The 68926-nt window shown below is 50.1% G+C and overlaps 4 protein-coding genes across 14 annotated transcripts; all 4 read left to right on the top strand.

The window, feature by feature from the left end:
* The first annotated feature begins 9912 nt into the window (after window positions 1-9912).
* PORCN (porcupine O-acyltransferase) lies at window positions 9913-26187 on the top strand. 5 transcript variants are annotated; one of them, XM_047765288.1, is made up of 16 exons: window positions 9913-10050; window positions 10365-10476; window positions 10717-10889; window positions 12448-12640; window positions 13042-13085; window positions 13456-13637; window positions 13718-13848; window positions 13964-13981; window positions 15913-15927; window positions 16054-16179; window positions 16346-16446; window positions 18460-18536; window positions 18662-18725; window positions 18838-18923; window positions 21551-21661; window positions 25754-26187. In XM_047765288.1, the coding sequence occupies exons 3-16, from the start codon at window positions 10754-10756 to the stop codon at window positions 25853-25855; spliced, it is 1386 nt and encodes a 461-aa protein (XP_047621244.1). In that variant the 5' UTR covers window positions 9913-10050; window positions 10365-10476; window positions 10717-10753; the 3' UTR covers window positions 25856-26187. The 5 variants fall into 5 exon arrangements, with proteins under 5 accessions (XP_047621244.1, XP_047621243.1, XP_047621245.1 ...); XM_047765287.1 differs by lacking the exon at window positions 10365-10476; XM_047765289.1 differs by lacking the exons at window positions 10365-10476; window positions 15913-15927.
* Window positions 26188-27300: 1113 nt separating this feature from the next.
* On the top strand, window positions 27301-35712 carry EBP (EBP cholestenol delta-isomerase). Of its 3 annotated transcripts, XM_047765564.1 has the most exons (6): window positions 27301-27440; window positions 27760-27820; window positions 28674-29044; window positions 33356-33392; window positions 33523-33653; window positions 35246-35712. In XM_047765564.1, the coding sequence occupies exons 3-6, from the start codon at window positions 28744-28746 to the stop codon at window positions 35467-35469; spliced, it is 693 nt and encodes a 230-aa protein (XP_047621520.1). In that variant the 5' UTR covers window positions 27301-27440; window positions 27760-27820; window positions 28674-28743; the 3' UTR covers window positions 35470-35712. The 3 variants fall into 3 exon arrangements, with proteins under 3 accessions (XP_047621520.1, XP_047621519.1, XP_047621518.1); XM_047765563.1 differs by lacking the exon at window positions 27760-27820; XM_047765562.1 differs by lacking the exons at window positions 27301-27440; window positions 27760-27820 and adding an exon at window positions 27692-27759.
* A 3443-nt stretch (window positions 35713-39155) lies between these two features.
* TBC1D25 (TBC1 domain family member 25) lies at window positions 39156-53185 on the top strand. Its single transcript, XM_047765316.1, has 6 exons — window positions 39156-39402; window positions 41702-41811; window positions 43418-43572; window positions 50289-50416; window positions 50554-50742; window positions 51581-53185. The coding sequence occupies exons 1-6, from the start codon at window positions 39283-39285 to the stop codon at window positions 52949-52951; spliced, it is 2073 nt and encodes a 690-aa protein (XP_047621272.1). The 5' UTR covers window positions 39156-39282; the 3' UTR covers window positions 52952-53185.
* Window positions 53186-60952: 7767 nt separating this feature from the next.
* RBM3 (RNA binding motif protein 3) lies at window positions 60953-64499 on the top strand. 5 transcript variants are annotated; one of them, XM_047765265.1, is made up of 7 exons: window positions 60953-61081; window positions 61669-61787; window positions 62029-62135; window positions 62780-62879; window positions 62982-63081; window positions 63526-63611; window positions 63927-64499. In XM_047765265.1, the coding sequence occupies exons 2-6, from the start codon at window positions 61685-61687 to the stop codon at window positions 63584-63586; spliced, it is 471 nt and encodes a 156-aa protein (XP_047621221.1). In that variant the 5' UTR covers window positions 60953-61081; window positions 61669-61684; the 3' UTR covers window positions 63587-63611; window positions 63927-64499. The 5 variants fall into 5 exon arrangements, with proteins under 5 accessions (XP_047621221.1, XP_047621222.1, XP_047621223.1 ...); XM_047765266.1 differs by having other exon boundaries at window positions 63526-63607; XM_047765267.1 differs by having other exon boundaries at window positions 63529-63611.
* Window positions 64500-68926: the final 4427 nt, after the last annotated feature.

The following is a 68926-nucleotide window of genomic DNA, read 5'->3' on the forward strand; positions in this document are numbered from 1 at the left end:
AGGTTGCGGGTTCGATCCCTGACCTAGCTCAGTGGGTTAAGGATCCGGCGTTGCCGTGAGCTGTGGTGTAGGTTGCAGACGAGGCTCGGATCCTGAGTGGCTGTAACTGTGGTGTAGGCCAGAGGCTACAGTTCCGATTCAACCCCTAGCCTGGGAACCTCCATATGCCGCGGGTGCGGCCCTAGATAAGACAGATAGACAAAAAAATTTTTTTAATTTAAAAAGAAAGAAAATATATGTAAATGTGTTTATCTTTACAAAAAAGAAAAACCAGCACCTATTGAGATTGGTTGCCCAGAGGGCTGGGTGGGAGCCAGCTAGAAGGAATGGGACAGAGAAGTGACAACCTTGTTGTCACAACATACTTGTTGACATAGTTCTGACTTTGGAAGCCATGTTCATGTTTCCCATACTTAAATAAATAAACGAAATTAGCAAGCATGGGGGGAAAAATCCTAAAATGGAATGAATACAGACAGAAAAAAATGAACCTTAATCATATTTCAAACACAGCCTCACTGAAGAGGAAGAACGAACCCAGATACCTTTTTTTTTTTTTTGTCTGCACCCATGGCATGTGAAGCTCCCAGGCCAGGGATTGAACCCATGCCACAGCAGCAACCCGAGCCACTGCAGTGACAACACTGGACCCTGAATCTGCTGAGCCACACGGGAACTCCCCCGAGTAACTTGTGAATAAGGGATCCATCAGGTTATAGACAAGAAGACCGTAACAGATACTGACCTCTAGTTGGTAGATTTATATTGCACCATGAATCAGGTGAGTGAACCTGAAACTACTGAATGTGTATTTTAGGACTGAGCAAATAAATAAAATTCTTGTGGGTAATGAGAATCAGGTTTCTCACTGTTGGAGAAGGGAGTTACAAACAGAAAAAGGAAAGTCTAGGATGAACACTGTGGTGCTGGATTGGTATTGTATTGTATTGTATGTATTTATTTATTTTTGCTTTGTAGGGCTGCACCCATGGCATCTGAAAGTACCCAGGCTAGGGGTCGAATCGGAGCTGTAGCTGCCAGCCTACACCACAGCCACAGCAACAAGGGATCTGAGGCGCGTCTGCGACCCACACCACAGCTCATGGCAACGCCAGATCCTTCACCCACTGAGCGAGGCCAGGGATTGAACCCTCATCTTCATGGATCCTAGTCAGGTTTGTTAACTGCTGAGCCACCAAGGAAACTCTGGATTGGTATTGTAGATGTCAGCAGGAACTCATGGATTTTAATATAGAAATAGAAAGATGTGCATATGGATTTACATACATATGTTTATATGGATTCACGACGTATATGCATCCACATTTATTTTTTACTTTATTTTATTTTTGTCTTTTTGCCTTTACTAGGGCCGCGCCCATGGCATATGGAGGTTCCCAGGCTAGGGGTCTAATTGGAGCTGTAGCCAATGGCCTATGCCACAGGCACAGCAACACAGGATCCAAGCTGCATCTGCAACCTACACCACAGCTTACGGCAACACCGAATCCTTAACCCACTGAGCAAGGCCAGGGATCGAACCCACAACCTCATGATTCCTAGTCGGATTCGTTAACCACTGAACCACGACGGGAACTCCTGCATCCACATTTATATCCAAACTGTACACTGAGAGGGCCTCAGCCACACTAGAGAAGCAATGAGCCCTTCCAGTGCCCAGATCTTGGTGCCCTAAGTGCCATTAACCACTGAAAGGAAACAAGGCTTCTTTTGAGAAATAGCTGACTCCAGGGTCAGGACTGGGAAAGTACAAGCCTGAAACATCCTGATATGATCTAAAGGAGAGTTGTGCTCTTGGTGTTCCCTGGTGGCTCAGCAGGTTAAGGACCTAGCATTGTCACTGTTATGGCACAGGTCTGACCCCTGACCCAGGAATGTCCACATGCTACAGTTGTGGCCTATATATATATATTCAAAAAATGTTGGAGTTATGCTAAAAGGACACAGGAGCCAGCTCAAAGAGATTCCCACTGGCCAAAACTAGAGCAATTAGAGCATTAATATAAATGATAGGCGGAGTTCCTGTCGTGGCTCAGTGGTTAACAAACCTGACTAGTATCCATGAGGACGTGGGTTCCATCCCTGGCCTCACTCAGTGGGTTAAGGATCCGATGTTGCCGTGAGCTGTGGTGTAGGTCACAGACGCGGCTCGGATCCTGCATTGCTGTGTCTGTGGTGTAGGCTGGCAGCTGCAGCTCCGATTAGACCCCTAGCCTGGGAGTTTCCTTATGCCTTGGTGCAGCCCTAAAAAAGACTAAATAAATAAATACGTACAAATTTTAAAAAATAAATGATAGGAGTTACCCCTGTGATGCAATGGGATCAGTGGCGTCTTGGGAGTGCTGGGATGCAAGTTGCATCCCCAGACCAGCAAAGTGGGTTAAGGGTACAGCATTGCCACAGCTGCCACATAGGTCGCAGGTGTGGCTAGGATCTGATCTTTGGTCTGGGAACTCCATATGCTGTGGAGTGGCCAAAAAAGAAAAAGAAAATAAAATAGTAAAATAAAATAAAATAAATAAACAATAGTTCTTTTTGGAGTTCCCATTGTGGCTCAGCAGTAAGAAAACTGGCTAGTATCCATGAGGATGCAGTTTCAATCCCTGGCTTTGTTCAGTGGGTTAAGGATCTGGCATTGCTATGGCTGTGATGTAGGCCAGCAGCTGTAGCTGCAATTGGACCCCTGGAGTGGGAACTTTCATATGCCAAAGGTGCGGCCCTAAAAAGCCAAAAAAAAAAAAAAAACTGGGTGAGTGGCTACGTCAAAATTTTAAACTTCTGTTCGTCAAAGGACACAATCAGCAGAGTGAAAAGGTAACCCATGGAATAGGAAAGAATATTTACAAATCATATATCTGATAAGAGGCTAATATTTGAAACATACAAAGAACCCCAACAACTCAACAACAACAAAAACCATTTTAAAAGAGGCATAAGCCACTCCTGGGCATCTATCCAGAGAAAAGCATGACTCGTAAAGACACATGTACTCCGATGTTCATTGCAACACTCTTTGCAATAGCCCAGACATGGAAACAACCTAAATGTCCATTGACAGAGGAGTGGATCAAGAAGAGGTGGTCCATATACACAATGGAATATGACTCAGCCATTGAAAGGAACAAAATACTGGCATTTTTAGCAACATGGATGGACCTAGAAATGATCACGCTAAGTGAAGTCAGTCAGACAGTGAGACACCAATATCAAATGCTATCGCTCACATGTGGAATCTAAAAAAAAGATACAATGAACTTCTTTGCAGAACAGATACTGACTCACAGACTTTGAAAAACTTATGGTCTCCAAAGGAGACAGTTTGGGGGGTGGGGGGATGCACTGGGGTTGTGGGATGGAAATCTTTTAAAATTGGATTGTGAATCATTATACAACTACAGCTGTGATAAATTCATTTGAGTAATTAAAAAAACTTAAAAAATAAAATAAAAAAATAAAAGAGGCATAGGACTTGAATAGATATTTCTCCAAAGAATATATATAAATGGGGCGGAGTTCCCGTCGTGGCTCAGTGGCTAACGAATCCGAGGTTGAGGTTGCGGGTTCGATCCCTGGACTTGCTCAGCGGGTTAAGGATCTGGCGTTGCCATGAGCTGTGGTGTGGGTCGCAGAGGCAGCTCGGATCCCGTGTGGCTGTGGCTCTGGCGTAGGCTGGTGGCTACAGCTCCGATTAGACCCCTAGCCTGGGAACCTCCCTATGCCACGGGAGCAGCCCAAGAAATGGCAAAAAGACAAACAAACAAACAAAAACTTAAAAAAAGATAAATAAAAGAGGCATAGGACTTGAATAGATGTTTCTCCAAAGAATATATATAAATGGGGCCAATAATTATATGAAAAGATGTTAAACATTGCTAACCATTAGGGAAATACAAATCAAAACCACAATGAGATACCACCTCATACCCATAGGATGACTACTATAAAAAAATAAGTAGGAGTCCCCATCGCGGCACAGCAGAAACGAATCCGACTAGGAACCATGAGGTTGCAGGTTCAATCCCTTGCCTTGCTCAGTGGGTTAAGGATCTGGCATTGCTGTGCCTGTGGTGTAGGCTGGCAGATGTAGCTCCAGTTGGACCCCTAGCCTGGGAACCTGCATATGCCACAGGTGCAGCCCTAAAGAGCAAAAAAAAAAAAAAAAAAAAAGTGACATATTGTATGATTTCATGTATAGGAAATGTCCAGAATAAGCAATCCAGAAAGAGATTAGTTGTTGCCTAGGACTGTTAGTGGCATATAGGAAGTGATTGCTAATGGTTACAGGTTTCTTTTTTTCTTTTTTTTTTGTCTTTTTGCCTTTTCTAGGGCCGCTCCCACGGCATATGGAGGTTCCCAGGCTAAGGGTCAAATCGGAGCTATAGCCACCGGCCTACACCACAGCCACAGCAATTCGGGATCCGAGCCCGCGTCTGCAACCTACACCACAGCTCAGGGCAATGCCGGATCCTTAACCCACTGAGCAAGGCCAGGGATCGAACCCGCGACCTCATGGTTCCTAGTCAGATTCGTTTCCCCTGAGCCAGAATGGGAACTCCAAGGTTTCTTTTTAGAGAGATGAAACATCCTAAAATTAGATTGTGGTGGGCTTTTGCACAAGTCTGGAAATATACTACCATTGCATTCACTCAGGTGAATTTTGTGGTATGTAAATTATATCTCAATTAAGCTACCTTCTTTTTCCTTTTTTGGTCACCCCAAGGCATAAGGAGTTCTGAGGTCAGGGATGAGATCCGACCTACCCTGTGGCAACACCAGATCCTTGATGCACTGTGCCAGGCCAGGGATTGAACCTGCATCCCAAGCGCTCCAGAGACACCACCAATCCCATTGCGCCACAGTGGGAACTTCTCAATTAGGCTACTTTTATAAATACATAAAAGGAGCAACGGATTTTAACCTGTAAATTATGAATTCCATTCTGCAACAAAGAAACAGACGAATAAATAAATGCATGGGGAAGAAGAGAAAGCTCTTTCTCTTCCCAACTACACATATCCAAGAAGCTTGTCATACATCCATCATCATAGCGGTAATTGCTTCAGGCAAGGATCACCAACATATGCTAAACCAGTCAGTGAGTGAAAGTTTGAGGAAAAATAGAGGATAGGTTCCCATTGTGGCTCAGCAATAACTAACCTGACTAGCATCCATGAGATCCATGAGGAGGCAGGTTCAATCCCTGGCCACGCTCAATGGGTTAAGGATCTGGAGTTGCCATGAGTGGTGGTGTAGGTGGCAGATGCAGCCCGGATCCCTCGCTGCTGTGGCTGTGGTGTAGGCCAGCAGCTGCAGCTCCGATTCAACCCATAGCCTGGGAACTTCCATATGCTGCGGGTGTGCCCCTAAAAAAAAAAAAAAAAGACCCCCAAAATGTACATTTAGGTAGAGAAACCCGGAAGACACCACTTTCTTTCTTTCTTTTTTTTCTTTCTTTTTTTTTTTTTTTTGCCATTCCTTGGGCCGCTCCCATGGCAAATGGAGGTTCCAGGATAGGAGTCGAATCAGAGCTGTGACCACCCAGCCTACACCATAGCCACAGCAACACGGGATTGGGATCTGAGCCTTGTCTGCGACCTACACCACAGCTCACGGCAATGCCCGATCCTTAACCCACTGAGTGAGGCCAGGGATCAAACCCACAACCTCATGGTTCCCAGTAGGATTCGTTAACCACTGAGCCATGACAGGAACTCCCAGAAGACACCACCTTAATCAAATGAGCAACGTTAATACCAACAGTGTTAGAATTAACCAGTACTATGTGCTTCCTAATACACTGAGGTGAACACATCATCGGTTCTGTGGAATTCCTGCCCAACACGCATAATCCAAAACTAATCCTGAGGAAACATCAGATAAACCCAAATTGAAGGGCATTCTTCCAAAGAACCGAGCTGCGCGCTTCAAAGATATCAAGGTCCTGAAAGTTAATGGAAGACCGAGACATTGTTCCAGGTTGAAAGAGACCAAAAAGAACCTGATATAGGAATGCAGCTCATGACCTACAATTTCCTTTTCCTATAAAAGGACAGTATCGGCACACCCACTAGGATCGCTAGAATCAAAAAAACAGACAACAGGGGGTTCCCGTCGTGGCTCGGTGGATAACGAACCCAACTAGTATCCATGAGGACAAGGGTTCGGTCCCTGGCCTCGCACAGTGGGATTAGGATCTGGCGTTGCCCCCGAGGTTCGGATCTGGTGTGGCTGTGGTTGTGGCTGTGGCTGGCAGCTACAGCTCCAATTTGACCCCTAGCCTGGGAACCCCCATATGCTGTTGGTGTGGCCCTAAAAAGGCAAAAGACCAAAAAAAAAAAATAAGTACATAAAAATTTTAAAAGGCAGGTAACAAAGTGTTTGTAAAGGTGTGGACAATGCCAGGTCTTACTCATCCTCTGCTGGTAGGAATGTAAGAGAATGTCTTTGTTTTTAGCAAATTCATACTGAAGGGAGTTCCCGTCCTGGCTCAGTGGTTAACGACTCCGACTAGGAACCATGAGGTTGCGGGTTCAATCCCTGACCCTGCTCAGTAGGTTAAGGATCCAGCGTTGCCATGAGCTGTGGTGTACATCACAGACGCAGCTCGGATCCCGAGTAGCTGTGGCTCTGGTGTAGGCTGGTGGCTACAGCTCTGATTTGACCCCTAGCCTGGGAACCTCCACATGTTACAGGTGCGTCCCTGAAAAAAAAAAAAAAAAGACAGAGAGATAGATATGGAGAGAGAGAGGGAGAGAAAATTATTATTCTGATGCTTGGCTTTTTCCCCCAATCTAATAAGTGAAGAATGGGATCTCGTTGTCTTAATTTCATCCCTTTAATTACAAGGAGACCATTTAAATGTCCAAGATACCGTAAACCAGAATGGCTACAAATGCTATAAAATCTGACACATATTTATTGAATGCCTACCCTCTACTAAGTTCCAGCAATAAAAATATAAAATATCAGATCTAGTAGATGTGAAATAGTATCTGATTGTGGTTTTAATTTTGCATGTTCCTGGGAGTTCCCGTCATGGCTCAGTGGTAGCTAACCCACAAGAATCTATGAGGACAGGGGTTCAATCCCTGTCCCCGCTCAGTGGGTTAAAGATCTGTTGTTGCCATGAGCTGTGGTGTAGGTCGAAGATGTGTCTTGGATCTGGCGTTGCTGTGGCTGTGGTGTAGACCGGCAGCTGTAGCTCCGATTTGACCCCTAGCCTGGGAACTTCCATGTACTGCAGGTTTGGCCCTAAAAAGCAAATAATAATAATAATAATAATGATCATTTTTTTAAAAATTTGCGATTTCCTGATAACTAAGGAGATTGAGTTCTCTTTTCATATATTATACATATTGGCCATTTCAAGTATCTCCTGACATGAATTACCTATTACGTCCATTGTCCATTTTCTAGTGTATTGGTTGTCCTTTTCTGGTTTTGGTTGTTGTTGTTGTTTGCTTTTTAGGGCTGCACCTTTTTAGGGCTACCACTGCTGGCCTACACCACAGCCACAGCAACGCAAGATCCAAGCCACATCTGTGACCTACACCACAGCTCACGGCAACACCAGATCCTTAACCCACTGAGTGAGGCCAGGGATTGAACCCGAAACCTCATGGTTCCTAGTTGGATTCATTTCTGATGCACCACAACGGGAACACCTGTCCTTTTCTTTTTGACTTGTAGATGCCCTTTATAAGTGCTAGAATCTGGAGACTAGTTCTTCGTCACACACATAAAAAGACTGGATGGAAACAATCAAGCCTGTGAAGCTCAGGGTTCTGCATAGTGATGATTTGCCAGGTTTAAATGCCAGGTCTTACAACCAAGGGAAATATTTCTGGTTTGTGCTGTGGGTCACTTGTTGACTCAACTATGTTTGAAAGCTGAGGGAAAAAAGGTAGAATGAAGCCAAATTTATAAAATTTATGGTCTGTATTCTGCTGTTACGGAAAGGAATTAAGGTTTGTGCATCTGACCTACGTAATTATTCTTTACAGTTGACTGTTGAACAACTAAAAGAGGGGTTAATCTGTGTATAATTCATAGTCAGCACTCCGTATCCACGGTTCCTGCATATCCAAGGATTCAACCAACCAAAGATGAACACTGCAGTGTTTATTATCAAAAAATATCCACCTATTGGAGTTCCTGTCGTGGCTCAGGGGTTAATGAATCTGACTAGGAACCATGAGGTTGAGGGTTCGATCCCTGGCCTTGCTCAGTAGGTTAAGGATCCAGCGTTGCCATGAGCTGTGGTATAGGTCCCAGACGGGGCTCGGATCCCGCATTGCTGTGGCCATGGCATAGGCCGGAGGCTACAGCTCCGATTCGACCCCTAGCCTGGGAACCTCCGTATGCCACAGGAGCAGCCCTGGAAAAGGCAAAAAGACAAAAAAAAAAATCCACCTATCATCAGTGGATCTGTGCAGATCAAACCTTCAAAACTTTGCTGTTCAAGGGTCAACTGTAGATAGGTAGGTAGATGATAGGTAGATAGTCTTACTGTGTTAAAAGTTTTTCACTTGTCGTATATGAATATGTATTAATTTATGAGTTAAAACCCCATTTAACTTCATGTTAAACTCCATTTAACTCCGTTTTTTTTTTTGTTTTTTGTTTTTTGGGTTTTTTTTTTTTGGCCACACCTATGGTGTGTGGGAGTTCCTGGGCCAGGGATGGAACCTGCACCAGAGCATCGAGCCAGGCTGCTGCAGGGACAACATGGAGCCTTAACCCACTGTGTCTCAAGGGAACTCCCATGTTAACATTTTTTCAAAGAGAGGAGACATATATTTTTGTTCAATTACCATTGGTATTTCCAAGCAAAGAACTGCTAATCCCATCCTTTTGTTTAACAGAAAGAGACACAGAAGCCCAGGGAGTGGGCATGGCTAGCCCAGCTCCACACAGGCAGGCGTTAATCTCCTTACAACCTGTTTTCCTTAGCTCCTCAGGTCAGGGTGGGGTTCAACTTGACCTTGGCTTCCTTCTCCCCTCCACTTGATAGCTAAGTATGCAGTCCGTGCCCAAGAAATGCTCCTTTGGTAAAAAGTCCCTCACACCCTAAGGGCAGAGTGGAGTGTCCAGACACTGCAGGGTAAGGGAGGCAAGACAGCAAGTGCTGCATAAATCCTCAGAGTTGGCGCAGAGAGAGCCCAATATAAGCCATTGTTGGGAGATGCTGTAAGCGCTTTATACATACTCCCAATCGATGCTCCCTACTAGCCTCCTGGTTCATAGGGAATACTCAATAGTTGCCAGGGTCACCCTCAATGCAGAGGTGAGTCCGGTGGAGAAGTTAGCAGGCAAATCAGTTCTCAACGACAAGCTAAGTGCGCACCAGAAGTCCCTATGGGGAAAGTACAGGCGCCTAATTCGTGCTCCTTGGTGACAGAGTCAGTACTTGTGTTTCTGGCCGATCCCTGGTGGCGGGGAGGGTTAGAAATTCCCATAGTTCCCTCAAAGGATGGGAACAGCGAGACATCGGTTTATTTTCCCATCCGTGAAACGGGGGCACCACAGTGTCACGAAGACGTGCGCGGGTGGGCAGTTTCGGGGGCGAGACGGCTGGGAGGGGGAGCGGGCTTCCCCTCCTCCCTCCCCCATCTTTCCCATCTCGGCTTCCAAGGATTAGGAATTTGGCGATCAGAGAGTGTGTTGCTGGACCGCCCGACACGACCCTTCAGGGACTGGCACACCAAGAGGTCGGAGAGGTGCGGGAGCCAACATTCCGCCCGCCGACGTCCTCCCGCGCCCCGCTCCCCTCAACCTCCCACTCCTCCTTCCCTCAATCCTCCCGCTCCCCTCCTCCTCCGTCCCCGCCCCGCTCCTGTCCTCTCATTGGCGGAGCGGGCCGGCCGGGCCTCCCCGGGATTTAAAGGGCCCGCTCTCCGCGCCGCCCTGGGAGCCGCAGCTGGTCCCGGCCTTGCGGCCTGCGGGGGAGGCTGCCCGGAGGAGGCGGCGACAGTGGCGGCGGCGGCGGCGCGTCCCCAGCCCCCTGGACCGCAGCTTCCTTACTGCCAGGTAGGTCACCGGTAGTGCACGCGCGGCTCTCCCGCTCCCATCCCGAGCCGGCCTCCCCTTGCGGGTCTGCAGCGCGTGTGCTAGGGCCCCCTCTCCATCACCTTTCCGACTCCCCCTCCTGCTGTGTCCCTAACCACCACCTCCACCTCCCTGCAGCCCTTGGGCCTGGGCAGGGCTTTGTTGGCGGCCGGGAGAGGCCGGGTGGGGGTGGGATGGGGCGCGCGGGGGATACAGGACACCCCCCACATCCGTTCAAGGAGAGATGCACACGGCCCCCAAGTGTCACAGGATCTCCCTCTCTGCCCTCCACACAGAGTGACTCTACCTTGGAAACCAGGGAGCCCCCCAATTTGATATACGGGCCTAGAATGTACACCATTCAATCACCATCGGACCCGGACTGTTCCCAGCATACGAGAAATACAGGTCCTTCATTCACGGCAGGTCATGGGCTGTGTGTGTGCACCCAGGACACCTCACACACACACACACAGTTGGCAGCTCAGTCAACTTGGCACTCACACCCTCCCCCAGCCCCCTGGTACCCCATCTCTACAAGGGTTGGACAGCCCCAAACTGAAATCTGGGTACTCAAGCCCATTCCTTGAGCCTCCTCTGCCCCCATGGACATCCCAGCTAGCTCCCTCTGTGCCCCCTCTTTGGCAGGTCTATCCATCTGTCCATCCATCCGTGGGGGTCCGCAATGGCTACCTTCAGCCGCCAGGAATTTTTCCAGCAGCTGCTGCAGGGCTGTCTCCTGCCTACTGCCCAGCAGGGCCTTGACCAGATCTGGCTGCTCCTTGCCATCTGCCTCGCCTGCCGCCTCCTCTGGAGGCTTGGTAAGTGCCTGCCACCACACGGGCCACCACGCCAGGCCCTATCACACCTGCCACGTTCCATCCCTACCAAACCACACCTAATCCTGCCACATCTTGCCAAGCCAAGCCAGGCTCCAACACGTCCAGCCTACCACATCCCACCAGGCTAAACGCCCTTCCTTCCATATCACGTCTTACGACACCCAACCACCCCATGCTGCACCTCGCCAAGCCACATCCTGCCAACCACAATGCCACATCCTGCCAACCCAAGCCTTTTGGTATTCTTGGGTTCTGAGACTCCAGAAGGCTGAAGTTCTCGGAACTCGGGATCCTGAAATGTCTACATCCCAAGGTTATGATCCTGAAATGCTGATGTCACAGGGTCATGGAAAGTAACATGTATCCCAAAAGTATCACATTACAGGGCTTGGGGATTCTGACATGTTGAAACTCTCACATTCTGGAGTTCCCGTTGTGGCTCAGCGGTTAACGAACCTGACTAGTATCCGAGAGGACGTGGGTTCCATCCCTGGCCTCACTCAGTGGGTTAAGGCTCCGGCGTTGCCGTGAGCTGTGGTGTCGTTCACAGACGTGGCTCGGATCTGGCATTGCTGTGGCTGTGGTGTAGGCCGGCAGCTACAGCTCCGATTCGACCCCTAGCCTGGAAACCTCCATATGCCGCTTCGGGTGCGGCCCTAAAAAAAAAAAGAAAGAAATTCTCGCAGTCTAAGTTTTTGGAAGCCTGGCATTCTGGATGTCTGAAATCAGGGCACAATAAGATTTCCGGCCTCTAGGATTCTGGAATGTTTCCACACACCATGGCAAAGCCTGTATCCAAATGACAAGATCCCAAGTCCCCAGAGTTCCCGTGGGATGCCGAGAATTTGGGAAATCTGGGGTTCAAAGGTTCCCCGCTTTCTCTTTTCTCGTTCTTTTATTTTCAATGGATGTTTTTATTTTTTCCCCAGGTTTGCCATTTTGAAAAATTTCAAAGTTACTGACAAGCTAAGTTGAAATAATAGTACAATGAACACCCATATATATGCTACCCGATTCTCTCTCAACATCTTGCCACATTAGCTTACTCACTCGATCTATCCATCCATCCATCTATCCATCCAACTATCTATCCATCCAACTATGTATCTAGCTAGCTAGCTAGCTAGCTATCTGGCTATCTGGCTATCTATCTACCTGTCTATCATCTTCCTGAATCACTTAAATAACCTGCTGACACTTCACCCCAAATCCTCTTGTGTGCCCCCCCTCCGCCAAAAACAAGGACACCTTCCCTCCACAACCACAGCCGCCATCATCACCCGTTCAGGAAATTTCACCCGGATGCAATAATATTATCAAGCGACTCAAATTTCCTCCGGAATTCCCAACATGCGCTTTATGGATGTCTCATCTCTAAACCCCAGCTCTGCCCCCTCCCCAGCCCCTCAACACCTGCTCTGGGTCCCCTGTCATCCCACCACGTTCCAGCCTCTAAGCCTTTGCCCCGAACTGCACCCTCCTCTCAGGATGACGCTCAAATTCCCTCTCTTGTTCTCTCGCTCTCTTTCACCCAAAGGGTTGCCCTCCTACCTGAAGCACGCAAGCACCGTGGCCGGCGGCTTCTTCAGCCTCTATCACTTCTTCCAGCTGCACATGGTTTGGGTCGTGCTCCTCAGCCTCCTGTGCTACCTCGTGCTGTTCCTCTGCCGACATTCCTCCCACCGCGGCGTCTTCCTCTCTGTCACCATTCTCATCTACCTGCTCATGGGGTAGGGGTGTGAGTCCTCCTCCTTACCCTGTGGGCGGCGGTGATGGAAGGGCGGCTGGGTCCCCAGGTCGTCCCCTCCCCCCCACCGTGGGGCCATCCGGGACAGGGAAGGCGAGGCTGTCCTCCGGCCCAGGGAGGGCATGGGGTGTTTCTGGAGGTTGGCGGGGGGGGGGGGGGGGGGGAGGCCTGGAGGAACCTGGGAGAGTTGCTCTCTCTGAAGGCTGCACAGGGACAGGCTGGACTTGAGCTCCCCCTGGAGGAGGGAGCCCTGGAGAGCTCCTCCTCCCTGAGGTTGTACAGGGCCAGGGAAGGTATACCCTCTCTGCAGCTGGGTTGTCCCCCCCTTGGTGGTGACCGAGGCCGTGGGAGTCACAGGGCCAAGGCCACTACCTTTCTCCTCAGTGAGATGCACATGGTGGACACCGTGACCTGGCACAAGATGCGAGGTAGGCAGCCCCGGCCCCGGCCCCTGCCCCAGCCCTCCGGCCCCACTCCACAGCTCCTAACTGGCCCCCACCCCGGCTTTCCTGCCCCACTTTTCTCCCCCTTCTGCCTCACCCACGGGCCGCGCAGGCCTCAGATCGCCCTTACGGCGGGGTTTCTCTCTCCCCCACCCATCCATCCGTCCCCTCTCCTGAACCTGCCTGACCCTCTTGAGTCGGGTTGTCAGTGGGTCCTGGGCCCCCCTGTTCAATGGCCGGTCTGACCCTGTGCCCACCTGTCCACCCTGCTACTCTTCTTTCCTACCGCCTCTCGCCCCCTCCCCATGCGGACCTGCTCTCCGCTCATCCACTTGACTGTGAGCACCACACACAGGGGCCCAGATGATCGTGGCCATGAAGGCGGTGTCTCTGGGCTTCGACCTGGACCGGGGCGAGGTGGGTGCAGTGCCCTCGCCCGTGGAGTTCATGGGCTACCTCTACTTCGTGGGCACCATCGTCTTTGGCCCCTGGATATCCTTCCACAGCTACCTACAGGCCGTCCAAGGCCGCCCGCTGGTGAGGTCCTGGGTGGACAGGTGGGCAGGGTCCGTGGGAAGCACCGTGGGGCAGGGTTCACGGAGCCTCGATCCCCGCAGAGCCGCCGATGGCTGCAGAAGGTGGCCCGGAGCCTGGCGCTGGCCCTGCTGTGCCTTGTGCTGTCCACCTGTGTGGGCCCCTACCTCTTCCCATACTTCATCCCCCTGGACGGTGACCGCCTCCTTCGCAAGTGAGCACAGCCTTCGAGGTCTCCGCCCAGCAGTGAGGGGGTTGGGAAGGGACCTGGGGTCTCCCCAGCTCTGAGCTTGTCTCTTAATGCTTCTGTCTGTCTTCTGTTACTACAGCAAGAAACGCAAAGCCAGGTAAATGAGGGCAGGTGCTGAGGGCGAGTGGGGCCGACTGGGGGGTGGGGGGCACCATCTGTAATTGACAGGTTCTGTAAATCTGAGACTGTCTGACCATCGACCCAGTGACTAGACAGAGACTGAGTGTCTGGGCTTTGACCAAGCTTGGCCCCATGACTCCGTGTAAATTGAACACTCTGTCACACATACCATGTCTGGCTGTCCCTCTGTTCCTCTGTTTCACGATTATGTGACTGCCGTGGGAATGACAACTGTGTGTTGGTTGGTGATGCTGACCTGTCTGTGACTCTGGCTAGGGTTGTGTAGGGGCTGTTTGCCTCTCAGCCAGTGACTCCTTGTGTGGGGCTGGCATTCTGGCTGTCTGGCTGGCTGTGCGGCTGTCAACCATGGGGGTAGCTGGCTGTTACTGGATAAGATAAATCTGGCTCAGAGTTCCCGCTGTGGCGCAGTGGGATCAGTGGCCTCTCTGGAACACCAGGACACAGGTTCGATTCCCAGCCCGGCACAGCGGATTAAGGATCTGGCATTGCCGCAGCTGCAGCCTAATTCTGGCCGGAAATGGGTGCGACGGTCATGTGTTGTGTGTCTGCCCGTGATGGCTCCTGCCTGTATGTCTACTGTCTTTGGCTCCTTGGTATCCTCTGGCTGAGGAGTCGTGAGCAGCCGTGTGCCTGTGCCTGTTGGGAGGACCAACCATCCACCCCTGGTGTAGCTGTTAGGATTTCAGCCAGCCGTTTGATTGTATGACCCTCTCCCCGACTCCCTGGCCGTGGATTGTGTCTGACACTGAATGAAGCTCTGAAAGGTAGAATGACTTACCCAGCGCCACCCAGCTCAGCAGCCAGGCATTAATCCCAGGCCAGATTCCAGAACCTCTGCTTTTTTCATTGTAAGATGCTGCCTGTCTCTGACGTATCTGATTGTACCACAGATTGGATGATGCTCTTGGGTGTACAGTTGTGTTTGTGTGCATAACGGAGTGCTTGATGGTCTCTGTGCCAAACTAAAGGACTTCCATGTATCTTACGGTCACAGACTCAGGCCAGATTGCTGGGAGTGTGACAGTATGCGTGTCTGGCCATGTGGCTGTCAGTGCGGAGGGCTGTCGGGTTGGACTCTAACAGTAGCTAGGTTTGGATGTCTGTTCACACGAGGATGTGGGACTATGGCATATTTTAGGGCAGCTCACACATCCAATGGAGCCACATGAAACTAACTGACAGAAGTTTCCACTGTGGCTCAGCAGTAACGAACCTGACTAGGATCCATGAGGATGCGGGTTTGCCTCACTCAGTGGGTTAAAAGGTCCGGCGTTGCTGTGAGCTGTGGTGCAGGTCGCAGATGCCGCTTGGATCCGTCGCGGCTGTGGCTGTGGTGTAGGCCGGCAGCTGTAGCTCCAATTCGCCCCCTAGTCTGGGAGCTTACATATGCCACACCTGTGGGCATAAAAAAAAGCAAAAAAAAGAAAGAAAGAAAGAAACTGACAGTGTCCAGATGAAGGGATGTGTGGGACTCTCACAGTGCAGCGCTTTGGCCGCCACGTTTCTGTCTTGCTTGTTTTTTGTTTTTTGTTTTTTGTTTGTTTTTTTTTTTTGTCTTTTTTCTAGGGCTGCTCCTATGGCATATGGAGGTTCCCAGGCTAGGGGTCTAACCGGAGCTGTAGTTGCCAAGCCTACGCCAGAGCCACAGCCACGTGGGATCCAAGCCGCATCTGCGACCTATGTCACAGCTCCCGGCAACACTGGATCCTTAACCCACTGAGCAAGGCCAGGGATCGAACCCTCAATCTCATGGTTCCTAGTCGGATTCGTTAACCACTGCGCCACCACGGGAACTCCTGTCTTGCTTGTTGATGAACAACTCTGGCCAGCCTCCAGGGCCTCTCTGACTCTCTTTCCTTTCTTCTCTGCTGCCTTCCTGACCCCTAGGGGCACCATGGTAAGGTGAGTCTTACAGAGTGGGGCTGGGGATGCTGGCACGTGGTGGGGGGGGTCATGCCGGGGTAGGGGTGGGGCAGGGTGTGATGCCTCTCTCTCTCTCCCTGGCTCCTTCCCCACCTCCCTCTTCAGGTGGCTGCGAGCCTACGAAAGTGCTGTCTCCTTCCACTTCAGCAACTATTTTGTGGGCTTTCTGTCCGAGGCCACAGCCACGTTGGCGGGGGCCGGCTTCACCGAGGAGAAGGATCACCTGGAATGGTGGGGAGGGCTGGGGGGCCCCCTCCCCCACAGGGTACTGCCTAAAGAGGAGCTGCAGGGAGGAGGGGGGTGCCCCCCCCCGGGGGGGAGGGAACAGCCAAGACAAAAGTGTGGCGGTCAGGTGGGTTGAAGTCCCAAGGAGCTGGCATGTCTCTTTTGCTCACAGGGACCTGACCGTCTCTAAACCACTGAACGTGGAGCTGCCCCGGTCCATGGTGGAAGTTGTCACAAGCTGGAACCTGCCCATGTCTTATTGGCTAAATAACTGTGAGTCACCAAGTCACCACTCCGAGAGTATGGGGGGGTCCTCAACCCGTGTCCCTTTTACTCATTCATACAACAAGCTGAAGATGGTGCAGGGGCCAAAAAAACCGCCCATATCCCTGCCCTTGTGGACTTGACATGTTTTGTCAGGGGAGGAGATACTAAGAAACAAAAATACATAGTAGTTCAGGTGGTGATAAGTGCTGTGGTTAAAAAAAAAAAAGGAAAGAAAGAAAGTGGAGTTCCCACTGTGGTTCAGTGGGTTAAGAACCTGACTGCAGTGGCTGGGGTTGCTTTGGAGGCATGAGTTCAATCCCCAGCCAGGTGCAGTGGGTTAAAGGATCTGGCGTTGCTGCAGCTGGGGCACAGGTTGAAGCTGCAGCTTGGGTTCAGTCCCTGGCCTAGGAACTTACATATGCCTCGGGGGCAGCCGTTAAAAAAAAAAAAAGAAGAGGAGTTCCCGTGGTGGCTCAGTGGAAATGAATCTGACTAGCATCCATGAGGACACAGGTTCGATCCCTGGCCTTGCTCAGTGGGTTAAGGATCTGGTGTTGCCGTGGGCTGTGGTGTAAGTGGCGCAGTGGTTAATGAACCCAACCAGGAACCATGAGGTTGTGGGTTTGATCCCTGGCCTCTCTCAGTGGGTTAAGGATCTGGCATTGCTGTGAGCTGTGATGTAGGTCCCAGACATGGCTCGGATCCCATGTGTCTGTGGCTGTGGTGTAGGCCGGCAGCTACAGCTCTGATTCAACCCCTAGCCTGGGAACCTCCGTATGCCACGGGTGCGGCCCTAAAAAGACAGAAAAAAAGAGCAGGTAGAGATAATCTGGGAGTGTTAGGAGTGTGTGGGTGAGGGTGACTGTAATTTTAAATAAATGAGCCAGAGCAAGTCTCACCAAGGAGCTGATATTTTGCAGATTTGAGGAAGGCGAGAGAGCAAGCAGTGCAAATATGGGGGTAAGGACTTAACACATCGAAGGAATAGCAAGTGCCAAGGCCCTAAGGCAGGAACATACCTGGCACATTTGAGAAACAATGAGGAGACCAGTTTGGTGGGATCAGAGTAAGTAAGTGAGGCGGATTAGTAGGGCCTCTCTGGCCGCAGGGAGGACTTTGGCTTTTTCTCTGAGATGAGCAAAGGATGGAGCGGAGGAGGGCTATGGGCAGCCCTGGGTTGTAGCAGGATCCTCTGGCTACTATGAAGACAGCTCTGAAAGGGGTGAGAGTGCCCGTGGAAGTGGAAAGGTTAGATTCAGGATAAACTGAAGATGGACCTGACAGGATTTGCTGAGAGTCCGGTTGTGGGAACCAGGAGGAGAGCAGATCAAGGGCGATGGGGAGGTTTTTGCCCTGAGGAACCAGAACGGTGGAATTGACATGGGCTGCACTTGGGAAGAAAGATCAGGAGCTAAGTTTGTTTGTTTGCTTGCTTGCTTGTTTTTTTGTTTTTTTTTTTTTTTTTTGGCCATGGCATTCGGAAGTTCCCTGGGCCAGGGCTTAGACCTGCACCACAGCAGTGACAACACTGGATCCTTAAGCTGCTGCGCCGCCAGGGAGCTCCAGGAGCTAAGTTTTATTTATTTATTTATTTATTTATTTATTTAGTCTTTTCTGGGGCAGCACCCACAGCATATGGAGGTTCCCAGGCTAGGGGTCGGATTGGAGCTGTAGCCGCCGGCCTATGCCACAACCACAGCAACCCCAGATCCGAGCCATGTCTGCGACCTGCCCCACAGCTCAAGGCAACGCTGGATCCTTAACCCACTGCACAAGGCCAGGGGTCGAGCCCGCAACCTCATGGTTCCTCATCGGATTCGTTAACCACTGAGCCACGACGGGAACTCCAAGGAGCTAAGTTTTAGACATGTAACGTCTGAAGCCATTATAAAGAGAATTTATCCTGGATGCCTCAAGAGATTGTGGGTGGCCTCACCCTGCCCTATGACACCCCCACCCCCAGAAGGGCAGGGGCGGAATCTGAGGAGACTCTTGACCTGCATCTCCCCCCACCTGCAGATGTTTTCAAGAATGCTCTCCGCCTGGGGACCTTCTCAGCCGTGCTGGTCACCTATGCAGCCAGTGCCCTCCTGCACGTGAGCAGGGCAGAGCAGGATCCGGGTGGTAGCTGGGTGGGTGGGGGGGCAGGGCCTCTTCACTCACCTCATTGTCCCCTTCCCCACCCCCCTCACCCCCGTCCCCACCCCCGCCACAACCCCAGGGCTTCAGCTTCCACCTGGCTGCGGTGCTGCTGTCCCTGGCATTTATCACGTATGTGGAGCATGGTGAGTGCAGAACCCAACCCAGCCGATGAGATGGGAGGTTGTGGGAGGGGCTGGAGCCACCGTCTCCTGAGGCTCCCCTGACACCCTGACCTCCTCCCTCCATCTGCCCTAGTCCTCCGAAAGCGCCTGGCTCGGATCCTCAGTGCCTGCGTCCTGTCAAAACGGTGCCCACCAGAATGTCCACACCAGCATCGCTCGGTGAGGGTTTGTTTAGCCCAGGCAGCCTGACACTCGGCCTCACTCAGAAATCACTCCTGTCTCCATCTTGTGTCTGTCTCAGGGTGCCCAGCTTCCTCTCCCAGTACCTGAACCTCACCTCTATTCACCAGCTTCCTTTTTTTCTTCCCCCGCTTTTTGGGGCTGCACCTGCAGCATCTGGAAGTTCCCAGGCTACGGGGTGAATGGGAGCTGCAGCTGCCCGCCTGCACCACAGCCACAGCAGCTAAGGATCCAAGCCACGTCCGAGACCTACACTGCAGCTCGTGGCAACATTGGATCCGTAACTCACTGAGCAAGGCCAGGGATCAAACTCATATTCTCATGGATACAAGTCAGTTTCTTAACCCACTGAGCCACTCTGGGAATCCTGCGGCATCCATTTCTTTTTTTTTTCCTTTTTTTTTTTTGGCTTTTTAGGGCTGAACCTAAGGCATATGGACGTTCCCAGGCTAGGGGTCAAATTGAAGCTGCAGCTGCCCACCTATGCCACAGCCACAGCAACTCGGGATCTGAGCCACGTCTGCGACCTACACCACAGCTCATGGCAACGCCGGATCCTTAACCCACTGAGCAAGGGCAGGGATTGAACATGAATCCTCATGGATCCTAGTCAGTGAGCCACGATGGGAACTCCAGCATCCATTTCTTAACAAACATTTATCAAGCAACTGCTGTATACCCACCTGGCATTCATTTTCCCCAGTGAACATTTGTTGAGCTCCTGCCAGCACTGTTCTAGGTGCTGGTGACACAGTGGTGAACAAAACAGACCAAAGTCCCAGCTCTCTGGGACAAACATTTTAACAGAGGAGACAGTACATAAAAAATAAGTTAGTCAAGTATAGTAGTTCGTAAGCTTGCAATTAGTGCCGAGGAGAAAATACATATGAGAAAGAGGAGAGGAAGTATTGGGCAGTGGTGAGTGGTCTCAGTTTAAGTGGGGAGATGACCTTTTTTTTTTTTTTTTTTTGTCTTTTTGCCCTTTCTAGGGCCGTACCTGTGGCATATGGAGGTTCCCAGGCTAGGGGTTGAATTGGAGCTGTAGCCGCCAGCCTACACCACAGCCACAGCAACGTGGGAACCGAGCCACGTCTGCGACCTACACCACAGCTCACGGCAACGCCAGATCCTTAACCCACTGAGCAAGGCCAGGGATCGAACCTGCAAGCTCATGGTTCCTAGTTGGATTCGTTAACCACTGATCGACAACGGGAACTCCAAAATGGGTAGATGACTTTTGAGTTCTTTAACTGAAGGAGGTGAGAGAGGGAAGCCTCCAGGCAAGAGGAACAGCCAGTGTAAAGAGCCTCAGATGGGAAAGGGCTTGGAAAATTCAAGGAACAGCAAGGAGGCCAGTCTCACTTGAGCAGAGTGAGTGAGAGGGAGAGAGGTGGGCCCAATAGGTCATGATGGGATTTGCTTTGGTTTGATTTTTTTTTTTTCCTCCTTCTTGCAACAAGTTTGGACACTTTCTGGGAGTTCTCCTTGTGGCTCAGCAGTAACGAACCCGACTAGTATGTCTGAGGATGCAGGTTCGATCCCTGGCCTCACCCAGTGGGTTAAGGATTCGGCATTGCTGTGAGCTGTGGTGTAGGTAGCAGACATGGCTCGGATCCCAAGTTGCTATAGCTGTGGTGTAAGCTGGCAGCTGCAGTTCCAATTCTACCCCTAGCCTGGGGATTTCCATATGCCACAGGTGCAACCCCAAAATGAAAAGAAAAAAAAAAGAAGTTTGGACAATTTTTTTGTTGGTTTTGGGGTTTTTTGTTTGGTTGGTTTTTTGTTTTGTTTTGTTTTTGCTTTTTAGGGCCTCACCTGTGGCATATGGAAGTTCCCAGGCTAGGGGTTGAATCGGAGCTACAGCTGCTGCTACAGCAACGCAGGATCTGAGCTGTGTCTTCGACCTACACCACAGCTCACGGCAACTCCAGATCCTTAACCCACTGATAGAGGCCAGGGATCGAACCTGCATCCTCATGGATACTAGTCGGGCTTGTTACCATTGAGCCACAATGGGAACTTCCTATTTTTTTTTTGTTGTTGTTGTTTAGTTTGGAGAATTTAAGATTTATCTCCCACCCAACAACCAATGTTTATCACCATAAACCCCCAACTCTAAGCCCCACCCACCATTCTTCCTCCTCTGCCTGAATATTTGTGTCTCCTCCAACCTGGACAGTTTCAAGCTAGCAGTACCCTCATCCTGAATCCCCCTTGAGCTCCCATAGGAGGATCAGAACCATCCCAGAGTTCCCATTATGGCTTAGTGCTAACGAACCCAACTAGTATCCATGAGGACTTGGGTTCGATCCCTGGCCTCACTCAGTGGGTTAAGGGTCTGGTGCTGCCATGAGCTGTGGTGTAGGTTGCAGATGCAGTTCGGATCCCTCATTGCTGTGGCTGTGGCGTAGGCCATAAGCTGCAGCTCTGGTTCCACCTGTAGCCTGGGAACTTCCATAGGCTGAGAGTGGCCCTAAAAAGCTAAACAAACAAACAAACAAAAAAATCTCTTTCCTGCCCCAGGGGATGTCCCTGTGTCTGCCTGGGTGGGGCTGAGGGACAATGATTAGGTCCAGCTGCCAAGCATCTCCATCTGTCCCTCACAGGGCCTGGGGATTCGAGCCTTAAACCTGTTCTTTGGGGCCCTGGCCACCTTCCATCTGGCTTACCTGGGCTCCCTGTTCGATGTTGATGTGGACGACACCACAGAGGAGCAGGTGAGCTGGGGCCCTGGCCTGGGGGGTACCCAGGGATGTGCTACCCGCTCATGGGAACCATGAGGACAAAGGTGAGAGGCTGAGGGGTGACAACCTCATGTCGTGTGTCTCTAGCTTGTGCGGCCAGTGCTCCTCTGTCCTTCTTTTCCCTTGTCCCTCTGGTTGATTCATACTGTTGGTTCTTTTACTTGGGTGAAGTGTGCAAACTATGTTTTTTGGGTTTTTTTAATTTTTTTTTATTTTTGTCTTTTGTTGTTGTTGTTATTGTTGTTGTTGTTGTTGTTGCTATTTCTTGGGCCGCTCCCGCGGCATATGGAGGTTCCCAGGCTAGGGGTTGAATCGGAGCTGTAGCCACCGGCCTACGCCAGAGCCACAGCAACTCGGGATCCGAGCCACGTCTGCAACCTACACCACAGCTCATGGCAACGCCGGATCGTTAACCCACTGAGCAAGGGCAGGGGCCGAACCCGCAACCTCATGGTTCCTAGTCGGATTCGTTAACCACTGCGCCACGACGGGAACTCCAAAACTATGTTTATTTTGCTTATAAATGTTATATTCTAGCGATGGAGTTCGAAATGCAGCTTTTACCTTTTTCTTTTTTTTTTTTTTGTCTTTTTGCCATTTCTAGGGCCACTCCCACGGTACATGGAGGTTCCCAGGCTAGGGGTTGAATCGGAGCTGTAGCCACCGGCCTACGCCAGAGCCACAGCAACTCGGGATCCAAGCCTCGTCTGCAGCCTACTCACAACTCACGGCAACACCAGATCCTTAACCTACTGAGCAAGGCCAGGGATCGAACCCGAAACCTCATGGTTCCTAGTCAGATTCGTTAACCACTGAGCCATGACGGGAACTCCCAGCTTTTACCTTTTTTAAAGTAAATTATTTCATCATATCTTTATTTAGATAGAATTTGCAAGATTCTGTTCTTATTTAGTTTGTTTTTAAAAGGATTTTTACTTACATTGACTGTGCTATGCCTGGGTTCTACTTAAAAAGTGTATGTTGGAGTTCCCTAGTGGCCTAGGGGGTTAAGAATCAAGTGTTGTCACCACGGCTGCTGGCCCAGGAACTTCCCCATGCTGCCGGCCTGACCAAAAAAGAAGTGTATGTGCAAATGTTTATGCTACCTTTTAAATTTACTTCCCCCTCACCCTGCTTTTTTTTTTGTTTTTTTTTTTTGCTTTTTAGGGCCGCACCTTCGGCAAATGGAGGTTCCCAGGCCAAGGGTCCAATCAGAGCTGTAGCTGCCAGCCTACACCACAGCCACAGCAATGCCAGATCCTTCACCCACTAAGCAAGGCCAGGGATCAAACCCACATCCTCATGGATCCTAGTCGGGTTGGTTAATTGCTAAGCCACAAAGGGAACTCCATTTTTTCACTTTTTTTTTAGGGCCTCACCTGTGGCATATGAAAGTTCCCAGGCTAGGGGTAGAATTGAGCTACAGCTGCCAGCCTACACCACAGCCACAGCAGCCTAGGATCCAAGCCACATCTGCGACCTATACCACAGCTCACAGCAATACCAGATTCTTTTTATTATTATTATTTATTTATTTATTCATTTATGTTATGACTGCAGCCGCAGCATGTGGAAGTTTCCAGGCCAAGAATTGAATCTGAGCTGCAGCTGCAACCTACACCAGATCCCTTAACCCACAACGGGAACTCCAAGGAAAAACATTTTAAAAATAATGTTCATTCCTATGGCTCTAGCAGGATCCAGGCATTTCTTCTCTTTTAGTTAAATTTTAATTTTTTGGAGAAGGGGTCTTTTTTTGCCTTTTCTAGGACCGTTCCCGTGGCATATGGAGGTTCCCAGGCTAGGGGTCGAATCAGAGCTGTAGCCGCTGGCCTACGCCAGAGCCACAGCAATGCAGGATCCGAGCCGTGTCTGCAACCTACACCACAGCTCACGGCCATGCCGGATCCTTAACCCACTGAGTAAGGCCAGGGATCGAACTCACAACCTCATGGTTCCTAGTCGAATTCGTTAACTACTGAACCACGACGGGAACTCCAAAATTTTAATTTTTTTAATTGAAAATTAAACCTTATCTTAGGAGCTCCCATTGTGGCTCAGTGGTAATGACCCAACTAGTCTCCATGAGGATTTGGGTTTGATCCCTGGCCCTACTCAGTGAGTTGAGGATCCAGTGTTGCCGTGAGTTGTGGTATAGGTCAAAGACGTGGCTGGGATCTGGCGTGGCTGTGGCTGTGGCATAGGCGGGCAGCTGTAGCTCTGATTCAACCCCATGCCTGGAAACCTCCATATGCCACAAGTTCAGTACTAAAAAAAAAAAAGAGTTCCCGTCGTGGCGCAGTGGTTAACGAATCCGACTAGGAACCATGAGGTTTCGGGTTCGGTCCCTGCCCTTGCTCAGTGGGTTAACGATCCGGCGTTGCCATGAGCTGTGGTGTAGGTTGCAGACGCGGCTCGGATCCCGCGTTGCTGTGGCTCTGGCGTAGGCCGGCGGCTACAGCTCCAATTCGACCCCTAGCCTGGGAACCTCCATATGCCGCGGGAGCAGCCCAAGAAATAGCAAAAAAAAAAAAAGACAAAAAAAAATACAGTTTTAAAAAAAAAGACAAAAAAACCCATCTTTGGTGTTCCTGTTGTGGCACAGTGGAAATGAATCAGGGTAGTATCCGTGAGGGTGGGGGTTCAATCCCTGGCCTTGCTCACAGGGTCCAGGATCCTGTATTGCCATGAGCTGTGGTGTAGGTCGCAGACGCGGCTCAGATCCCTCATGGCTGTGGCTCTGGTGTTGACCTGGAGCTGCAGCTCGCATTTGACCCCCAGCCTGGGACCTTCCATATGCCGTGGGTGCAGCCCTAAAATGACCAAAAAATTTTTTTAATAAAAATACTTTTTAATTCCCTCCCCCACCTAGTTTTTACCCTAAAGGTAACACATGAATGACACTGTGCTGCATGTTGTGTTTTTCACATAGTAATTCCTAAAAGCCTTCCATGTCAGTACATAGTGTCCTCATTCATTTTTTCCATTGTGACACAATGTAATTTGTTCCTTATCGGTGGACACCCAGGTGATCGCCACTCCTTTCCTATGATAAATGCTGCTGCAGCAAGTAATACCCTCACACCAGTGTGGATTCATACAGGTGTAGCTAGAACTGTAGGATCTAGACTTCATAGTGATGGAGAAGTTTCTTTTTCTTTTTTTTTTTGTCTTTTTGCCATTTCTTGGGCCGCTCCCGCAGCATATGGAGGTTCCCAGGCTAGGGGTCGAATTGGAGCTGTAGCCACTGGCCTACGCCACAGCCACAGCAACACGGGATCCGAGCCAAGTCTGCAACCTACACCACAGCTCACGGCAACGCCGGATCCCCAACCCACTGAGCAAGGCCAGGGATTGAACCCGTAACCTCATGGTTCCTAGTCGGATTTATTAACTCCAAGTTTCTTTTCACTATCCCACCAGCAGTGTGTGATACTGCTTGTTGCCCCACCCACAGAGGGGCTCTCAGATTTCATGGATATGTGTGCCAGTTTGAGCGGAGGAAAAAGATGAGTGTCAAAAAAAAAAAAAAGAAAAGAAAAAAGGAGTTCCTGTCATGACGCAAGGGAAACGAATCCGACTAGGAGCCATGAGGTTGCAGGTTCAATCTCTGGCCTCGCTCAGTGGGTTAAGGATCTGGCGTTGTCGTGAGCTGTGGTGTAGGTCACAGGTGCGGCACAGATCTGGCGTTGCTGTTGCTGTAGTGTAGACAGCTCCAGCTTCAATTCAACCCCTAGTCTGGGAACTTCCATATGCCTTGTATGTGGCCATAAAAAAAAAATAGGAAAAAATCAGTTTCTAGGAGCTCTTTATATGTAAGGAAGAGTACAAATCAGAGAGTGGGATTGCCTTGTCTTGTTTTTTAAATTTTGAAAGGAGAAGAAAACAGAAAAAAAACAAACCCTGAGTCTGCTTACCTTTCATATGTAGCCAGTCTCTTCTCTGGGACCTCATTTAGGGTAGCAGTGGAGTCACAGAAATGTCCTTGGGCAAAGGATGGGTTTTCCTGAGACCTTCTTTGTTCTCGCTGGATGGGACCAATTGTCACCTCTTTCTCTCCCACAGGGCTATGGCATGGCATACACTATCCACAAATGGTCAGAGCTCAGCTGGGCCAGTCACTGGGTCACTTTTGGATGCTGGATCTTCTATCGTCTCATAGGCTGAGGCACAGCTGTGGACCTTCGCAGCTCCCTCAAGACCCCTCCTCAGGGTGCCGGCTCTGATGGGGAATGAGGGAAGGCCCTCTCTCTAATTCTGACCCTCTCTCCATCCTTGACCCCCTCAACACCTACACACACACACACACACACAGCATTTCCATGCCTGCCAATCCCCACCCCACCACAAGGCGGGAAGGGAGTGTAGTCCCTGCTGGGGCTTAGGGGTGGAGGATGCTTGGGGAAGCAGAGAGGGGGAGATCCAGGGCCTCCCCGCCTTCCTTATCCCTTTTTATATGCAGTTTGTTATTATCAAATAAAAGTAGGAAATATACAAAAGCCTCTTTTTTTTCACTGCTCATTGGGAAATAAGAGTGAGTGAGGAAGGAGGCACAGCATGGATAGAATTTTGGTACCTAGGAACCCTGAAGAGGGAGCACACTGTGATTGGTTCCTGGTTAATTTATTATCATGATTGGATGATGAGCCTGAGAATACCACTGCCCGGTTCCAGTGGGGCCAGGACAGACTAGATACTTGGATGGGGCGGGAGCCTGATACTAATTGGCTTGAAAAACAGGGATCGCCATTCTGATTGGTTGCTCTGACTGGACAGAGGAGGGAAAGCAAGAGGGATGAAGAGGTTATGCTTTTTGGTCCTTAGGACTGAGGTGTGTGTGTTCTAATCGGATAGGAGGCCTGGGTTGGGTCTGGATACTGACTGAGCAGTCTGGGTGCCTGCTGGCTTAGAGTTAGAGAGTAGGGATTGGCTCTTTAGGGATCCGAGCTGTGTCTGCGATCAACACCACAGCTGACCGGCGACGCCTGATCCCCAACCCAGGAGCCACTGAACAAGGCCAGGGGTCGAACCCGCATCCTCATGGATACTAGTCGCATTCCTTTCCACTACTCCACAACAGGGAACTCAGGGATTGGCTCTTTAGAGTTGGCACAGGGAGACTGAGGGTCTCCATGCCCATTGGCCAGCAAGGCTGAGGGGCCTGGGTTTTGATTGGTTCTTCTGACTTGAAATGGGGAGAGGTGCAAATGGTTATAGGGCTGAGGGGCAGTGTATAGATTGTGATCTGCCTGCTGCATTCCAGGATTACGATGGAAGTTTGGTCTAGGAAAAAGATCTGATTGCTCCGCCTTTGAAAACGAGGGCAAAGGTGAGAGGACACAAGGCAATGCTGATTCAACAGAAGATTGGGGGGAGGATAAACACTCGATTTCCAATGGGATTGATAAGCGGATAGGGAAATTGAAGACGAGACTCGCCGCAGATTGGCTTCCGCCCTAAAACGCCCACCAACCTTGGCCCTCCCCGCCTCTCCCACTCCTGACTGGGTCTCAACCAATAGAGAAAATGGCACCACACATGAGGGCGGGGTCGGAGGCACACAGAGAATTCCTACTGGTTGGGAGCAGCACTGGCCGCCTTGCGAGCCTCTCCATTGGCCAACTCCATAAGGCGAGGAAACCGTGAAGGGATGTGTAAGAATCACGGCTCTCTCGGACCCTGCGAGCTAGCCTAGAGAGACCTAGAGAGACCGGGGAGGCTGTGGGAGAAGCCGCCGCAACCGCGCTGCTGGGTGAGTCCTCTCCGCCAGGACTGTCACTCTATCCCCTAGCTCTTAATTGCCAAATGACCGACCCTCGGCGCGCCTGCGCGAGACCCTTTCTCTCCGCCACCCGCCTGCCAACCCACGCCGTGCCTCCCTGCCCTCCCACGCGCTTGCGCAGGATCCCCGGCTACCGCGCTGTTGTCCGGACGACAGAAGATCCACCTTCTCATTGGGCAGCTGGAGTAAAGGAGTCTGGTTTTGATTGGTGGTCTCTGTCTTTGACCCTCCTTTTCCTTTTTAGCGCCCCGAGCTGGGATCCTGTCCTTCACGTTCCTCTTTCTTGCAGGTTGGCTGCGGGTCGCACTCTTTCAGGAGGGGTCGGGCAATCCCACACACTGAACCTGAGGGTAGTATTTCTGATTAGTTTTCTCTCTTCTGTCCCGCAGTTGCCAGAACTATGGGGAGGGTAATAGCTGTCCATTGAACGATGCAAGACAGACCCCTGCAGTGGGACCTAACCTGGTCGTTGTGTCTCCCCCCGCGGACTGTGACCCTTGAGGGCTGGAACCAGGCCTGGCTCCTTTGTCTCCCCCAGCCGTCTGTGACCTCTAAAAGCGGGGACCAAGCCTGGTTCCTGTGTCTCCCCCCACCAGAGCGTGACCAATGAGGGCTAGGATCTAGTCTGATTCTTGTGTCTGCTCACCAGACTGTGACCAATGAGGGCAGAGGCTAGGCCTGGTTCCTGTCTTCCCCTGCAGACTGTTACCAGTGAGGGCTGGGACCTGTTCTGGTTCCTGTGTCCACCACATCATATGGCTTCCGGAGGGCTGGAACAAACTTTCAGACTTTCCGTGGTCTTCCAGTCATGTTTTTAAAACAGCGTATAATTAATTGAGTCCATTTACATTTCCTATCATAACAGATTGATTTTGTGTGTGTGCGTGTGCTTGTGTGCGTGTGTGTGTCTTTTTAGGGCAGCACTGGCCTCATATGGAATTTCCCAGGCTGGGGTTGAGTTGGAGCTGTAGCTGTCAGCCTGTGCCACAGCCACAGCAATGCGGAATCTGAGCCGCATCTGCAATCTACACCACAGTTCACAGCAACGTTGGATCCTTAACCCACCGAGCCGGGCCAGGGATCAAACCCACATCCTCATGGATACTAGACGGGTTCATTACCGCTGAGCCAGAGGGGAAACTCCTAGATTTGATTTTATGATCTCATTCTGTGCTTTCCCTTTGTTTTGTTTTTTTTTTCCAGGTTTTTCCTCTTTCTTTGTTCTCCTTTCTACATATCCATACACAGCCCACAGCTGTCAGCCGACAAAGACATGACCACCAACGCCAGTCCTATGCATCCATACTGGCCTCGGCACCTGAGGCTGGACAACTTTGTGCCTAATGACTGCCCCACTTGGCATATCCTGGCTGGCCTCTTCTCCGCCTCTGGAGTCTTAGTCGTGACTACCTGGCTGTTGTCAGGTCGTGCTGCGGTCGTCCCACTGAGCACTTGGCGGAGACTGTCCTTGTGCTGGTTTGCAGTCTGTGGGTTCGTTCACTTGGTGATTGAGGGCTGGTTCTGTCTCTACCACGAGGAGCTTCTTGGAGACCAAGCCTTCTTATCTCAACTCTGTGAGTCCTAAGTTCTTCAGTTGCTGTGGGAGGGAATTTCCTGGGCAGAGATTGGCTTAGATGGTCACCCACCCACTGACACTTTTCCCATTAATTAAATTTTTTTTTTTTTTGGTCTTTTTGCCTTTTCTAGGGCTGCTCCCATGGCACATGGAGGTTCCCAGGCTAGGGGTCGAATCGGAGCTGTAGCTGCCGGCCTACACCAGAGCCACAACATCGTGGGATCTGAGCCTCGTCTGCGACCTACACCACAGCTCACAGCAACGCCGCGTCCTTAACCCACTGAGCTAGGCCAGGGATCGAACCCGCAACCTCATGGTTCCTAGTCGGATTCGTTAACCACTGCGCCACGACGGGAACTCCCCATTAATTTATTTTTAAAATGTATTTAACTTTTTTGTCGCATATATATTCACATGGATCCAAAGCGATTTGGACCCATTTAAAGAAATATGCAGTGAAAATCTATCTACCTTCTATCTACCAAGTTGCCCCCAATAATTGCTTATATTTCACACACATAAACCTCAGTTTGCTCAACTGTAAAAGAGGGAGAATTGTGGAGTTCCCATCGTGGCGCAGTGGTTAACGAATCCGACGAGGAACCATAAGGTTGCGGGTTCGATCCCTGCCCTTGCTCAGTGGGTTAGCGATCCAGCGTTGCCGTGAGCTGTGGTGTAGGTTGCAGATGCGGCTTGGATCCTGTGTTGCTGTGGCTCTGGCGTAGGCCGGTGGCTACAGCTCCGATTGGACCCCTAGCTTGGGAACCTCCATATGCCGTGGGAACGGCCCAAGAAATAGCAAAAAAAAAAAAAAGAGGGAGAATTGTAATATCCAAATACACGTAAGACACTTAGAACAGGGTTTGGCAGGTAGTAGATACCTTATAACTGTATCGTCACTTTTTTTTTTTTTTTTTTTTTTTTTTTTTTAGGGCCACTCTAGTGGCATATGGAGGTTCCCAGGCTAGGGGTCAAATCAGAGCTACAGATACCTTATAACTGTATCGTCCCTTTTTTTTTTTTTTTTTTTTAAGGGCCACTCTCGTGGCATATGGAGGTTCCCAGGCTAGGGGTCAAATCAGAGCTACAGCTGCCAGCCTACATCACAGCCACAGCAACACAGAATCCAAGCCACGTCTTCGACCTACACCACAGCTCACGACAACACCAGATCCTTAACCCACTGAGTGAAGCCAGGGATCAAACCCGTAACCTCAGGATTCCTAGTCAGATTCATTTCTGCTGTGCCATGATGGGAACTCCTTGTCTTCATCATTTTTATTTTTCTGCTTTTTGTAAATGATAACATGCTATATACACTTCTTTTTCTTTTTCCCCTTTTTATAGGGCCGTACTCAAGGCACATGGAAGTTGCCAGGCTAGGGGTCAAAACAGAGCTGCAACCGCCAGCCCTACGCCATAGCCACAGCAGCACTGTGCGCATTTGCAACCTATACCACAGCTTGTGGCAGTGTTGGATCCTTAACCCACTGAGCGAGGCCAGGGATGGAACTTGCATCCTCATGGTTACTATGTCGGGTTTGTGCCCCACTGAGCCACAATGGAAACTTCATTACATACACTTTTGAACTTTGCTTTTTTAAAATGCCACTCAAATTCATAAAGAGCTTTGAAAGCATAACTATGACAGAATTAATTTGACTTTTCCAGGATTGATAGGCATCTCCCCCCATCTTTGGCTGTTACAAACAGTACTCCTTTTTGGCTTCATGAATAAATCTGCTAGAACATTCTTCTACAAGTCTCTCTGTGGACATCTGCTTTCATTTCTCTTGGGTAAATATGGAGGCATGGAATGGCTGGGTCACATGGTAAATGTGCTTGACTTTATGAAAAACTGCCAAACTGTCTTCAAGAACGGCCGCATTAAAAAAAAAAAAAAAAAAGGAGTTCTCTTCTTTGATGGCTCAGCAGTTAACAAACCCGACTAGGATGCATGAGGATGCGGGTTCGATCCCTGGCCTCACTCAGTGGGTTAAGGATCCAGCGTTGCCTTGAGCTGGGGTGTAGGTCACAGACATGGCTTGGATCTGGCATGGCTGTGGCTGTGGTGTAGGCTGGCAGCTGTAGCTCCGATTTGACCCCAGCCTGGGAACTATCATATGCCGCAGGTTCAAAAAAGCAAAAAAAAGAATGGTTGCACCATTTTATATTCCCACCAGAGTTCTAGTTTCTCCACGGCTTTGCTGACACTTGGTATGGTCAGGTGTTTCTTTCTTTTTTTTTTTTTCTTTTTCAGCTGCATCCACAGCATATGGAAGTTCCCAAGCCAGGGATCAAATCCAAGCTGGAGTTGTGTTTTTTTTTTTTTTTGGTCTTTTTGCCATTTCTTGGGCTGCTCCTGCGGCATATGGAGGTTCCCAGGCTAGGGGTCGAATTGGAGCTGTAGCCGCCGGCCTGCACCACAGCCACAGCAACACAGGATCCGAGCTGCGTCTTCGACCTACACCACAGCTCACGGCAACACCGGATCCCCAACCCACTGAGCAAGGCCAGGGATCGAACCCAGAACGTCGTTGTTCCTAGTTGGATTCATTAACCACTGAGCCACAACAGGAACTCCCAAGCTGAAGTTTTGACCTACACCACAGCTGTAGCAACGCTGGATCCTTGAACCCACTGAGCTGGGCCAGGGATTGAACCGGTACCTCCACAGAGACAAGCTGGATCATTAACCCACTGGGCCACAGTGGGAACTCCAGGTGTTTTCCTTAGTCCTTCTAGTTGGATGAGTGGTATTTCATTATGGTTTTATTTTTATTATTATTACTTTTTATCTTTTGTATGTTTAGGGCCGTACCCACGGCATATGGAGGTTCCCAGGATAGGGGTCCAGTTGGAGCTGTTGTTGCGGGCCTACACCACAGCCACAGCAATGCCAGATCCAAGCCATGTCTGTGACCTACACCACAGCTCACGGCAACACCGGATCGTTAACACACTGAGCAAGGCCAGGGATTGAACCTGCAACCTCGTGGTTCCTAGTTGGATTCATTTCTGCTGTGCCATGACGGGAACTCCCATTATGGTTCTAATTTGATTTTCCTTAATGACTAATGATAGTTTGAGTACTTTTCATATGTTCATTGACCATTTGAAAATCCTCTTTTGTGAAAAAACCTACTCCGGTCTCGTCTATTTTTATATCGAGTGATTTGTCTTTTTTTTTTTTTTTGGTACTTTTTTTGCCTTTTCTAGGGCCGCTTCCCACAGCATATGGAGGTTCCCAGGCTAGGGGTCCAATCGGAGCTGTAGCCGCCCATCTACACCACAGCCACAGCAACGTGGGATCCGAGCCCCGTCTGCAACCTACACCACAGCTCACGGCAACGCCGGATCCTTAACCCACTGAGCGAGGCCAGGGATCGAACCCACAACCTCATGGTTCCTCACCGGATTCATTAACCACTGCGCCACGATGGGAACTCCGGGTGATTTGTCTTTTCTTAACTGATTCTCCACTCTTTCGTTTACTCATCTGTTCACCCCCACGTGTGCTCTGTCATACTCATTGGCTACTTCCCTCACTCCACCATTTATACCTGCATCATTTTATGTCCCCGACTTTTCCTGAATACCAGACAATTGCAGCAACACTTACTGCTCTGTGTCAGGTTTGCACGCATTATCTTTTTTTTTTTTTTTTCTTTTTTGGCTGCCCCTCTGCATATGGAGTTCTGAAACCAGTGATCAGATCTGAGCTGCAGCTGTGACCTTTGCTGCAGTGGTGGCAACACTGGATCTTTGAACCCACTGCACTGGGCCAGGGATTTAACCGGCGTCCTAGCGCTGCAGAGTCCCCTCTGATCTTACTGCACCACAGCGGGAATTCCTGCACACAGTATCTTGTATACATATACATTTATTGACTCTAGAGTCCAAACAGCTACCTCATTCCACACATGACGAAACGGAGGCATGGGGAGTGGTTATAAAGCCTACCTTCTGGAGTTCCCGTCATGGCTCAGTGGTTAATGAATCTGATTAGGAACCACGAGGTTGCAGGTTCAATCCCTGGCCTTGCTCAGTGGGTGAAGGATCCGGTGTTGCTGGGAGCTGTGGTGTTGGTGGCAGATGCGGCTCAGATCCCACGTTGCTGTGGCTGTGGTGTAGGCCAGCAGCTACAGCTCCGATTCGACCCCTAGCCTGGGAACCTCCATGTGCCGCAGGAGTGGCCCTAGAAAAGGCAAAAAAAAAAAAAAAAAAAGCCTACCTTCTTCCATGGGCCCTCGGCTTTCACAAGTCCTTTTCCTACCAATATCCTTCATGGGTGTCTCATCTTCTTCAGGGAAGGAATATGCCAAGGGAGACAGCCGATACATCCTGTAAGTATTTGCCTCTGTCAAGGGAGACCTGCGTGGTGTTGGGGGAGGAGGTGGATCGGGGAGCACTGGTGGGTGCCCTGTGGGTGGAGCAGAATGATGTCCGCATCGCCCTGCATCCTTTTTCCCGCAGGAATGATAACTTCACCATCTGCATGGAGACCATCACCGCCTGCCTCTGGGGACCACTCAGCCTATGGGTGGTGATCGCCTTTCTCCGCCAGCAGCCCCACCGCTTTGTCCTCCAGCTGGTGGTCTCTGTGGGTGAGGAGAGGGCCCATGTGGGGTGCTAGAGGGCTTGATGGGGGACCCACAGCCTTGGGGGCGTCCCTGCCTGTGGGACATCTCTGTCGCGCCCATCCAGGGCTGAGTTAGACTGAGTGCCCAACTTCGCTGAGGTTCTGGAATGGCCACACCCCCTCTTGGCCAGTGTTCTCATTTCTCCTCCCACTTGGTCACAGAGGCCCCTGTGAGGGTCATGTGAGGTGAAGTGGCCCGTGGTGATGAGAAGCCCCCGGATTCCCCTGGAACAGGATTCTGAGATTCCTTCCTCTGGCATTGAGTCCTCTTATCTCCTTATATCATTAGCTTTCCAAAAATGTGAGTTCTCTCTTTCTTTCTTTATTTTTTGTCATTTTAGGGCTGCACCCGCAGCACAGGGAGGTTCCCAGGCTAGGAGTCTAATCAGAGCTGCAGCTGCCGGCCTATACCACAGCCACAGCAACGACGGACCCAAGCCACGTCTGCGACCTACGCCACAGCTCACAGCAACGCCGGATCCTTCACCCACTGAGCGAGGCCAGGGATCGAACCCACAACCTCATGGTTTCTAGTCGGATTTGTTAACCACTGAGCCATGACGGGAACTCCGTGAGTTCTCTTTGGTCCTGAAATCCTGAGCTGTCTTTGTTTTCTCCCCATTTTTTTTTTAATCTTTTTATGTCCGCACCCGTGGTAAATGGAAGTTCCCAGGCTAGGGATTGAGTCGGAGCTGCAGCTGCCAGCCTGTGCCACAGCCACGCAGGATCTGAGCCACGTCTGCAACCTACACCACAGCTCACAGTGATGCCAGATCCTTAACCCACTGAGCGAGGCCAGGGATGAAACCCACAACCTCATGGTTCCTAGTCGGATTCGTTTCCGCTGCGCCATGACGGGAACTCCTCATTTTTTCCCCATTTTTTATTTTTATTTTTTTGTCTTTTTGCCTTTTCTGGAGCCGTTCCCACGGCATATGGAGGTTCCCAGGCTACGGGTCCAATCAGAGCTGTAGCCACCAGCCTACGCCAGAGCCACAGCAACAAGGGATCTGAGCCGCGTCTTCGACCGACACCACAGCTCACGGCAATGCTGGATCCTTAACCCATGGAGCAAGGCCAGGGATCGAACCCGCAACCTCATGGTTCCTAGTCGGATCCATTAACCCCTGCACCACGATGGGAACTCCTGAGCTATCTTGAATTAAAGGTTTGGGGGGGGGCTTGTTTTGTTTTGGCCACGCCCACAGCATGTGGATGTTCTCAGGCCAGGGATCAAACCCGCACCACAGTAGCGACCTGGACTGCTGCGGTGACGATTCTGCATCCTTAACCCGCGGCACCACAAGAGAAATTCCGAATTAAAGCGTTTTTAAACTTCCCTTCAGTTCTGGAGATGTGAACTCTCCTGAGTTCAGAAAGTCTTTGCTTCCGATTTCTGGAATTCTCACTTTTCTGATCTCTCAACTTTTCAGCGGTATGATTTTAACCTCTCAGCTCTCTGAATTTGGGAATCCTGAGCTCTGATGCCTTGACAAATGGCTTGGAAGCGTTCCTCCTCCTCACACGGTCTCCCTCTTCCCCTTCCGCCTCCCGCAGGTCAGATATACGGGGACGTGCTCTATTTCCTGACAGAGCACCGTGACGGATTCCAGCACGGGGAGCTGGGCCACCCGATCTACTTCTGGTTTTACTTTGTCTTCATGAATGCTCTGTGGCTGGTGCTGCCCGGAATCCTTGTGCTTGATTCGATAAAGCAACTCAGTCACGCCCAGAGGATGCTGGACTCCAAAGCCTCCAGAGCCAAGAGCAAGCAAAACTAATGAGTGATGAACTGGGCTTGAATACTGGCCGTTGAGGAACTCGCCACCTGTGTCCAGTCCTTGCTCCTACAGATTGGAAGGACCAATCGAACTGATCTGTCAAACTCGGGCTGATGGGTGGGCACCAAAAAGACCAGAGATAGAAGAAAGGAGCTAGGTGGAGCTGCTGTTCAAGCTACAAGAGAACCTAGGAAGTCCGAGATGGGGACAGGTTTTGAAATCAAATAAAAGTTCTTGACCCTATACTGAGAGATCTTTGATTACTAACCCCAGGAGTTCCCATTGTAGCGCAGTGCAAATGAATCCATCTAGGAACCATGAGGTTGCAGGTTCGATCCCTGCCCTCGCTCAGTGGGTTAAGGATCTGGCATTGCCGTGAGCTGTGGTGTAGGTCGAAGATTCAGCTCAGATCCTGAGTTGCTGTGGCTGTGGCATAGGCCGGCAGCTACAGCTCTGATTCGACCCCTGGCCTGGGAACGTCCATATGCTGTGGGCAAGGCCCTAAAAAGCAAACAAACAAACAAAAAAAACTAACCTGAAAGATTCCCCATGACTGACCCCATAGACCCCCCCCCACCTGCCATCACTCATTCCACAGACCACCATTCTCTCAGCCATAGACATCATCATCATCACGCCCTCCGATCTATGACCTTGTAAACCCCCATCACTGACCCCACAGATTCCCCTGATGGCTGATGAGAGCCATGGGCCACAGCTGTAATCTCTGAAGGTGTGATCATCCACCCACACCCATGATGTTCTCTCTATACACACTTTATTATTTTATTTATTTATTTTATTTATTTATTTGCTTTTTTTGGCCACACCCATGGCATATGGAGGTTCCCAGGCTAGGGGTCGAATCGGAGCTACAGCTGCCGGCCTACGCCACAGCCACAGCAACTCAGGATCTGAGCCACGTCTGCAACCTACACCAGAGCTCATGGCAACACCAGATCCTTAATCCACTGAGCGAGGCCAGGGATCGAACCCGCAACCTCATGGTTCCTAGATGGATTCCTTTCTGCTGCGCCATGACCAGAACTCCATACACACTTTATTTTTTGCAACATGGACAGGCTGAGAGTTTTCCAAATCTTCAAGTTCTTCAGTTTACTCAGCCCCTTGTCTCCAGATCAGGGAACCCACAAAAACCCATCACTAACTCCATAACCACCACCCCCCATTTCTCCAAAGACCCCCAATCACTACCCTAAAGATCCCCATCACTCACCCCAGAGATTCCACAAAACACACAGGAATTCCCGCTGTGGCACAACGGGGTTGGTGGCGTCTCTGCAGCCCTGGGACGCAGGTTCAATTCCTGGCCCAGCACAGTGGAGTAAGTATCTGGAGTTGCTGCAGCTGCAGCATAGTTGGCACCTGTGGCTTGAATCTGATCCCTGGCCTGGAAACTCCATCTGCCACAGGGAAGGCCAAAAGAGAAGGGCACAAAACTCACCCCCACATCCTTCCATCACTCACCCCACATGTTCCATCATTAACTCCTAAGATACCCATCACTCCCCACAAACAACCTTTCATGTGTTCCGTAGACTGCCCATCATTCAACTCACAGACCTGCATCACTTGCCCCAACAGACCTCCCATGACGTACAATGCCGTGACTCTCCCCATAGACCCCCTGTCATGTATCACACACACCCTATCACTGTCCTTACAAATCTCCTCTCCTTTACCTCATAGGCCTGTCATCGCTTGCCATAGACATCACTCATCGATCACCCTATAATCCTCTCGTGACCCATCCTGCAGAATCCATCACTTACCTCATATACCCCATCACTCACCCCCATAGATCCCCGCAAATCTTCCATCACTCACCCCACATCCCTTCACTCACCCCACAGATGACCAACAGATTCCCATCAGTCGCCCCACAGATACCCCCTCACCTTCCAGACCCCACCACTCATCCCGCAGTCTCTGTCACCAACTTCAGAGCTTCAGTCATAAAATAAATGGGCACTTGAGGAATTTAGAGGTGATGACAAAGAATAATAAAACCGAAGATACCTGTAGGCTGGCTCTAGGTAACCAGTGTGGTTCTACTCAAGCCCATAGTGCAGCTTTTTGAGAAAAGCCTCACTGTTTTGTTTTTCCTTTTTTTTTTTTAGGGCCGTATCCGTGGCGTATGGAGGTTCCCAGGCTAGGGGTCAAATCAGAGCTACAACTGCTGGCCTACACCACAGCCACAACCACGCACGATCTGAGCTGTGTCTGCTACCTACACCACAGATCATGGCAACACCAGATTCTTAACCCACTGAGCGAGGCCAGGGATCGAACCCGCATCCTCATGGATATTGGTCAGGTTCTTAACCTGCTGAGCCAGAACGGGAACTCTCTAGAAGCAGACTTGCAAACTCCTTGTTTCCATCAGAAAATCCAGCAGTGCTACAGGAAGTGTTTTTGGCTCTAGTACAGGGGACAAGAGAAATGTGCCAATAACCCTCTTCTGGCTTTCCAAAAAACTCCCCAGTACTTACACCTTCTAGAAAATAGAGATCTACTTAATATTAATGCCAAGACAACAAATTAATTTAACAGATATCAAAATAGAATTGCAGACCTCTCCAAAAAGTTAACGTTATGAATAGCATCCATTCAACACTCCAACAATAGTTGAAGTCCAGGCACCTCACAGGACTCCTTTGCTGGAAATTACATTTGTTAAGGGCAGCCTGTACTTTGTCCAAACCACAGGGATGTTGTGTAATGAAGTAAGGAGAATATATCTTTGCGTTTTGCAGTACATAAACTCTCTCAAGCGAGTCTAAGGTACAGCATTCAGCTGATATTTAATACCAGGACTGACCTCAACAGGTTATAAGGATTAAATAAAAACAAAAGCAGGAGTTCCCATCGTGGCGCAGTGGTTAGCGAATCTGACTAGGAACCTTGAGGTTGTGGGTTCGATCCCTGGCCTCGCTCAGTGGGTTAAGGATCCGGCACTGCAGCGAGCTGTGGTGTAGGTTGCAGACGCGGCTCGGATCCCGCGTTGCTGTGGCTCTGGTGTAGGCTGGCAGCTACAGCTCTGATTCGACCCTTAACCTGGGAACCTCCATATGACGCGGGAGCGGCCCAAGAAATGGCAAAAAGACCAAAAAAAAAAAAAAAACTTAAAAAGCTAGGACCTCTAGAGAGCATAAAAATGGCATTTTGGGGGTACATTATTTATTGAAGTATAGCATGCAGGCAGAAGCTGCAAAAACCATAAATGTACAGCTCCATGAATTTTCACAACGTGTAAGCTATTTTCTTTAAAGGTTCTGGAAAAAGGTTTATTCTTCTGTTCAGCGGATTCATCTGAGGTAAGATCCATAGGCATTTGAAACAGATGACATCATCTGTATGCCGAGATTGGAGGCGACTTGGGGCGGGGTGTGGGGCCTTGAGGTCATCGCGCAGCAACTTCCTTTCCCCAGCCCACTTCTCTCGCCCAAATAGGTCATCACTTTAACACACACCTAGGTGCATCCGGAAGCAAACTGCCCAAAGACCCAAACCTGGGACGAGGGGAGGCGGGGCCTCACTAGGGGCCTGCACACTGGCTAAAGTGAAGCAAAATGCCCGGCTACGTGGGGCGGGGCTCTTGGCCACAGCACACTCTGCGCACGCGCAGAGGCGACCTCCACCCTGTGCCAGGTGGGAGGGGGGGGCAGGGTCGCGCGGCGCCCTCTGCGCCTGCGCCCAGGCGCAAGGTGGGGCCGCGGGCGCCCGCACTCTGGGGTGCGCGCAAGGGTAGGGGGCAACGGTCAACTGTCACCCTAGGAGGGTGGCGGCGGCATGGCGACGGCCACTGGATCCCCGGACTTGGCTGGCTCCGGAGCGCCCCCGCCTGGTGGGGGAGCCCAGGCGGCGGCGGCTGAAGAGGAGGAGCGAGAGGTGGTGCGGGTCCGAGTCAAGGTGAGGCTGTCGGCGGGTCGGCCCACCCGCCCGGGGCTCCCGGGGGAGGGGAAGGCGATGGCTGTTCTAGGGTGGAGGGCGGGACCCGAGATTTGGGGTGTTACGTGAGGGGCGAGGCTTGAGGGCAGAGTGATGATGGCGTGAGTAGGGGGTTGGGGGGGCTGCCCCCTGAATGCGGGGGCAGGGAATGGGGCGTGGGGTCTGGAAAGGGAGGGATAGGAGCGTCTGGAATGGATAGGTGGAGATTGCGGGGAGAGAGGAGGGGCTATAGGGTTGGAGGAGGGGCCTTAATTGTTGAGCGGGGCCCTGAGGAATGAGGGAGTCTGTTGCTGTCTGAAAAGCAGGCGCTGAAATCGGTTACCATATGTTTGGAGAGTGCAGTTTTTGGCAGGTCCCCACCCTGGATGAGCGAACACACTCGTCGGGAGACAAACAGCCAAATAAATGAGATGCCTCAGACACTGGTGAATGTCATGGGGACATAAGAAAAAGGTTCTGAACTAGGGAGTCACTTTAGCCAAGGTTGTATAGGGAAATCCGCAGAGAGGTATGGAAGGAGCAGAGACCCTAATAAAAAGGAGTCAGCCATGTGCAGGTCAATAAGGAAGCGTGTTCTAAGCAGAGGGAACAGCACTGGCAAAGGCTGGGAGGTGGGGGATAAGCTTTGGCATGTTCCTTTAGGTTCCTGTATTGCTAGAGTCCTGAGAGGGAGGTGAATCAGAGAGGGGCAGATTGTGAAGGGCCTGGGGTGGGTACTCTGGAGTAAGAAAACTGTTGCAGGAGTTGTAACAGTTGCAGCAAGCAGTGTTGGTGGCTTCGACCAACCATCCGGGTTGGTGGCACTGGTGGTGGTGAGAAGAGGGTAGTAGATTCTGGAGAGAAGTACACAGATCACTTCGGTACAGTAGAGGAAGCGTGTAGGTAGAGGCTGGGGAGTTCAGAAAATAGGTGAGGCCGGAGCTGTGAGTGAGCCACTTGAAGAAAGTGGGAAGGACTTTCCAGACAGGGGGATCAGCATCCTCAAGGGCCTGGAGCCAGAATGTGTTCAGAGCAACTTCCAGGAGTTTGGTAGTACCAGAGTGTAAGGTTCAAACAAGCTGATTGGAGAGAGGCTGGTTGGGGTCCTATAGGCCTACCTGTTGGGGACCCTGAGGTTCCCTTTGAAGAGATTTAAGCAGGGGAGTGTTGTTAGATAGATGTGCTTGATGGGTTGCAACATGGAGGACTGGTTTAATAAGGGCCAGACTGGACATGGTGATCCTGGCAGCCATTGTTGAGGGGATATAGAAGGATTGGATGCCTGGACTATTCCAGTAGCCTCCTCCTCACTGGACCCCTGCTTTCTCCTTTGTCCTCCACAGTCTGTTCTTCATAGAGCATCCAAAGGATCCTATTAAATCCTAAATCAGAGCACATCCCTCCTCTGCTCAGAACCCTCCCAAGGCCCCCTCCTCTCTCAGAGCAAAAACCCAAAGTCTTCCCAGGAGTGCCAGGTGGCTTAATGGTTTGGGACCCAGTGTTGTCTTTGCTGTGGCTCAGGTTGCTACTGTGGTGTGGGTTCGACCCCTGGGCCAGGAACTTCCCCATGCCGTGGGCATAGCCAAAAAATTTATTTATTTATTTATTTATTTATTTATTTTTTGTCTTTTGTTGTTGTAATTGTTGTTGTTGTTGCAATTTCTTGGGCCGCTCCCGCGGCATATGGAGGTTCCCAGGCTAGGGGTCGAATCGGAGCTGCAGCCACCGGCCTACGCCAGAGCCACAGCAACGCAGGATCTGAGCCACGTCTGCAACCTACACCACAGCTCACGGCAACGCCGGATCGTTAACCCACTGAGCAAGGGCAGGGACCGAACCCACAACCTCATGGTTCCTAGTCGGATTCGTTAACCACTGCGCCACGACGGGAACTCCCAAAAAATTTATCTTAAAAAATATTTTTTGTTGTCTTTTTAGGGCTGTACCTACGGCATATGGAAGTTCCCAGGCTAGGGGTCAGTGGAGCCGCAGCTGCTGACCTATACCGTAGACGTAGCAGCGCCAGATCTGACCCACATCCGAGACCTGCACTGCAGCTCTCAGTAGTGCTGGATTCCTAACCCACTGAGAACTTGTATCCTCATGGATATTAGTCAGGCTCTTAACCCACTGAGCCACAACGGGAACTCCCCCCAAAATTAAAAACCAAAATCCTCCCCATGGCCCAGGACTCCCCCCTAGATTTGGCCTTCTGCCGCTCACTCCATTTCAGCGTGGTGGTGTGACCCCTGATGACCTACCCTGTGTCTTCTCTCCCCAGAAATGTGAGAGCTTCCTGCCACCCGAGTTTCGCTCTTTTGCTGTTGACCCCCAGATCACCTCGCTTGATGTGTTACAGCACATCCTCATCCGAGCCTTTGACTTGAATGGGTGAGTCACAGGATGCTGGGGAAAACTGATGGGCCACTCACCTCGACAGTGGTGCTTTGGCTTTTTGGTGTTGTTTGGCAGGGTTTTGGGTTTGTTTATTTGTTTCATTATAAATAACCCCACAGTGAACAAACAGCTACATGCATATCTCAGAACATCTGGGGAAATCTAGCCATAGGATAAATTCCTAGCGGTGATATGGTTGAGTTAAATAGTGTATGCTTTTTAAAATTTCAACACATGTTTCCAAAATGCTCTCCAAATAGGTATTACCAATCTATGGTCTCACCAGCAGCATATAAAATTCCCTCACACCCTCACCAACACTAGTTACTAGAAGACACTGGAAAATTTGCCAACCTGATACATGAAAATTGATGTCTCTTGGGGGGCAGGTGTGATGGTTATTTTCATTTTTGTTATTTTGGAGGAATATACGCACATGGTAACACACTCAAAAGAGCACAAAGGTGGTAGGTAGTTAGGATGTTTCCATGGTTACAAGAGTTATTACACAACATACTTTTTTTTTTTTTTTTTTTTAGGGCCACACCTGCGGCATATGGAAATTCCCAGGCTAGCAGTCAAATTGGAGCTGTAGCATCCGGCCTTCGCCACAGCCACAGCAATGCTGGATCTGAGCCACATCTGAGACCTACTCCAAAGCTCACAGCACCGCCGGATCCTTAACCCACTGAGTGGGGCCAGAGATCGAACCCACATTCTCATGGATACTGGCCGAGTTCGTTACCACTGAGCCACAACGGGAACTCCATCACACAATGTACTTCTTTGCGTAGATGCACAGGGGTAACTGAAAACCAAATTCTTAGCTGTTATTCGACTTTTTTGGCATAAGTATTTTTTTTGTTGTGAAAAATAACAAACGCAAAGATTGCTTTATTTTTTTATGCACAAGGCAGCTTTCTTCCCACTTCTATCCCTTAACTACTCTGTTACCCTTTCTAGAGGGGACCATGTTATCAGTTTCCAACGTGCTCTCCAGATACTGGCAGGTGTGTATCTGTTTCTGTGTTTGTGAAAAAGTGGAAATAAATGATCTGACCTCAGGCTGCCTGAAATCCTTGGTGTAGTACCCAGCACATAGTAGGAAATGGTTTTCTTTCTTTCTTTCTTTTTTTAGGGCCGCACATGCAGCCTATGGAGGTTCCCAGGCTAGGGGTCGAATCAGAGCTACAGCTGCTGGCCTACGCCGCAGCCACAGCAATGCAGACTCTGAGCTACACCTGTGACCTACGCCACAGCTCACAGGAACACCAGATCCTTAACCCACTGAGTGGGACCAGGGATCAATCCCACTTCATCACGGATACTAGTTGGGTTCGTTACTGCTGAGCCACAATGGGAACTCCCAAGAATTTGTTTTCAAAACCATCTGTCTAGAGTCCCTGGCTCGGTGGATTAAAGACCTGGCGTTGTTATTGCTGTGGCTCTGGTTACTGCTGTGGCGTAGGTTCGATCCCTGGACTGGGAACTTGCACATGCCACCGACATAGCCAAAAAAAAAAAAATCTGTCTTCCCCTGATTTTTTCCTAAACTGTCCCTGAGGACTCCACTGAAAGCTGCCACCTCTCCTCTGTGCAGAAAGAAGAACTTTGGTATCAGCTACCTGGGCCGCGATCGGCTGGGGCAGGAAGCTTACCTCTCACTGCTGTCTGACTGGGACCTCAGCACGGCCTTCGCCACTGCCTCCAAACCTTACCTGCATCTGCGCGTGGATATTCGGCCCACTGAGGATAGTGAGTAACTGGTGCCCCAGGGCCCTGCTGGGATTCCCGCCCCCTTTCCCCATAGGATGAGTCCACCCTTCACGATACATTTCTGGCACAGGGGGCTAGCGAGCAAGGTGTCCTGGATCCAAATCCTGCCTTGGCTCCTGGGCCTTCATTTCCTTCCCTGTAAAGTAGAGATAATGGTATCTTAAGACCATCAGGAGGATTAAACAGGGAAATTCATGCAAAAATGCCTGGAACTGTGCATGGCTGCATAGTGAATGCTCAAAAAGTATTAGCTCTGGGAGTTCCTGTCGTGGCTCAGTGGCTAACCAATCCGACGAGGAACCATGAGGTTGCGGGTTCGATCCCTGGCCTCGCTCAGTGGGTTAAGGATCTGGTATTGCCGTGAGCTGTGGTGTAGGTGGCAGACGTGGCTCGGATCCTGCGTGGCTGTGGCTCTGGAGTAGGCTGGTGGCTACAGCTCCGATTAGACCCCTAGCATGGGAACCTCCATATGCCACGGGAGTGGCCCTAGAAATGGCAAAAAGACAAAAAAAAAAAGTATTAGCTCTAATCACAGTAATGATCAGGTTGTATTTGTTATAGCATACAATCTAGAAATATATGTTATAATGGTTTATTGCAGTATAACATTAGAGCTGTAGTATTACATGTTTCAGTTATAATAATACATAACTATGATAATGCTGATGATAGTGATGATAATGGTATTTATTCATTCACTCATCCTGCAGTCATGTTCATGTGTTTATTTCTTTGAGCTCTGGCCACTTGCAGTCTTCTCATATCTGTTCCCTACTCTTTTTGTTTGTTTGTTTGTTTTTTGTCTTTCATTTTTTTAGGGCTGCTCCTGCAGCACATGGAGGTTCCCAGGCCAGGGGTCGAATTGGAGCTGTAGCTGCCAGCCTACACCATAGCCACAGCCACTCGGGATCCGAGCTGCCTCTGCTACCTACACCACAGCTCACGGCAACACCAGATCCTTAAGCCACTGAGCAAGGCCAGGGATCGAACCCGCATCCTCATGGATCCTAGTCAAGTCTGTTAACCACTGAGCCACAATGGGAACTCCTGTTCCCCTACTCTTACCTGTACTGGCCCCTGGGAGCCCATAGATAAATTAGGATAGTCCCAAAATTGTGGTTATGGAGTTCCCATCATGGCGCAGCAGAAACAAATCTGACTAGGAGCTATGAGGTTGTGGGTGTGATCCCTGGCCTCGCTCAGTGCGTCAAGGATCCGATGTTGCCGTGAGCCGTGTTATAGGTCGCAGACACGGCTCGGATCCCAAGTTGGTGTGGCTGTGGCGTAGGCCGGCAGCTGTAGCTCCAATTCAACCCCTAGCCTGGGAACCTCCGTATGCCGTGGGTTCGGGCCTAAAAAAATAAGACAAAAAAGATAAAAAACATTGATTATGGAGCATACTATTAGATAATAATACTGCATTGGCATTAAATTTCCTAAGTATGGTAATGGTATCATGGTTATTAAAAGAAAATATTCTTGTTCTCTGGAAAAAGACAGTTAAGTATTAAGGAGTAAAGTGTCACAATATCAGCAAAAAATTCACCAAAAAAGGGTACATATATGGAGAGAGCCAGATGAAGCAAACATGCCCAAAACCTGAACAGTTAGGAGAGCCAGGTGAAGGATGTATGGATAGTCAAGGTATTCATCTTTTTAATTTCGTAGATTAGAAATATATATAGGAGTTCCCGTTGTGGCGCAGTGGTTAACGAATCCGATGAGGAACCATGAGGTTGCGGGTTCGATCCCTGGCCTTGCTCAGTGGGTTAAGGATCTGGTGTTGCTGCGAGCTGTGGTGTAGGTCGCAGACGTGGTCAGAATCCCTTGTTGCTGTGGCTCTGTTGCAGGCCGGCAGCTATGGCTCCAATTAGACCCCTCGCCTGGGTACCTCCATATGCTGCGGGTGTGGCCCTAGAAAAGACAAAAAAAAAAAGAAAAAAGAAAAAATATATATATATTTCTTTTCTTTTTTCTTTTTTTTTGTCTTTTTGTCTTTTCCAGGGCCGCACCTGCAGCATATGGAGTTTCCCACAATCTCATGGAGCCTAATCGGATTCCTTCACCACTGAGCCACGACAGGAACTCCTGATTAGAGATATTTCTAAAATAAAAGTTGTGGGGAGTTCCCATTGTGGCTCAGCAGGTTAAGAACCCGACTGGTGTCCGTGACAATGTGGGTTTCACCCCCGGCCCTGCTCAGTGAGTTAAGGTTCCAGCATTGCCATGAGCTGCAGCATAGGTTGAGGATGAGCCTTGGATCTGGCACTGCTGTGGCCGTGGCATCAGCTTCAGCTGTAGTGATTCAAACCACAGCCCAGACTTCCATATGCCGCAGGTGTGGCCCTAAAAAGAAGGAAAAAAGTTGTGGAGTGGAAGACATGGTTCCCAGCCTTAGGGGGACTCACACTGCCTGTTTGGGATGCTTGAGGCATTTTATTGATGTCATAGTAACATGTAAACAGCTAACACGTGTTGAACAGTTGGAGCCATTCTGCACACATAATACTTATTCATTGGAGTTCCCATTGTGATTCAGCGGATTATGAACCCAACTAGTATCCATGAGGATGCAAGTTCAATCCCTGGCCTCGCTCAGTGTGTTAAAGGACCCAGCATTGCCATGAGCTGTGGTCTAGGTCGCAGATGCAGCTTGGATCTGGCATTGCTACATCTGTGGCTTAGGCTGGCAGCTGCAGCTCCGATTCAACCCCTAGCCTGGGAACGTCCATATGCCATAGGTGCGGCCCTAAAAAGCAGGGAAAAAAAATCCAGATAAATAGTTAAATGCCAGCATCATTTATTAAATAGAAACCTTTCACACACTGATATGAAATGCCACTGTTGTCATGTACTGAGTTCCCTCATGTACTCAGATTTATTTCTGGGCTTTCTATTGCATTCCACCAATTGGCCCTGTCTGATGCTAGTGCTGACACCATATTTTTATCACAGTGGTTTTGTGATACAGCTTAATAAAGCAAGCATTGCCTTCCTCCCACTATTTTTTTTTTTTTTTGGCTCTTCTTAACTATTCTTTTTTTTTTTTTTTTGGGGGTCTTTTCTAGGGCCACTCCCACAGCATATGGAGGTTCCCAGGCTAGGGGTCGAATCAGAGGTGTAGCCGCTGGCCTACATCAGAGCCACAGCAACACAGGATCCGAGCCGCGTCTGCAACCTATACCACAGCTCACGGCAACACTGGATCCTTAACCCACTGAGGGAGGCCAGGGACCGAACCTGCAACCTCATGGTTCCTAGTTGGATTCGTTAACCACTGAGCCACAACGGGAACTCCTTCTTAACTATTCTTAAGGTTCCTTCATACGAACCTTAAAATAATTTAATCCAGTTCCAAGAGAAACGTCATTACATTTCTGATTGGCATTGCATAGAATCTGTGTAATTTAGTGTCTGGGAGCTTTGGAGGTTTTATGCAATATAGTATGTAGAGCATATATTATGTGATACTGTGAGCAAGGCCTGGGGCATAAGGAAGCACTTGGATGTTTCTTCAGGGAAATGTGTGCATATTCACACTTAGTGGGTTATATAAAGACTATATATAGTCTCATGTCAGTTCATATCCAGTTTTGCCACTAGATGAGCTTGTGCTTGTAGAAATCCTTTGCCCAATTTATTAATAGGTTCTTTCTTTTTAAAATCAATATAGAATGTCTCTCTTTTCCCATGATGTTTTTGGCCTTGAGCAGTGCTTTTTCTGACTTTCATGTGGCTGCTCTTGCTTTCTGGTTCTTTGTGTTTGCCAGGGATACCTTCAGGTTTCTTCAGTTTTTAACCTTTCTTCTTCCTTTTCTTTTTTTTTCTTTTTTTTTCTTTTTTTTGGCCATGCCCAAAGCATGCAGAAGTTTCCGGCCCAGGGATCCAACGTGTGCCACAACCATGACCAGAGCCACTGCAGGGACAATGCCGGATCCTTAACCTGCTGCACTGCAAGGGAACTCCCAATTTTTAAGCTTTCTTTGTCACCTAGTTTTAGGTATGTCTCTCATAAAAAGTCCATGGCTGGATTTTTATGCATTCTTACACAATCAACAGTGAAATCTTTTGACCACTTTTCCATCCAGTTTCTGTCATGAAATGGAAGCTTTGGAACACTTCCCATTTTTTTTTTTTTTTTTGGCTTTTGTTTTGTTTTTGGTCTTTTTAGGGCCGCACCCATGGCATATGAAAGTTCCCAGGCTAGTGGTAGAATTGGAGCTGTAGCTGCCAGCCTACACCACAGCCACAGCAACTCGGGATTTGAGCCACATCTGCGACCTACACCACAGATCATGGCAATGGCAGATCCTTAGCCCACTGAGTGAGGACAGAGATCGAACCTGCATCCTCATGGATACTAGTCAGGTTCATTACCATTGAGCCACGATGGGAACTCTGACTTTTTTTTTTTTTTTTTTTGGCTGTATCCATAGCATGCAAAGTTACTGGGCCAGGGATCAAACCTGTACCACAGTAGTAACCAGAGCCGCATCAGTGACAATACTGAGTCCTTAACCACTAGGCCACCAGAGAACTCCAGGAATACTTCTAATTCTCATTCTTCCTCTGATTCCTAACCCTTAATTTCTGGGCTTTGCTTAAACAGTAATTTTTTTTTCAATTCCAGATTATCATTATTTTTTCATTAGAGTAAATGGCTTATGTTTCAGGGATTCCAATGTAACACTTGAGTTACAAACTCCCATGAGTTCCCTAGTGGCTCAGTGGGTTAGGGATCTAGGATTGTCCTTGTAGCAGCCTGGGCTGCTGCCGTGGCACGGGTTCAGTCCCTGGCCTGGGAATTTTTATATCTTGCAGGCACAGGCAAAAAACAAAGTCCAGATCTTTGTTATTTTATGTTTAACTGTGTGTGTGTATCTGTGTGTGTATATACACACATATATCTTTTTAGAGCTGCACTTGCAGCATATGGAAGTTCCCAGGCTAGGGGTCAAATCGGGGCCTACGCCACAGCCACAGCAATGCCAGGTCCGAGCTTCATCTGAGTACTTCACTACAGCAACAATGCCAGATCCTTAACCCACTGAGAGAGGCCAGGGATTGAATCCGTGTCCTCACAGATACTAATTGGATTCTTTTTTTTTTTTTTGTCTTTTTGCCTTTTCTAGGGCCGCACCCGAGGCATATGGAGGTTCCCAGGCGAGGGGTCCAATCGGAGCTGTAGCTGCTAGCCTACACCAGAACCACAGTAACACCAGATCCGAGTTGCGTCTGCGACCTACACCACAGCTCACGGCAACACCAGATCCTTAACCCACTGAACGAGGCCAGGGATCAAACCCGCAACCTCATGGTTCCTAGTCGGATTTGTTAACCACTGAGCCACGACGGGAACTCCATTAATTGGATTCTTAACCTCTGAGCTACAATGGGAACTCCTGTTTAACTGTAAACATTAGAAACTTGTGGCCTGGAGTTCCTGTCATGGCTCAGTGGTTAAAAAACCCGACTAGTATCCATGAGGATGAGGGTTCGATCCCTGGCCTCACTCAGTGGGTTAAGGATTCGGCGTTGCTGTTGCCATGAGCTGTGGTGTAGGTCTCAGATGTGGCTCGGATCCCACAGTGCTGTGCCTGTGGCATAGGCTGGCAGCTACAGCTCTGATTCGACCCTTAGCCTGGGGACCCTGTAAGCTATGGGTGCAGCCCTAAAAAGACAAAAGACAGAAAACAAAAACTGTGGCCTGTCACCATTTACCCTTCCTTTTGCCTCCCCCAACTTGAGCCCTATAGTCATTCAGCTGTCATTGGGTAGCGAACTTCTCTGTTTTCTTCCAATAAGGGGCATGGGTTAGATGGACTCTTAATGATGAGAAAAATCTTGCTTTGGCTGTGGTGGATGCATGCAGGCTTGGCTGGGTGTGGGGCCCTTAGATCTCAAGCCTTTCTTCAGTGCCCCATGTGTGCTGTGAGCCAGTGTCTGGCTTCCAGAGCCCATCGCCAGTTTTTCAACCTTTCACAACTTTGCAGCTGTGAGCAGCCCGTTCTTTGTTTTTGGAAGCTGGCAAGAGCCTGTCTTCATTCTCAGAATGTGAGCATTTAACCAGCAGGTGAACAGAGTTGGGGGAGTCCCGGGCATGGTATGTGCTATTTGTTAGTTCATCCTTGCCTTTTTTAATTTCAATTTTTTTATTTTTTGTCTTTTTAGGGCCACACCCACAGCATATGGAAGTTCCCAGGCCAGGGGTCCAATTGGAGCTGTAGCCGCCGGCCTACGCCACAGTCTCGGCAACGCAAGATCCGAGCCATGTCTGCGACCTACACCACGGCTCATGGCAATGACAGATCCTTAACCCACTGAGTGAGGCCAGGGACCAAACCCGCATCCTCATGGCTCCTAGCTAGGTTCTTAACCTGCTGAGCCATGGTGGGAACTCCTTGTTCCTCTTGTTTATACTGACATTAAGCTCTGTGATCTCTCCTGGCACATAGTAAGTACTCAATAACTATTATTTTATATCAATGGACTCATGCTGTGAGAGTCTACCCAGCCGTTCTGTGAAACAGTTCCCGCAAGAGGATTAGTCATGGGTTGACATTCTGCATAATTTGGGTGACATGGGAAGGGAGTAGGGGAGTGGCTCATTGCCCTATGGGTGGCCTGGCTTTAGTGGGAGAGGAATCCGGCCCTGAGGTCTGGGGGGTCTCATCCCTGTCATTCTGTGCGCCTAGGCCCGCTGCTGGAAGACTGGGACATAATCAGCCCCAAGGATGTCATTGGCTCCGATGTGCTGCTAGCTGAGAAACGGTCCTCGCTGACGACAGCTGCCCTGCCCTTCACACAGTCCATCCTCTCTCAGGTGGTTTCACGGAGCCCTGGGGCCCAGCCGCGGTTGGAGGGCAGGGCCCCCTTGGTACCCCAGATTCCAAGCATGCCGGTTGGCCCCTGCCCCTGGCCCCAGTTGACCAGTGGCTTCCCGGCCTCCTTCCCTTACAGGTGGGCCGCACCTTGTCTAAGGTCCAGCAGGTGCTGAGCTGGTCATACGGGGAAGACGTGAAGCCCTTCAAGCCCCCCTTGAGCGATGCGGAGTTTCACACGTACCTGAACCACGAGGGCCAGCTCTCCCGCCCTGAGGAGCTGCGCCTGCGGATCTATCACGGTGGCGTTGAGCCCTCCCTGCGAAAGGTGAGCCTTCTTGGCCACTCATTGGTTCCTTCGCTCCCGCAGTCACAAAGCGCTCAAGAGGTGGCAGTGGAGGGGTGGTGGGAGGGATGGACTGGGGGTTTGGGACGGGCCTGTGCACGCTGAGGTATATGGAATGGTGGCCCACGGGGACGTGCTGTAGAGCACAGGCAACTCTACTCAGTATTCTGTGATCATCTGTGTGGGGAAAGAATCCGAGAGAGAATGGATGTGTGTATGTGTGTGACTGGGTCACTTTGTTGTACAGCAGAAATCATCACAACCTTGTAAATTATTTTTTAAATTTATTTAATTAATTTTTTTTTTTTTGCTTTTTCTAGGGCTGTTCTGGTAGCATATGGAGGTTCCCAGGCTAGGGGTCGAATCGGAGCTGTAGCCGCTGGCCTCTGCCAAAGCCACAGCAATGCAGAATCCAAGCTGTGTCTGTGACCTACACCACAGCTCCCGGCAACGCCGGATCCTTCACCCATGGAGCAAGGCCAGGGATCGAACCTGCAACCTCATGGTTCCTCATCGGATTCGTTAACCACTGAGCCATGACGAGAACTCCCATTTTTTCCCTTTTTTTTTTTTTTTGACTATACTTCAGTAAAACTTTAAAAAAAAAAACACCAAATAGCTCAAGAGACACCTGCGGCCGGCCCCCTCATCATGGGGTGGCATGGAACTAGTCTAGGGCAACAGGCTCACCTTCAGGAGGGGGCGAGGAGTCAGCAGCGGAGGGCCGAGGCCCAAGGCCGGAGGGGCTGAGCGGTAACATGCCAGGGTAGGGCAACTGGTCCAGGGACCCTCAGTCTCACCTCCTTTCATCCCTGGCCAGGTGGTGTGGCGGTACCTGCTGAACGTGTATCCCGACGGGCTGACGGGCCGCGAGCGGATGGACTACATGAAACGCAAGAGCCGCGAGTATGAGCAGCTCAAGAGCGAGTGGGCTCAGCGAGCGAGCCCCGAGGACCTGGAGTTCATCCGCAGCACCGTCCTCAAGGACGTGCTGCGTACCGACCGGGCCCACCCCTACTACGCGGGGCCCGAGGATGGCCCACACCTGCGGGCTCTGCACGACCTGCTCACCACCTACGCCGTCACGCACCCACAGGTGTCCTACTGCCAGGGCATGAGCGACCTGGCCTCGCCCATCCTGGCCGTCATGGACCACGAGGGCCACGCCTTCGTCTGCTTTTGTGGCATCATGAAGCGCCTGGCCGCGAACTTCCACCCTGATGGCCGCGCCATGGCCACCAAGTTCGCGCACCTCAAGCTGCTGCTGCGCCACGCGGACCCCGACTTCTACCAGTACTTGCAGGAAGCCGGCGCCGACGACCTCTTCTTCTGCTACCGGTGGCTGCTGCTGGAGCTCAAGCGCGAGTTCGCCTTCGACGACGCCCTCCGCATGCTGGAGGTCACCTGGAGCTCGCTGCCCCCCGATCCACCAGAGCACGAGGTAGAGCTCGTTGGTCCCCCCAGCCTGGGGGCAGACACCGGCTTCGGGGCCCACAGGGGGCGGCCCGTGCGGCAGAGGCACATGCTGAGGCCCGCCGGCGGCGGGGGAGGCAGTGCCTTTGAAGATGCCGTTGACCACTTGGCCGCCACCAGCCAGGGGCCCGGCGGCAGCGGCGGGGGGCGTCTCCTGAGACAAGCCAGCCTGGACGACCTCCAGCAACTCAGGGATAACACGGGCCCCAGGAGGGACGCCCTGGTCCAGCTGCCCCACCCCGCTGCCCTCATCAGCTCCAAGTCTCTCTCTGAGCCCTTGCTGAACTCCTCCGACCCCCTGCTTTCCCCCTCTTCCCGCCCCGACTCCCCATCCTCCTCGTCTCCGCCATCCACCCAGGACGCCTCTCCTGCCGGTGACGCGGCTGCGGGCTCCCCCTTGATGCCAGAGGCGGGCTCCCCGCAAGACCCTGGGAAGTCCCTGCCCCCCCCACCCCCCCTGGGCCTGCCCCCACCGCAGGAGTTTGGCCGAGGGAACCCGTTCATGCTCTTCCTCTGCCTGGCCATCCTGCTGGAGCACCGCGACCACATCATGCGCAACGGGCTGGATTACAACGAGCTGGCCATGCACTTTGACCGCCTGGTGCGAAAACACCACCTGGGGCGCGTCCTCCGCCGGGCCAAGGCTCTCTTCGCTGATTACCTGCAGTCAGAGGTGTGGGACTCGGAGGAGGGGGCCGAGGCCACAGCCCCATCCTGATCAGGCTGCCTCCAGTCCACCATCAGCCCCACCAGATCTCCGTTTGTGGCCACGAGAGCCTCCACGAGACCACGCCTCCCTGCCTGCCCGCCCTAGACCTGTGGGAGCTCAGTGCCCTCTCTCCCCAGGTCTGAGAGCGCGGGGCTCTGCCTCAGCACAGCCCCACGGAGGCCATGGCCTCCTCCTTCTGTCCTTGTTGTTTTGTTTTTAACAATTGTACTTTGCACACACGAAGGTCCCTGTGGTCTGTGTGTCTCTCTGTCCCCTCCCTGGTTTGTGTGGTACGCGGAGTCCCCAGGGGCTCTTTACCTGATGGAACCGACATACTTCCCGTTTCAAGTGAAGGGCGCCTCCTGCTTCCCCAGTGGCAGCAGAATGGATGCTGAGACATCCGTTCTAGAAGGTGAGCCCAGGTCAAGGACAGGTTCGAGGAGGCCTGAGGCTGTTGTGTAGTATGTATGTCTACCTGGAAGGGCCTGGAGTATGAATATACGCTTTAAGGACAGGCCCTTAAATGAGGGATGGCCCTGACTCAGAAAGGGCCAGATGCCTTACAAAGACTGGGAGGTGTGGGCTGCTTAGAAACATTGGGCCAGCTATCTCTAACATGCCACCTGTCACCATTTCTAGCATGCAGACCCTTCCCTGTGAGTCTTTTTTTTTTTTGTCTTTTGTCTTTTGTTGTTGTTGTTGTTGTTGCTATTTCTTGGGCCGCTCCCGCGGCATATGGAGGTTCCCAGGCTAGGGGTCCAATTGGAGCTGTAGCCACCGGCCTACGCCAGAGCCACAGCAACGCGGGATCCGAGCCGCGTCTGCAACCTACACCACAGCTCATGGCAACGCCGGATCGTTAACCCACTGAGCAAGGGCAGGGACCGAACCCGCAACCTCATGGTTCCTAGTCGGATTCGTTAACCACTGCGCCACGACAGGAACTCCCCCTGTGAGTCTTATACACGAATGTTAGAGGTCCTGGGCAGAGCTCTAAGATTCCCATTCTTGTCACTTGCCTTGGGGCCAGCTTAAGGGACTGTAACCTTGCCATGCCTGGGGCCCCAAGCCCCAAACTGGTTTTCCAGCTCACGGATACCTGTCTGAACCATTTCAGCCATAGAAACCATGTAGAGTTCCCATCGTGGCACAGTGGAAACGAATCCGACTTAGGAACCATGAGGTCGTGGGTTCAATCCCTGGCCTCGCTCAGTGGGTTAAGGATCCGGTGTTGCCATGAGCTGTGGTATAGGTCATAGACACAGCTCAGATCTGGCGTGGCTGTGGCTGTGGCATAGACCGGCAGCTGTAGCTCTGATTCAACCCCTAGCCTGGAAACCTCCATATGCTGCGGGTGTGGCCCTAAAAAGCAAAAAACACAAAAAACAAAACCCATGTCTTTGCCTTCTCCATCCCACTACTGTGAACAAACAAAACAAATCAAGCCCTGGTAAACCTCAGGCCCTAAGAGAAATCACCTACATATGTGGAGGATAATGATCAAACAAAGGTCCTTTTTTCCCCACTTAGCTTCTCAGAAGGCAGCTTCTCTCATGGGCCGGGGGCTGTCCCTCCACAAAGGAGGCGGTAGACAATGGGTGAGGTAACTGGGCTCCTTCCAGCTATGGCCTCACTTGTGCCAGGTTCTGGCCAGAAGTTGCTGCGTTAGGCAGTGCTGCCAGGTGAGGGGCATCAGGCAGCTGTACTCTCATCGGTCCCTCCCAAGAAATGCCTTGTAAATCTGGAGATAACCCTTAAAAGGCTGCCATCGCACACCCCAGTACGGGAGCGGAAGCTGACCACTCCCCAGATGAGGGCTCAGTCACCAGAAGCGCAGGACAAGACCATTCTGTGCCTAGGGTCTGAGACTGGATCTAGCAAGTACGGATAAGGGGCTCAGAGACCCTGGCCCCCAGGGGCCATCCAAGACATGGGGGGCTCTGGCCCTCTGAGGACCTGAAATGTCCCCGTGTCAGGAAGCAGCTGACACCCTCTGGGTGTTTTCTGTGATTCATGAGCTCAGGCATTTGAGAGGTCAGACAAGTCAATTCTGTGTATGGGCAGCTGGGGACCTCTGAAGGCCACAGGGAGACCTTTCTGTGAATGGGAGAAAGGACAAAAGTCTCTATTAGTTCCCAGAGTTTCTTGGGACTTCTTGTTCCTGTCAAGATGGCAGACCTCACCCAGAAGGGAACATGAATTCTAGAAACTGCAGCAGAGCCAGGAAGACTGCTCAGGAGAGGGAAGCTGGCTGTAACTTGTCTCGTGTTTTGAGTGGCGGGTGGCTGGAAGCAGCAGATACAGGATAGGTTAGAGATTTAAGTTCTGGCTGTCACCTCTGCTCCATGTTGCCTTGCCTGTCCCATCACTGCAGAAATCATCCAAACCACTGGTACAGATGTCTGGGGGACAAGGATCAGAGGCAGTCGCTCCTCCATTGTCCCCCTCCAGATGCCAGGGCTGGTGGTAGCACCTGGGAGCTGACCCCCACTTAGGGTTTAAAGACAAAACCCCGGAGTTCCCATCATGGCTCAGTGGTAATGAAGCCGACTAGTATCCATGAGGATGAGGGTTCAATCCCTGGCCTCACTCAGTGGGTCGGGGATCCAGCGTTGCCATGACCTGTGGTGTAGGTAGAAGATGCAGCTCGGATCTGGCATTGCTGTGGCTGTGACGTAGGCCGGCAGCTGCAGCTCGGATTCGACCCCTAGCCTGGGAACCTCCATATGCTGTGGCTGTGGCCCCCAAAATACAATAAATAAAGATGAAACCCTACCAGCAGGATTGTTGGGTGGTGTGACGGGGTGGGGGGGTGAGAGCCCTGCTTGTGTGGTGCCTGGGACTGTCCAACCTCTGGCTCATCTCCTCACACTTCCCTTTACCCCTTGGACTCCAGGTGACTGAACAGAGTCAAGTCTGGCCTTCAGCCTTCCCTCCACACATTTTATCAGCCAGAATAGCCACTCATATTAGGGGAATATAAGCTCACTGCCAAAATAACTGGACACCAGGGCAGTATAATTACCTCCAGTGAAAAATAAACTGGATGTGTTAGTTATCCATCGCTATATAACAAATCCCCCCCCCCAACTTAGCAACTTAAAGCAACAATTTTTTTTTGTCTTTTTAGGGCCACACCCGTGGCACATGGAGTTTCCCAGGTTAGGGGTCCAATTGGAGCTACAGCTGCCAGCCTACACCACAGCCACAGCAACGCCAGATTCGAGCCGAGTCTGCGACCTACACCACAGCTCACCAAAATGCTCGGTCCTTAACCCCACTGAGTGGGGCCAGGGATCAAACCCACATCCTCATGGATACTAGTTGGGTTCTTAACCTGCCGATCCACAGTGGGAACTCTGCAACACATATTTATGTTCTCAGTTTCTGAGAGTCAGGAATGTGACAACACCTTAGCCAGGGAGTTTTGGCTCCGGGTCTCATCTGAGGTTTCAGTCACATTGTCAGCTGTTGGCAGGAGGCCTCAGTTTCTCACCCGCTGAGACTCTCCGTGGAGCTTCTCACAATGCGTGGTCCCAGCAGGCAGGCAAGAGACCATGACCAAGAGAGAGCTGCCATGTCTGTTATAACTTAACCTCAGAAGTGACATACCATCACTTTTATTGTATTTTCTTGGTCACACAGGCCAACCCTAGTACCACATGGAAGGGAACTACACACAATGTGAATACCAGGAGGCAGGGATCACTGGCTACCACACTGGGTGACATATAACATCTAAAGTAGAAATATTGGGGCAGGCAGATGAAGAATTTTAAATAAGTATAATAAAGAAGAGATAAAATATAAAACAGGAGGCATTCCCTTCATGACTTAGCAGTTAATGAACTCGACTAGGATCCATGAGGATGTGGTTCGATCCCTGGCCTCGCTCAGTGGATTAAGGATCTGGTGTTGCCATGAGCTGTGGTGTAGGTGGCAGACACAGCTCGGATCTGACGTTGCTGTGGCTGTGGTGTAGGCTGGCAGCTGTAGCTCCAATTAGACCCCTAGCCTGGGGACCTCCATATGCCGCGGGTGTGGCTCTAAAAAGCAAATAAATAAATAAATGAATGAATAAATAAATAAAACAGGAACAAAAGATATAAAAAGGATTCAGGAAATATTAGGTATGAGCATCATGGTAGAAAAAAATAAATCTGTAAATGGAGACGATGAAATGAGGTCAGAAGTTTTAATACATTAGTAATTATAAAAATATATAGGAAGTTCCCGTTGTGGCTCAGCAGTAACAAGCCTGACTAGTATCCATGAGGACGTGGGTTCAATCCTTGGCCTTGCTTAGTGGGTTAAGGATCTGGCTTGGCCATGAGCTGTGATGTAGGTCATAGGTTCAGCTCTGATCCCCAGTGGCTGTGGCTCTGGCGAAGGCCAGAGGCTACAGCTCCAATCTGACCCCAAGCCTGAAACCTTCATGTGACACAGGTGAGGCCCCAAAAACCACACACACACACAAAATTAGAACAGAGACCTTAAATGATTTTTTTTTTATTTTGTCTTTTTAGGGCCGCATCCGTGGCATGTGGAGGTTCCCAGGCTAGGGGTCTAATTGGAGCCATAGCCGCTGGTCTATGCCACAGCCACAGCAATGCCGGATCCGAGCTGTACCTATGACCTATGCCACAGCTTGTAGCAACATGGGATCCTTAACCCACTCGAAGCCAGGGAATGAACCTGCATCCTCAAGGATACTAGTCAGATTCTTAACCTGCTGAGCCACAACGGTAACACCTCATTCCAAACATGTGCTATGACCATAATGCAATAAAATGAGCAATAACCAAAAAAGCCCCCATTTTTAGAAACTAGCATTACTAAATAACCCCTTGATGTCTTTTTTTTGTCTTTTTTTTTTTTTTTTTTGCATTTTCTAGGGCCGCTACTGCGGCACATGGAGGTTCCCAGGCTAGGGGTCCAATTGGAGCTATAGCCGCCGGCCTACACCACAGCCACAGCAACGCAGGATCCGAGCCGAGTCTGCAACCTACACCACAGCTCACGGCAACGCTGGGTCCTTAACCCACTGAGCAAGGCCAGGGACCAAACCCGCAACCTCATTGTTCCTAGTCAGATATGTTAACCACTGTGCCACAACGGGAACTCCTAAATAACCCCTTGATGAAAGAAGAAATCGTAAAGGAAATTTAGAAGTATTTAGAACTAAATAAAAATACTACCTGCAGGAGTTCCCGTTGTGGCGCAATGGAAATGAATCTGACTAGGAACCATGAGGTTGCGGGTTTTCTCCCTGGCCTTGATCAGTGGGTTAAAGATTGGGTGCTGCTGTGAGCTGTGGTGTAGGTCGCAGATGCAGCTTAGATCTGATGTTGCTATAGCTGTGGCTGTGGCTGTGGCTGTGGTGTAGGCTGGCAGCTGTGGCTCCAGTTCGACCCCTAGTCTGAGAACCTCCATATGCTGCGGGTGCAGCCCTAAAAAGCAAAAAAAACCAAAAAAACAAAAAACATTACCTGCAAAGTTTGTGGGGCACAGCAAAATCAGTTATTAAAAGAAAATGTATAGGTTTAAATACATTTATCAGGAAAGAAGAAAGCTTGAAAAATATAATCTAAGCATTCAAATCAAGAAGTTGGAAAAAGGAGAAGAACAAACCCATGACTCCATGAGTCATGAAAGAAAAATTGTAAGGAAGGAAATAAGTGCCAAAGAGAATTTTTAAAATAATGATAAATAGCAAAATGAAAAGCTAGTTCTTTGAAAGTATCAATAAGCTTCTGCCAAGACTATTTTAAAAGGATGCAAAATAGGAGTTCCGGTCATGGCGCAGCAGAAACGAATCCGACTAGGAACTATGAGGTTGTGGGTTTGATCCCTGGCCTCGCTCAGTGGGTTAAGGATCCAGTGTTGCCATGAGCTGTGGTGTAGGTCATAGACGGGGCTTGGATCTGACATTGCTGTGGCTGTGGCAGCTACAGCTCTGATTTGACCCCTAGCCTGGGAACTTCCATATTGCTGTGGGAGAGGCCCTAAAAAGACAAAAAAAAAAAAAAAAGAGGCAACGGACAGATCAGGTGTACCCATAACAACACTTATGGATGTTAAAAACACAATGCTGGGAGTTCCCAATCTGGCTTAGCAGGTTAAGAACCCAACTAGTATTCAAAAGGATGTGGGTTCGATCCCTGGCCTCACTCAGTGGGTTAAGGATCTTGCATTGCCTTTTAAGCTGCAGCATAGGTCGCAGATGTGGCTAAGATCACAAGTTGCTGTGGCTGTGGTGTAGGCTGGCAACTGCAGCTCTGATTTGACCCCTAGCCTGAGAACTTCCATATGCCACAGGTGTGCCCCCCCCCAAAAAAAACCAAAACATAATGCTGGCTAAAAAAAAAGTCAAAAAAAAATGGCAGTACCATTTACTTTAATTAAGAGCATACACAAAAATGCAGATTTTATATGCACTCACACCAAAACATACACATTAAACTTGATAAAGTGTTTAACTGTGGGAGGAAGAAAATGATATTTGGGTGCAAGAATAAAAGAATAAATAAAATGAGAGGTTTTGTATGGACCATGAAGATGTGTCATAAACTGTGGAATATGATCAGAGTTCAGACACTTTGAGAGGTAAACAAGTACTTTTTTTTTTTTTTTTTGCATGGGGGCTCAGATTCTCAGGGGCTAAGACCAGTACATATGTGGACAATGTGAAATCTATTCACATCCATCCTGGGCTTAGGGGGTCTGGATATGGCAAAAGCCAGACAAGTCCATTTTGTGGATGCACACCATACAGTACTCCAAAAGTTAACAAATCTAGTCTGTGTTTGGGGTCCTGACCCTTAGCAGGCTGGACAAGTCCACCCCATGAGTTAACACACTTAGAGTTTCCGAGGACAAACTAACCCGTTCTTCCTTGATGGGTTCCTCGGAAATGAAAAGTCTGTCAAGTCTATTCATTGTAAAGGTAGCTCAGACACTCAGAAGGCTGAAAAAGACCCAATTGTGGGCAGTGGGTTCAAACACTTCTTGTTTGGGATGAGAGCATTATGTATTCTTAAAGTCCTTTCTGTGCATCAAGGGTTCAGCAACCCTGTGACAGCAAAAATCGTTCTCTTGGATTGAAGTTTGGGGCATCCTGTTTTTATTTATTTATTTTAATTTCTTTGTCTTTTTGCCTTTTCTAGGGCCGCTCCCAAGGCATATGGAGGTTCCCAGGCTAGGGGTCTAATCGGAGCTGTAGCTGCCGGCCTACACCACAGCCACAGCAACGCGGGATCCAAGCCGCGTCTGTGAGCTACAACCACAGCTCACGGCAACGCCGGATCCTTAACCCGCTGGGCGAGGCCGGGAATCGAACCCACAACTTCATGGTTCCTAGTCGGATTCGTTAACCACTGAGCCATGATGGGAACTCCTGGAGCATCCTGTTTTTAGAAGGCCCCTCGGGCAGTCTACTGGTGGGGGAATTCGAGAAACCGGCTTCAGGAGGTTGCCAGATAAGAATGAGCGCTGAAGTTATAAATGAGCAGGAATAATGCCAGGGAAAGGAGTCCCATACCAGGTGGCTAGATGTCGGGCACAGAGAAGAAAATGTAGGAGTCAGAGTCAGGCACTGAGAAACAAAGGGTCTAATGTTAAGGGCTGTGAAGGCTGATGACTCAGGGACTGTGCGGGGATAAAGCACTGGGGATATGAAGTTAGAGGACTAGAAGGTGAAAGAAGTTATCGGCGGACGGTAATTATGTCGTCAAAGTCCTAAAGGAAGACATCAGACCCAATGGGGAAAATGACGTCAAGATTGGAGTGATGTCCAGAATGGAAAGGAGTGTGAGAGCGAAAAGGTTTGTACACAAACAGGATGAAGAAAGCTGTGGCCAGTGGAGGGATGCTGACATCAGCGTGCACCAACTACCCAAAAACCGCCTCCATTCCCTGAGGCGGGCTCAACGCTTTGCTCCCTAGGCTTTGCAGTCACTTCCTCCCACCCCACCCCTCATTGGCCTCATCCAATGAGCACTCACGCCGGCACGCGCGGCAGACGTTCCGTGACGTATACGCTACGTACGCTTTATCAAGCGTCTTCCCGCGCGACATTCTTCCCAGTCTGTCGGCTTCTTGGCTGTAGCTGTGTCTTTTGCCTTTTTTTCTAATTTCCAGGTAAGCAGCGTTGGTCTGGCAGAGGGGCCGCTCCTCGATTCACTAACGTGCGCTGCGTTGGGCGAGAGCGAGTGGGAGAGTAGAGGTTTCTGACACGTAGACTTGGGCTTTTCCGGGGCAGGCGGGTCCCATGCTCGGAGGTGACATTTTTGGGGTTGGTGCGAGGAATGCCGGGAAGGGCTGGCAGCTTGGGTAGCGGCAGTGACCACCGGACAGCAGAGACCTGCGGAAGAGAGGTGGGGATGTGTGTCGGGGGTGGGGGAGTGCGGGTTTTTTCGTCACGTGACTTCCACCATCTTGTTCTGCCGGAGAGGAGGGAGCGCGCAAGGGTGTTCTGGGCATGCGCGGCCGCACAAAATGACGGGCGTGTTGGCAGGGGATTTTGTGGGCATGCGCGAAGGTGGTCCCCCAAAACGGCTATCTCGCTGAGCCAGCCCGTCAGATTCCCGCCTTTTTGGCTTCTTTACTTTTTTTGGGGGGGGAGGGGGTCTCCTTATTTAGTTCTTTTTGTCTATTCTCCATTCTCTCGTCCCTTCTCAAAACTCCGACCTTTTCTTTCATCTCCACTGTCCATATCCTCCCCGAAGGACTCAATTTATTGACATGTCCTCTGAAGAAGGGAAGCTCTTCGTGGGAGGGCTCAACTTCAACACAGATGAGCAGGCTCTGGAAGACCACTTCAGCAGTTTCGGACCTATTTCTGAGGGTGAGACATGGGCCAGAGGCGTGATGGGGGGGTTGTGGGAGAACATCTGGGCCCCATGCGTTTCAAAGAACATGGAGAGGAGGGTCAGGACTCCAAGCCTTTACATTACCCTTTTCCTTCCTTTGTTCCTAGACCCAAGGCTGAGAACTCAATTGAGGGTTGGTGGAAGGGAGGTCCATTCTTTACCTGACACCCTTTGCCGCTTTTTTTCCTCACCTCTCTCTCCTCTCCCTTTTCCCAGTGGTCGTTGTCAAGGACCGGGAGACTCAGCGATCCCGGGGTTTTGGCTTCATTACCTTCACCAATCCAGAACATGCTTCAAATGCAATGAGAGCCATGAATGGAGAGGTGAGGCCTCCTACCTGCATAGGGGCCCTGCCCCCATCTGTCACTTCCACCATTCTTTCTGTTTTTTTCCCCTCTGTCTGCCAGGGGCAGCGTGGCCACCAAGCCCCGCAGTGCCCACTCACAGGAGCGTGACTGCCTTCTGTTCTAGGGGGTGGAGGGCAGCGGCAGACAGAGCCGGGCTGCCTGGGAGGCGACGACTGGTCCTGCATGAGGCCGAGAAGCCACCTGTGGATGTTTGACCTGCCCTGGGCTTAGGTAGTAGAGTCTGCAGACCTGCGGGCCTGGCCCGGAGAGGACCTCGTGAGTCTTCTGGGATGGACTCTGAAGCCTCAAACCAAGAGAGGTGTCTATCTAGCCCTAATAGTTGGGCAGCTTAGAGGAGTGGGGAGGAGAGCTCAACCTGAGTTCGGTCAAGATGTAAGTAGTAGCAGGGGGAACACGGTGATTCAGGTCATTTTGTGGGATTCTGTACCTCCTGATAAAGCCGTTCTGGCCAAAGGAGCTTGTTCTGGAATGTGGCACCCAGAACCTGGTGCCCAGCAGAAATTTCTGGGCTCTTTTGCCCACCTGCCCAGCCCACTCTTACCTTACCACTGCCCTGTCTGACCACCAACCCATCCATCCTTTTGTTTCCCTACACCTAGTCTCTGGATGGTCGCCAGATCCGTGTGGACCACGCTGGCAAGTCGGCCCGGGGAACAAGAGGGGGTGCCTTTGGGGCCCGTGGTCGTGGCTACTCTAGAGGTAAGTGCAGTGGTAAGTTTGACCATGGGGTATGGAGGAGAACCACCTGTTACTGGCTTATGTTTGGAGAGCAGCCATTAAAATATTTCTTGCTTGCTGTAGGTGGAGGGGACCAGGGCTATGGAAATGGCAGATATGACAGTCGACCTGGAGGATATGGCTACGGATATGGATATGGAAGGTCCAGAGACTATGGCAGCAGGTGGGTAGCCAAAGGATTGTTGGATCCGGAGGTGCTTCTTCCCTCTCCTTAAGAGCTCAGCTGCTCCAGGATTCATGCATATCTTGCTTCGGTGCTGCTAGTGTTTGCTTTTATAAATTGTTATGAAACTATTTTGGGTTAAATATAATACTCAGGTCATATAATTGCAAGGTGCAATAGATGGTGATGTGTATGTGTTTACTGTGCTGTGTTGGTTAATTGGGTATATTATGTTAATATTTAATGTAATTTAACATGTATATAAGTTATATGTACGAGCATGTATATGCATGATATTTGTGTGTTTGGTATATTCTACTTGACACATTAAAGTTTGTGTTCTACTACACGAAAAACGACAGGATGTGTAAGTATACGTGGTCTTTGATATTGTCAAGGAATATATAATATGTTCTTGTATTACTACTATGTTTCTTTTCCCAGAAGCCAGGGTAGTTATGACCGCTACTCAGGAGGAAATTACAGGGACAATTACGACAACTGAGATGAGGCAAGCGCACCTAATGTAGGTGAGATTTGTGTTGCCACTGAGCAGATCGATCTCTGTCCACCAGCCCTGTCCTATTCTGTCACCTTTCCTCCTGCCTGTGCATACCTCAGCAGGCCCACCTGATACCGTTTCTAGCTTTCCCTTGCTCTCAGGTGCCTGCCAAGGATTGTCTGGGGGTGGGGGTTGGGAGGGGTGGGTGTCGAACCTGTCTTGCCTAAAAGAGATGGAGGGGTGTCCCTGTTATCCAGACCTCCAGTATCCTTATCAACCCCTCAAAGCGAGCGTGTTAGCCTGTTCCCGACATCACAATTCTCCTCCTTCTTACTGTTCTCAGATACACAGGAATAAAACCTCTGATCCAGGACCATCCTTCCAAATGGCTGTTTGTAAAGAAACATCTGTTCTAGTACATCAACCTGTTTTTTTGAAGTGAGCTCCCAAGGTAGCTTGTTAAAGATGTTTTAAAAAGCTCCATGTTTAGAAAAACTTTTTTCCCCATTTAAAGACAAATTGAGACATTCATAGGGTCTGGGTATTTTTTTCCCCCTTTTTACCAGTTTTCTAGTTTGGGCTCTCAGGATTATTGGTTCTGGCAAAAAATGTTTGGCCAGACCCGATAGATTTTTTTTTTTAATAATATGCATCTAGGAACATTTTAAGAACGTATACACAATGTTTAATCACGGTTAGGAAGCAATTTCTGACTGTAACTGTAAGAAATCCAGAATAGGGTTACTTACAGGTGTTTTTTTTACTCCAGATCTCTGCCTTGACTATATAGAAGTTTCTAAAAATATTTGTGTATGTCACTTTTCTAATACTGGAAGAAAAAATATTCTGTTGTGTCTCATGTAGTGTTTAGGATGTCCTTGACAGAGTTGATTAAAAAGATAAAACCTGAAAACAAGTCGATGTTGATAGTGGTTTTTTTTTTATTATTACTCAAATTAAGGTAGAGAGGCATATTACAAAGTAAAGATAGAGGAAAGTCAAGAGGGAGACTTGGAAAAGGATTTAGTTAGGGGGGTGGGCAGGGACTGCCAGAAGGGTAGAGACCTTGAATTCAAAGCTTGGTGGTTTGGAATTGGTTTGGGTATACATGAGCTCTGTGAGGAGGGTGAGGAGTGCAGGTGAAATCCTTTATGGCTGGAGTCAGGTTTCCCAAGATGGTCTCTTGGTCCCATGGTGTTGAACAGTGTCCATCTGGGAATGACTGACTGGGTTCGAATCTCCCTATTCTCACTGAGTATCGGGTAGGTGCCCTCCTCACTGGACTGTTGTGAGAATATAATAAGCATCGGGTGGGGTTGGGGAGGGGAGGTGTGCTAAATCCTGCTTGTAAACAGTGGTGCTGGCCCCTCAAATAATGGGATTGGCAGCAGTTACAGTATGAGGAGCACAGGTTCTGAATTCAGATTCCAGGATTCAAATCCAGGCTTTGCTGTTTCCCACTTACTTGACCTTAGGTGTGTCATTTAACCTCATGTTCCTCAGCCTTACGGGTGTTTCATCATTTCTATTTGGGGGTCAAGTGTATTTAGTACATATGCAGGGTTGCTGCTGTGGTGTGGGTTCAGGCCCTGGCCGGGAACTTAAACATGCTGCAGGCACAGCCAAGAAAGGAGTTGGCAAAGCCATCAGCCACAGGCATTCAGTATAAATGGTGGCAAGAGGGTCGTCTTCAGTGGTGAGGTGGTGATGGCCTGGTGTGGCTTTTCACCCCTAGTTGGGCCGCACATGTTGCATATGGAAGTTCCCAGGCTAGGCATCAAATTGGAACTACAGCTGCTGGCCTATAGTAATGCAAGATCAATCCAAGCTGCATCTGCAACCTGCACCACAGCTCACAGCAATGCTGGATCCTCAACCCACTGAGCAAGGCCAGGGATCAAACCTACATCTTCACAATAGTAGCTACAGTGGGAACTCCTAGTTGGATTTTCAGCTATACTTAACTCCCTTTAGTTCTGACTCCTGCATTGCAGTCCCATGAGCTTTGTTCCTCTTAAGACTTTCTAATTAATGACCTGTGGCCATGGCGTCTTCTACTTGGCTGATACTAAGCCAAGTATCACCAGGTTGTCTTAGGATGTCTTTTTTTTTTTTCATTTCACTAATTAGCAAATTCTACTGAAGCAGGTTTCTTTCATCAGTGCTTGTACTGAAACACAGTGTCTTATCTCAGGGCTCTGACAACCTGAGTCCTTTTGTTATCTAGTCCAAAGCAACTTTGATTGTATCATCATTCGTACATTATGCTGATCTACTTTATCAATCGACTGCATTGATTGAACCATGCTGATTGGGGATGTGGATCATGGAATGCAATTTCCATACATGCTTTTGTCTTTGCTTTTTCTAGGGCTGCTCCTGCGGCATATGGGGGTTCCCAGGCTAAGGGTCCAATCAGAGCTGTGGCCACCGGCATATGCCACAGCCACAGCAACACAGGATCCGAGACACGTCTGCAACCTACACCACAGCCCATGGCATCGGCGGATTCTTAACCCACTGAGCAAGGCCAGGGATTGAACCTGCAACCGCATGGTTCCTAGTCAGATTTGTTAACTACTGTGCCATGACAGGAACTCCTCCTAGGTTGTCTTAAATTGCCTTAATCAGTCATGGGGTGTAAATAGGGATGTCTCCTCCCCACTGTGATGGTGTTAGGCAAGCTGAGTGAGGGGATGGATCAGGCTCCCGCCCCCCTCATAGTATTAATACCCTTAAAAGAGTGACTATGAAGTTCTCATCGTGGCGCAGTGGTTAACGAATCCGACTAGGAACCATGAGGTTGCGGGTTCGGTCCCTGCCCTTGCTCGGTGGGTTAACGATCTGGCGTTGCCGTGAGCTGTGGTGTAGGTTGCAGACGCGGCTCGGATCCCGCGTTGCTGTGGCTCTGGCGTAGGCCAGGGGCTACAGCTCCGATTCGACCCTTGGCCTGGAAACCTCCATATGCCTTGGGAGCGGCCCAAGAAATGGCAAAAAGACCAAAACAAAAAAGGGACTAAGAAAGCTTGCTCTGGAGTTCTCCTTGTGGCTCAGTGGTTAACGAACCCAACCAGTATCCATGAGGACCGGGGTTTGGTCTCTGGCCTCGCTCAGTGGGTTAGGATCTGGCGTTGCCATGAGCTGTGGTGTAGGTTGCAGATGTGGCTTGGATCCCACGTTGCTGTGGTGTAAGCTGGCGACTACAACTCCCAATTGGATCCCTAGCCTGGGAACTGCCATGTGCCACAGGTGCGGCCCTAAAAGCTTCAAACTGCTCTGAGTTCTTGTGGCACAGTTAAAACGAATCCGTTTAGTATCTGTGAGGATGCGGGTTTAATCCCTGGCCTTGCTCAGTGGGTTAAGGATCCAGTGTTGCCTTGAGCTGTGGTGTAGGTCACAGACGTGGTTCAAATCCTGTGTTGCTTTGGCTGTGGTGTGGGTTTGACCCCTAGTGTGGTAACCTCCATGTGCTGTGGGTGAGGCCCCAAAAGGCAAAAACAAGAAACCTGCTCTCAACCGTGGGAAGATACAAGCATTTGGCATTCTGTGATCTGGAAAAGGGCTCTCAGGAGAGCTCAACCATGCTGGTGCCCTGTTTTTGGACTTCAAAAGCTTCCAGAAGTGTGGGGAGTAAGCCACTAGTACATGATGCTGTTAAAACAACCACCCATGCTGAGGGACTACATGGGTCCCTGTATTGTGAGAGTTCTAGTGTTGGTGGCCTGCCTCCTGTGCCTTCTAACTACTTGGGCCCCAGGACCCTTTCCCACTCCCCCACTAGCGGGTCATGAATTTGATTTGGGAGGTGGATGGAGACAGAAACTTCTGAGACCTACCAGGCCCACTGATCTAGAACCAGGTAAAGAAGCACTGGGGCTACTCCTTTCCTACCAGTTGGGTACTTGGTCTCAAGACATTCTGTAGTGTGCCTTCAGAGAGTTGAGGCAGTGGGATCTGGCAGGGGGACCACTTAATGCTTGGGGTGGGGCACACCAGCACACTCTACTGTGTGGAAAGTAAAATGGTCCGTCTCCTAATATGATCTGAGGCAGGATTCCATACTCAGTCACAAAGTTCCTGCAGCAAAATGATCCTTGGAGTTCCCATTGTGGCATCTCTGCAGGGCCAGGGCACAGGTTTGATCCCTGGCCCAGGAACTCCTTATGTCGTGGGTCGGCCTAAGGAAAAAATGATTCTGTAAGTGACATCAACAAAGACCATAAGTAGTTTTGGAGAAGGTTTTGTGTAGAAATCTGGCCCAGAGAGGCCTGGTCTAAAGAAGGGGGCCTAGAAGATTCAGTTTTCTTTGGTGCTATATAGTTCATAATACAATCAGATATGAGGCTCCGACCCCTTACTAAAAACTTTGCAGTTTGACCAAAATTTCGTTAATGTGCATGTTTCCGAAGAACCCACCAAGACCAAAAACTTGCATTCAAAAATGCCTTGACCCTAGCCTGGGAACTTCCATATGCCACATGTGCAGCCCTTAAAAAAAAAAAAAAAAAAAAAAAAAGAGGAAGGAGTTCCTGTCCTGGCTCAGTGGTTAACGAATCTGACTAGGAACCATGAGGTTGCAGGTTCAATCCCTGGCCTTGCTCAGTGGGTTAAGGATCTGGCGATGCCGTGGGCTGTGGTATAGGTTGCAGATGTGGCTCGGATCCTGTGTTATTGTGGCCCTGGTGTTGGCTGGCAGCTGTAGCTCTGATTCCACCCCTAGCCTGGGAACCTCCATATGCCGCGGGAGCGACCCAAGAAAGAAAAAAAAGAAAAAAAGATGCCTTGAGAACCTTTGTCCCAAGGCCCATGAAGGCCAGGCCAGCAAATACTTCTACTTTTCTAACCCTAGGTCTTGCCTATACTAAGAAAAATCATACAAACCTCTCTCAGAAACATCCCCTGCCCATTTCAAGGTCCAGAATAAATCCTAAGCCCTGCCCCTTTCATCCCATGTGGCCAAAATCAGACCTTTGTGTCCTAGCATAATTTCTCTGCCTCAGGTTTAACGAGTGAAATGGGAGTAAGTGTCCACCTCACAAAGAAGTATTAGAGGTGACTTGTCTTTTTAGAGCCACCGCATATGGAAGTTCCCAAGCTAGGGATCGAAACGGAGCTGCAGCTGCTGGCCTACACCACGGCAACGCCAGATTTGAGCTGCATCAGCGACCTACACCACAGTTCACGGCAATGCTGGACCCTTAACCCACTGAGTGAAGCCAGGGATCAAACCTGCATCTTCATGGATACTATGTCAGGTTTTTGACCTGCTGAGATGCAATGGGAGCTCCAGAGTGACATGTTTAGAACAGGTGAGATCTGTGATTCTATCCCTACAACTTGCCC

The sequence above is a fragment of the Phacochoerus africanus genome, chromosome X, assembly GCF_016906955.1.
Source record: "Phacochoerus africanus isolate WHEZ1 chromosome X, ROS_Pafr_v1, whole genome shotgun sequence".
Lineage (NCBI taxonomy): Eukaryota > Metazoa > Chordata > Mammalia > Artiodactyla > Suidae > Phacochoerus > Phacochoerus africanus.

Bases quoted from the DNA above. Each gene is read 5' to 3' on its own strand.
- PORCN (XM_047765288.1), top strand. From the start codon at position 10,754: ATGGCTACCTTCAGCCGCCAGGAATTTTTCCAGCAGCTGCTGCAGGGC. The intron at 13,638-13,717 runs GTGAGGTCCTGG...CGATCCCCGCAG, and splicing joins CCGTCCAAGGCCGCCCGCTG to AGCCGCCGATGGCTGCAGAA. The intron at 16,180-16,345 runs GTGGGGAGGGCT...TTTTGCTCACAG, and splicing joins GAGAAGGATCACCTGGAATG to GGACCTGACCGTCTCTAAAC.
- EBP (XM_047765564.1), top strand. From the start codon at position 28,744: ATGACCACCAACGCCAGTCCTATGCATCCATACTGGCCTCGGCACCTG. The intron at 29,045-33,355 runs GTGAGTCCTAAG...CATCTTCTTCAG, and splicing joins AGCCTTCTTATCTCAACTCT to GGAAGGAATATGCCAAGGGA. The intron at 33,393-33,522 runs GTAAGTATTTGC...TTTTTCCCGCAG, and splicing joins GGAGACAGCCGATACATCCT to GAATGATAACTTCACCATCT.
- TBC1D25 (XM_047765316.1), top strand. From the start codon at position 39,283: ATGGCGACGGCCACTGGATCCCCGGACTTGGCTGGCTCCGGAGCGCCC. The intron at 41,812-43,417 runs GTGAGTCACAGG...TCCTCTGTGCAG, and splicing joins CGAGCCTTTGACTTGAATGG to AAAGAAGAACTTTGGTATCA. The intron at 50,743-51,580 runs GTGAGCCTTCTT...ATCCCTGGCCAG, and splicing joins TTGAGCCCTCCCTGCGAAAG to GTGGTGTGGCGGTACCTGCT.
- RBM3 (XM_047765265.1), top strand. From the start codon at position 61,685: ATGTCCTCTGAAGAAGGGAAGCTCTTCGTGGGAGGGCTCAACTTCAAC. The intron at 61,788-62,028 runs GTGAGACATGGG...CCCTTTTCCCAG, and splicing joins TTTCGGACCTATTTCTGAGG to TGGTCGTTGTCAAGGACCGG. The intron at 63,082-63,525 runs GTGGGTAGCCAA...TTCTTTTCCCAG, and splicing joins TCCAGAGACTATGGCAGCAG to AAGCCAGGGTAGTTATGACC.